The sequence below is a fragment of the Vicia villosa genome, linkage group LG1 (assembly GCF_029867415.1).
Source record: "Vicia villosa cultivar HV-30 ecotype Madison, WI linkage group LG1, Vvil1.0, whole genome shotgun sequence".
NCBI lineage: Eukaryota > Viridiplantae > Streptophyta > Magnoliopsida > Fabales > Fabaceae > Vicia > Vicia villosa.
This window is the reverse complement of record NC_081180.1, coordinates 36412989-36484609: the sequence shown is the minus strand read 5'-3', so window position 1 is coordinate 36484609 and position 71621 is coordinate 36412989. Positions and strand designations below refer to the sequence as shown.

General features: G+C 37.9%; 5 protein-coding genes across 6 annotated transcripts in view; 3 read left to right on the top strand and 2 right to left on the bottom strand.

Moving 5' to 3' along the window:
* The window catches only part of LOC131634067 (protein argonaute PNH1-like), a 5239-nt gene extending 666 nt beyond the window's left edge, over nucleotides 1-4573 (top strand). Inside the window, exons 3-22 of the mRNA XM_058904751.1 lie at nucleotides 1-173; nucleotides 267-413; nucleotides 494-627; nucleotides 746-855; nucleotides 977-1083; nucleotides 1178-1316; nucleotides 1405-1521; nucleotides 1724-1831; nucleotides 1922-1993; nucleotides 2066-2188; nucleotides 2288-2447; nucleotides 2602-2723; nucleotides 2848-2985; nucleotides 3058-3200; nucleotides 3276-3402; nucleotides 3492-3627; nucleotides 3718-3791; nucleotides 3876-3970; nucleotides 4050-4081; nucleotides 4158-4573. The exon at nucleotides 1-173 is cut by the window's left edge and continues 36 nt beyond it. Coding sequence (XP_058760734.1) covers nucleotides 1-173; nucleotides 267-413; nucleotides 494-627; nucleotides 746-855; nucleotides 977-1083; nucleotides 1178-1316; nucleotides 1405-1521; nucleotides 1724-1831; nucleotides 1922-1993; nucleotides 2066-2188; nucleotides 2288-2447; nucleotides 2602-2723; nucleotides 2848-2985; nucleotides 3058-3200; nucleotides 3276-3402; nucleotides 3492-3627; nucleotides 3718-3791; nucleotides 3876-3970; nucleotides 4050-4081; nucleotides 4158-4324 — 2424 coding nt within the window. The 3' untranslated portion in view covers nucleotides 4325-4573. The remainder of the gene's footprint in view (nucleotides 174-266; nucleotides 414-493; nucleotides 628-745; nucleotides 856-976; nucleotides 1084-1177; nucleotides 1317-1404; nucleotides 1522-1723; nucleotides 1832-1921; nucleotides 1994-2065; nucleotides 2189-2287; nucleotides 2448-2601; nucleotides 2724-2847; nucleotides 2986-3057; nucleotides 3201-3275; nucleotides 3403-3491; nucleotides 3628-3717; nucleotides 3792-3875; nucleotides 3971-4049; nucleotides 4082-4157) is intronic.
* Nucleotides 4574-5801: 1228 nt separating this feature from the next.
* On the bottom strand, nucleotides 5802-8147 carry LOC131634089 (GDP-fucose transporter 1-like). 2 transcript variants are annotated; one of them, XM_058904761.1, is made up of 3 exons: nucleotides 6810-8147; nucleotides 6548-6622; nucleotides 5802-6130 (listed from the first exon to the last, which is right to left on the bottom strand). In XM_058904761.1, the coding sequence occupies exons 1-2, from the start codon at nucleotides 7828-7830 to the stop codon at nucleotides 6612-6614; spliced, it is 1032 nt and encodes a 343-aa protein (XP_058760744.1). In that variant the 5' UTR covers nucleotides 7831-8147; the 3' UTR covers nucleotides 5802-6130; nucleotides 6548-6611. The 2 variants fall into 2 exon arrangements, with proteins under 2 accessions (XP_058760744.1, XP_058760748.1); XM_058904765.1 differs by lacking the exon at nucleotides 6548-6622.
* Nucleotides 8148-8471: 324 nt separating this feature from the next.
* On the top strand, nucleotides 8472-9243 carry LOC131613829 (inactive protein RESTRICTED TEV MOVEMENT 2-like). The gene is made up of 2 exons (XM_058885486.1): nucleotides 8472-8611; nucleotides 8732-9243. Exons 1-2 carry the CDS (start codon nucleotides 8497-8499, stop codon nucleotides 9241-9243), a joined length of 627 nt encoding a protein of 208 aa, XP_058741469.1. The 5' UTR covers nucleotides 8472-8496.
* A 37642-nt stretch (nucleotides 9244-46885) lies between these two features.
* On the top strand, nucleotides 46886-49206 carry LOC131634076 (3-ketoacyl-CoA synthase 11-like). The gene is made up of 2 exons (XM_058904758.1): nucleotides 46886-47006; nucleotides 47380-49206. Exon 2 carries the CDS (start codon nucleotides 47387-47389, stop codon nucleotides 48908-48910), a length of 1524 nt encoding a protein of 507 aa, XP_058760741.1. The 5' UTR covers nucleotides 46886-47006; nucleotides 47380-47386; the 3' UTR covers nucleotides 48911-49206.
* Nucleotides 49207-50664: 1458 nt separating this feature from the next.
* Nucleotides 50665-52213, bottom strand: LOC131634100 (probable histone H2A variant 3). Its single transcript, XM_058904769.1, has 2 exons — nucleotides 51977-52213; nucleotides 50665-51138 (listed from the first exon to the last, which is right to left on the bottom strand). Exons 1-2 carry the CDS (start codon nucleotides 52079-52081, stop codon nucleotides 50842-50844), a joined length of 402 nt encoding a protein of 133 aa, XP_058760752.1. The 5' UTR covers nucleotides 52082-52213; the 3' UTR covers nucleotides 50665-50841.
* Nucleotides 52214-71621: the final 19408 nt, after the last annotated feature.

Here is a 71621-nt window from a genome sequence, read left to right as displayed (position 1 = left end):
AGAAAAGCTATCATAGCCGAGTTAGTGAAGCTTCATCGAAACACTGAGTTGGAAAATAGACTCCCGGCCTATGATGGCTCAAAGACTCTTTACACTTCCGGTCGGCTTCCGTTTACAAAGAAAGAGTTCAATATACTATTGAGTGAGGAGGATGAGAGAACTTGTAGTACAAGGTGATTGATTATTATTCAAGAAAAACTAAGTAAATTTCTTTTTTTCAAATTTTGGATTTTGAAACGAACATGAGTTGTAAATTTTGTGTTCAGGGAAAGAACATTTGAAGTTCAAATCAAGTTTGCAGCTCATGTTAGCATGCATCAGTTACATGAGCTTCTCAGTGGGAAAAAAGTGGATACTCCACATGAAGCTCTTAATGTCATTGACATTGTATTGAAGGAGGTTGCATCTCATAGGTGCATTTTTTATTTGTTCTTTCAAGTTTTAACATATATCATTTTATTATTGATTCTTACACGTTAATTTGCATGTTTAGCTATGTATCGTTTGGGAGGTCATCGTATTCTCCGAATTTAAGAAAACCGCATACGCTGAGTGGTGGTTTGGAATCATGGCGCGGTTTCTATCAAAGTATTAAAGTAACTCAGATGGGATTATCACTTAATGTTGGTGAGAGTTCTAGTCAATCTTCGAACTCGGGTTCTTCTGAACAATTTACCCTTAACTGAAATTGATTAATGACTTGAGCTCAATTAGTGTTTTTCTTCTGATTTATTTTGTCTGACAGACATGTCATCCACGGCGTTTATCGAACCACTCCCTGTGATTGACTTTGTAGCTCTAGTATTAGGAAAAGATGTGCAGTTTAAGCCATTGTCAGACGCAGATCGCATCAAGGTAAGAAATTTACTTTACAATGGCAACTAGAATTCATTGCTTATAGTTATTAGATAACATCATTTTCAAAATTTAAGCACTATTTTCTGATCAAGAAATACTTACGTTATGACTCGAGCAGATTAAAAAAGCCTTAAGAGGTGTGAAAGTCGAAATTACATATAGAGGAAGCGTTAGAAGGAAGTACAAGATAACAGGATTGACATCACAACCTACAAGGGAACTCATGTATGGCTTTGTAGTTTTTTTCATTACAAAAAGTCACGAATTTAACGTATTTCACATTTGAGGTAATGTTTTTTTTATCGTTTCCTTCGAATAGTTTCCCTTTGGATAAGCAAATGAACATGCAATCAGTAATTGATTACTTTCAAGAGAAGTATGAATATACAATCATGTATCCTCATTTACCTTGCCTTCAAGTAGGAAGCCAAGAGAGGTTGAACTATTTGCCTATGGAGGTATAAGCTTTTGTTTTTGTTTCAATTTATATTCATACTTTTTGTTTCGTTTTTAGATTTCATTAAAAGCTTATGTGACTTGTACTAGGTATGCAAGATAGTTGGAGGTCAGAGATATTCAAAAGGGCTTAATGAGAAGCAAATAACTTCTCTGCTAAAGGTCTCGTGCCAGAGACCACCTGGAAGGGAGGATGATATTCTACAGGTTCTTGTCGTTTTTTTGTTCAAGCATGTGAAGCACAAACATTAGACATGACATTAACCAATTATAATGTATTGGTGTTGTATACTGATACATGTCAGACACCAGACACGTCTACAATTTGAAGTGTCGTTACTGCATAGGTTTGAGTCCATTGTGAAATGAATAGCTCATGTATTGGTGTTGTCTTGTTTTTAATTGACAGACGATTCATCAAAATGATTATAATTGTAATCCTTATGCAAAGGAGTTTGGTATCAGCGTAGACAACAAGCTGGCATCAGTTGAGGCTCGTGTTCTTCCTGCTCCTTGGGTGATTTTTCCTATCGTTGAATTCATCATTCTTTGTTCTTGTCTTTTGGCATTCAACTGATAATAGTACATTTTGGCTCTTTCTTCATAGCTGAAATACCATGACACTGGAAGAGAGAACAAAATCCTGCCACAAATTGGTCAGTGGAACATGAATAACAAGGTTAGTTTTAGACAGACACATATTTATAGTTTGTTTTAAAAGTGGATTTTCATTCTTGTTATTTCAATGCAGAAAGTTATAAATGGAGGCAAAGTAACAAATTGGGCATGCATCAATTTCTCAAGAAATGTTCAAGAAAAACTAGCTAATGCATTTTGCCAAAATTTAGTTCAGGCATGCCAAATCTCAGGCATGGTAAAGTCTTCAATTTTGGCTTATATCACTTTTTCGATTATCACTTTCCAATTATAGTTACACCTTGTAGTATACACGATTTTTTTTATCCTTTAACAGGAATTTAGTCCGGAACCTGTGATTCCTGTATATTCAGCAAGACCGGATATGGTTAGGAAAGCCTTGGAGCATGTATGTTTTGTTTCTCGAAACAAACTTGGTGGGAAAGAGCTCGAGTTGCTCATTGCTATTCTTCCTGATAAAAACGGCTCTCTCTATGGTACGACTCTTAAAAGATTCTAAGAGATTCATCGGGAGAAGAAAATATAAATTTAATCGCCGTTATTATTTTCTTATGTTTACACGAAAACATGTGGTGAACACTTGTTTTTCACATTTTTGCTTGCGCTTGAAGAAACAAACTCTTGCTTCAGGTGATCTTAAAAAAATTTGCGAAACAGATCTCGGGTTGATTTCCCAATGTTGTCTTACAAAGTACGTATTCAAGATTGGTAGACAGTATTTGTCAAATGTAGCACTGAAGATCAATGTCAAGGTTTGTATTACGAAATTCCAATGATCTATCACCTTAGTTTCTTTCTCCTTGAAAATAATCACTTCTATATTTCCAATTTTCACTTAATCTTCATTTTTTTAAACAAATGCGGTGTATACTTTAGATGGGAGGAAGGAATGTAGTACTCATGGATGCTGTGAGTTCCAAGATTCCATTGGTTAGCGACATTCCAACGATAATTTTCGGAGCTGATGTAGCTCATCCCGACTCCGGAGAGGACGTTTGTCCATCCATTGCGGCAGTAAGCATTTCGAAACTCCTATAACTGATAGCGCCGTTCTAAGTTTGATCTATTGTGATTATCGTTATTCAGGTTGTAGCCTCGCAAGATTGGCCAGGAGTGAGCAAATATGCAGGCTTGGTATCTGCTCAGACACCTCGCGAGGAACTTATTCATGATCTTTTCAAATGTTGGAACGATCCACAGCATGGTATCGTTTACGGCGGCATGATCAGGTAATTTAGTTACACATTCGCTAAAATCAAAATTTTGCGGGCTTAATTGGATCATAACATTCTGTGCTGCTGCAGAGAGCTCTTGCTCTCATTTCAGAAGGCAACAGGAAAAAAACCACATAGGATAATATTTTACAGGGACGGGGTTGGTGATGGACAGTTCTACCAGGTTTTGCTATACGAGCTCGACGCAATCCGCAAGGTACTGACTACTAAGAGTGAGACACAATATCTCAAAAGTCAAAACAGTTATATTTGTTTCTACTGTTTATGAATTTTCAATATGTGTAGGCTTGTGCGTCTTTGGAACCTGGTTACCAACCACCAGTAACATTTGTCGTGGTTCAAAAACGGCATCACACTAGACTCTTCCCGAACAATCACAACGACAGAAACAGCACCGATAGAAGTGGGAATATCATGCCAGGTAAAAAGCCTTTAAATATAATTACAGAATATCTGCCATAACTGTGATTATTAATGCAGGAGTTGAAACATTTCTAACTGGTTAATGTAGGTACCGTTGTGGATTCAAAGATATGTCATCCTACGGATTTCGACTTCTACTTGTGCAGTCACGCAGGAATTCAGGTATGACAATGACATCTACATCGTTACATTAGGAAGAATTCGATATTATGGGATTGGATTAACTAACATTAATGGAATTTTCAGGGTACAAGTAGAGCAGCTCATTATCATGTTATATGGGACGACAACAACTTCAGTGCGGATGAGATTCAGTCTTTAACTAACAACTTGTGCTACACGTAAGTAAATAAACTCTTACTTCAAAATCATATTTCTCTACTCTTAAGATGAAATAAACTCGTCTTGTTTTGATGACAGTTATGCGAGATGTACGCGATCAGTTTCTGTAGGTAAGTCTTTCTTTCTTGTTTGATGATAAGTACATGAAAATGTGAATACATTTAATTGTCTGATATGTGTGTGCAGTGCCTCCGGTGTATTATGCTCATCTGGCAGCTTATAGAGCTAGATTCTACATGGAACCTGCTGTCCATGAAAATGCAAAATCACACGCTACAAGATTGAAAGTTGAGTCAGTTCGGCCACTGCCAGCTCTAAAAGAAAAGGTCAAGAATGTAATGTTTTACTGTTGAATGAGGAGTGCAGTATATGTAGGAAAAGGAAACTGATTGTAGGTGGGAAATTTAGTTCAATATGAACCAGTTTAACCCAACATGTATTGTACAATACTCTGCATGGCAATTATCGACATAGCGTAGTTTTGGTTTCTTTGGCTTTCTAGTGATTACGCGAAGGTAGTAATGTTTAAATTATTGGCTGCTTAAAGATGATTTATCTTAGATTTATCCCAACTATGTGGTGGACGGGATCAAAATGATTACGCCTTTCATTCCGCAACTGGTTCGAAAATCTGTCATTCTCTCTTAAAGCAAAAGTATACAAACGATTCCTTAACTCTGTTCTTTATCAGTTATTATTAGGACCTTACCTATCTCAATTAACTCTGTTCTTTATCAGTTTTTATTAGGACCTTACCTATCTCAATAAAGCAACACTTTGTTCTTTGGGCATTATTAGGACCTTACACCTCTAAATAATACTAGTCTGCCTATCGCACACATTGAAATAATAGTGTGAGACAAAGTATTTTAATTTTCTCTCTTTATTACGACGCAACTTAGACAATTTATAGAATTAAAAATGTGTTGAATTAATGATAATCAATGGAACAATTAAATATATTAAATTTTATAACATCATTTATAACTTTTTGATACATTTAATTCAATTAAAATACAAAATTATCTTATTTATTCAAAAGCATTTTTGTAATGAATCAAATTTATACACGTACTTTAAATTTTAGAGAATGTCCTTATTTAATTAACATCGATATCACTGTGTCGGAGCTGGTCATTTTTATGCATGTGTTGCTTTTTCACTTGCTCTTTTAGGCACAGAGAAACCATTACTCATAATTTATTTAAAAATAATTCAAACATTGCAACATAAATCTAATATAACACGCAATTTCATGTGTGTGAGCTCAAAATACTTAATAAATTAATAAAACACACATGGTGTTTTGAATTAACGAAAATGTTTTTATATTAAACCACCATGAGTCCGTGATTAGTGGGCATCCAAAATATCCCTTCGGCGGATGTCCTGTGAATTAGCTATCAAACTAATCTTCGAAACGGGAGTTGGGTGTAGGCGACTAGAACAAAAATGCTGAATAATATGAAAAGTAATTCCTACATTTAGAGGTTTATTGTTTTCCACTTCTCAAAAATTACATGCTTTAGATTTCTCAAATACGCCTTACTTTTTAGAGAGTCATGGCCATTGTTATAAAAACCAGTATAAATTCTTAACAGAAAATCATCACAAAATGGGTCTTGGCGTTATTAGAGCATAATTGATGATTCGACTAATACAGAATAGTTGAATAAATATATTTAGTGATGGAGCCAATGACTTGACCAATACATCTAATACTTGAAGCAATATTCATCTTTTGGAAAAACAAAAAAACATAAAGCTATCTGTGCTACATAAGGACAATGTAATACCACAAAATTTGCAGTCAAAATTCATAATCAGCTATTGAAGAGAAGATTACTGATGGGATGAGAAGCACAGAAACTAAACAGGCAAGGTCTCTTCTATCAAAGGAATGAAAACAAGTGGAATATGCAATTAAACTAATTCTGCTAAGTCAACTACAACTTGAACAACACTCTTCTAATTGAGCTGGTTTGTTTGACTAAATCACACTGAACACTAAATGAAGACAGGGTCATTCTTCTAACAAAGTACTCTATTGAATGCCAAAACTTATACCGTGTTAAAGAGAAAGGAAATTGCTAAAAGTAGCCACATTAAATGAGCGTCGCATTCTGGATTGCTGTACACAAAGCACGTTGTGCATCAAACTGTAATGAGGATAAGGAAAAACATTTTAGCAAAGGGAGCAACAGCAAGCAAGCTAATAGTGACTACAAGTTTTTTATATATAAATTCTGTGGCAAGCAAGCAAGTTAACTATATATTGACTGAATAGCATAGAAATGAAATTGTTCCAATATTTCAAAATACTAAATTATTTGTGCTATCTCTTCTTTCTTTCAGAAATGTTATGTTGTTGTTACCATCCAAAACCGATATGTTGACATTTCTGAATGATATTTCAAACGTGTCTGTTATGTAGTTGTGTCAATTAGATTTTCCAATATGACAGGACAAATGATTATATAACACCACGCATATTGGAAACAGGTCATACTCATACTCATAATCACACTCACACTTCCCTCGGGAATAGCTTGAGCCAAAACAAGTTTTACACTTACCCTTGCTTACAAACAAGAATAGAGTCTGTTCCATATGCAAAACGCAGCATGCACCAATAGTTTCTTATCTTATACCTGCCATTTCATGATCCAAAACACTAGATTTCAAATCATTACGAAAACAATACCTCGTGCTATATAAATTTTTCCGAATGTTGTTAAGAAAAAACAACATTCATAGTTCATTACACCTTAAACACCAATTCAAATACTAACTAAAAACAAATAACAATACAAAATACTCATAAAGAAGCAAGTTTACCCTTTACTTCACTCTCATCTTCCAAATCACCATCACCAACAAGATTACTCTCAATATCAGCTTGCTTACTCACCACCACAGCCTCCCGTTGCTGCGAACCATTCCCAGTCACCGATTGCTGATAAAGAACTCCCCCAATTATAGTAAAAAACAAACAAACCAAACCCGCCGGACTAGCATGCTTATCCCATATCGTCACATTAATCGCCACCGTCAGAAACTTATTCACAACCCCAGTAACCGTAAAAGCAGTCGCCGAAACCGCTTTCCTCGCCGCAAATCCAAAGAAACTAATAAGCAAACCAAACACACAAGACAACGAAACCGCAAGAACCGCATTCGTCTCAAACAAACTCCCAGTACTGGCAGTAATCGCATTCGCAACCTCAAAATTCTCTCCAGTAAGAAACCAAAAGAAAGGAGCAAGCATTAGAGATAACACATTGTTATAAAGAACAAAACCCCAAGTATTCAACCCAAGACTCATAACCATATGCTTGATGTAAACCATCTCAGTAGTAATCGTAACCAAATAAGCAAAAGCCCAAGAATAAGCAGTCAGAGTAAAACCCGAATCAGTGGAAACATACCCAACCGCACCAGCGAGAATCACCACAAGCGAGAAAAACGTGAGATTCGAAGGCGAAGGTTGACCTCGAAAAGCCGTATCAGCAAGAGCAACGAGAAGAGGAGTAAGAGATCTGAAAACAATGAAGGTATCAACGTTAGCGTGACGTAGGAGATTGGTGTTGGTGAAGATCGCGAGGTAGAAAACGAGTGCGGCAGGGAAGAATTTCTTGGCAATCTGAAAATTGAAAGGATCGTGATGAAGAAACCCTAGTTTTCCGAGAAGGTAAACACCGAGAGAGGAAGTGAGGTACTGTAACGCGGTTAAGAGGCCCGGGTAGTTGAATTGGGTGATGGCGTATTTGTTGATGATGGCTAGCAAGCTTGAGCAGAGAGCGTAGCCGATTACTAAGCCGCTTGTGGCGTAGTGCGGTGGCTTTGTGGTTGATGACATTGTTGAGGGGTTTTGGTGGTGGTTGTTGGAGGTGAAGTGGATCACCGACAGTTGAGAAATGGGGTTTTAGGGTTTGTTGGATTGGATTGGATTGGATTGGAGGAAATTGGAGTGTGTGTCAGTGAGGTGTGAATTGGGAGCAGAATGGAGAGGGGAAGAGGACAATTATTTTCTTGTTTGTTGTCCTCACTTCATTATTGTTACTGCTCTGTTCAGAATCAGAGAGTATCAATCAATGTGATTCTAATGGTGGGTTTGGTTTGAAAACAAGAAATAGAGTGAGAGGAACGGAAGTAAATGGAGAAATATATATTAAAAGAAGGGAAATAAATGGAAAGTATAAAAGAAAGAGACGTGTTTTAGTTACTTGATATTGGTAAATGACTCAAAATTCTTATATTAAAATAGGTCACCTTTTTCTTGTCATTTATTGTATATATTTATGACTATAATAGATTATATTTCTATAGATTAGATGTATTTTTTTTTTTGGTTGGTAATATGCATTTTCATTTTTATTTATTGTTGACAGCTGATACATCTAATTAAAAAATCACATGAACAATGCATAATAGTCTTCAATTGATGCATATAAAAGCAACACTGCAAGAGCTTTCATTCACAAACATAAATACAAAAGTCTCAAATACAATAATATTATCAACAATGGATCAAATTCAAAAGACACAATCAGCACCTGAACGTGTTTACAAAGATTTTGAACCTTATTTTGAATGGATTAAAGATGAAGTAAGTTACACTCTTATCCTAATGCTGCCAGGTACGTTCAATTTGTTGTAGAAACTTATGGTCAAATGTTATTAATGTTTGATTTAAGCTCTTTCTCATTTTCTTCTATATGTATTTATTTATATACTTTCAATTTCAACAAAAATAATAGGATTCACAAAGGAACAATTGAGAGTGCAAGTGACTTCAAAAGGTGTCCTAAGGATCAATGGTGAAAGGCAAGGGATTGAGAATATATGGCATCGTTTTCGTAAGGTATTTCCAATTCCTCAATATTGTGACACAAATGATGTCGATGCCAAGTTTGAACATGGAGTGTTGTCAATCAAGTTTCCAAAATTGATCACCCCGGATAATAAGCCTCAAGAACAAGAAACTATCACGAATCCACCACAAGAAGAACCTTCAATGGCACGTCAAAATAGTGATGAAGCTAAGGCGCCAACACAAGCACAAGTGGTTGATGAACCGCGAGAGATGCAAAAGGAAGATGAAAAAGAAAATAACAAGATAGAAGAACAAGTTGAGAATGATCAAAATAATGTGAAGACTAATCATGTGTCACCGGAGACTAAAGAAGTTGTTAAAACTCGCGAAGTAATTGACATCCGTGATCACGATGGCGAATATGAATCATCAATGCACACGATTTATGTGGATTGACTTACGATGAGTATGGTTTTCGTTGTTGTGGCTTGCTTAGCTAACTCTGATGATATATATATATATATATATATATATATATATATATATATATATATATATATATATATATATATATATATATATATATATATATATATATATAATGGATTTGCGGTAGAGATGACCATGGTGAAGAAACTGCTAGGGTTTAAAGGGAAAGTGAGAGTGAGAGCAGAGAAAGAGATCGAGAGTGAGAGTAGAGAAAGAGATAGAGAGTGAGAGGTTCACAATGGAGAGTGAGAGGTTCACAGAGGAAACTGGTGGAGTGTTGTAGCTTCAATGTTCTAAATGGGATTATGGTGAGAAAGAGAAGACAAAGAGAAAGAGAAAGAGGAAAGAGAAGACACAGAGAAAGAGAAAGAGGAAAGAGATATAGAAAACAGTAAGAGAATGAGAAAAGATGAAAAATGAAATTTGAATTTTGAAATTGAACCAATTGGAAGGAGGGAAAAGTGTGCTTTTCTATTTTGACCAATAGAAACCGAGCAGATGGCATGTAGTTGGGATAAGTGAGTTTTTCTATTTAGGTAGTTACAATATTATCCTTGTAGTAAGACAAAGCAATTCATATAGTACAACAAAGAACATGAATGGTAAAGGGCGTTATTGGTATGTCATGCACAAAATTAAAGGATTAGGCTTTGATTTAGAAAGTTACGGTTTTACCCTTTTTACAGTGTAAAATAAAATGTTGCAAAGGGCATAATAGGGAGTTTGGTCAATTGTTTAGTAATGGTAAGATAGTAGATTAAAAGCAAAGAGTATGTGGAAATTGAAAAACAAAATAAATTACTAAAGATTACTTAAAAACAATTATATTACCAAAAAAAATCATTAAAAGAAATTAAAAGCAAAGAGTATATGAAAATGGAAAAAAAATAATTAATGTAATGGTTATATTCAAACATTACCTTTGCCAGCCACCATGGTTTAGAGTCGTGTCCTCTCTCCTTTTCTTCTTGTCAACTTCTTTATTTCTAACCTTATCTATATTTCAAACATTACCTCTCCCACCATGGTAATTGTTGTTCCAAACATTAACTCTGCCACCATGGTTTAGACAGGGCCGTCTTTGAGGGTGTGCAAGACGGGCTACCGCACAGGGCCTCAAATTTTTTACGGTTAAACAGTAAGTAAACAGGGCCTCGTAAATCTTTGCCACTATTAAAATGAGGTTAAATAGGGCCTCTAATTATTTTATCATAGTTTAACAATGACTAACCCACACAGGGCCTCCAAAAAATTGAGACGGCACTGGGTTTAGAGTCGTGTCCATATCTATATTTTTTCTATATCTCTCTCTCTTCAATTCTTTTCTTTTTCATTTTTAATTATATCACCATTATTTTAATGATTTCTAAATTAAAAAGAAACTAGATTGATAAGTTATGTAGTTTTTTTTTACCGGAACAAATTTAACTCATATCATTAATCAAATAAATGTCAATACAAGGAGGTGCAACATTAACGAAACTACACCTAGACTAAGAATTGGCCGCCTTAACTAAAGAGTCGACAATCATATTCGGTTGGCGCTTAATAAATTTTACCTCAAAGTTTGTAACAAGACTCAACAATCTGCGGATAGCAGTAATAATAATATTAAACTCCGACTTCCCTGTAACCGTAGAATTAATAGCATGAATTACCACTTGGAAATCACTTTCGAAAATCACATTATTTAAGTTCATGGTAATAGCAATCTGAATGGCCTCCTTCAGAGCCAAAGCTTCAGCTTCTATAGGTGAAGTGATACCTTTATCCCAAGCTACACCTGCAACAAGAAATCTCCCCAAATTATCACGAAGACACCACGCCCTATTCGTAGTTTGATGGTGATTATTAAAACTTGCATCAACATTACACTTCAACCACCCTACAACAGGGAGGTTCCAAACCATAGGGAGCTGAGGACCAATATTCAAGACAGGATCATCCCGTGCATTAAACCAATCAAACCAATTATAATAAGCTTGGATACCAATTCTCGCAAGATCTTCCCTATTATTATTCCAAACAATATTATCCTGGTTCTTCCACAGACTCTCTACAACCATAGCAAAACGCCCAACATCTTTCTTATCCTCCCTACTACAAATATCAAAGATAAGAGACTTAGCATCACTAAAAATTTGTAACCGATGATTAACAATAGTAGACAAACCTGCTGCCCGCCAACAAAAGCTAGAAGATTGGCATCCAAAGAACACATGCCAATCATCCTCCACTTCCAAGTCACACACCGGGCACACCAAAGGGCACTGAACAAAATGATTTCTAAGTCTTCTACGAGACGGTAGGCAACCTCGACAAATTCTCCAAAGAAGGTGCTTAACTCTAGGCGGCGCCAAGATATTCCATAAACTATCCCAATTTCCATCAATCCTCCAATTAGACTGATACAAACAGGAATCTCTCCACAAATTATACCCCGTACGAACACTATAGGCCCCACTTCTCTCCTCATTCCAAATAAGAACATCATCAACTACCTCCTCAATCAAAGGAATATTCAAAATCTGGTCAGCAACCACTTGCTAAAATAAAGAATTAACAACACCAACGTTCCATTGCTTACTATTGGGTAAGAGGAGATCTTGAACCGTAAGATTGTACACACCTTCAGGGAACGGGCCACTGATACGAAAATCGGTACTACCCCGAAGCCACGGATTATGTAAGACTTTGATATTACTTTCGGTACCAATACTCCACCTACAGCCCAAACACAAAACATCCTTAGCTTTCCAGAGACTTCTCCACAAAAAACTTGGATTAGAACCCAAATTGGCATCCAAAAACGAGGAATTAAGAAAATACCTTGCTTTGAAGAATCTGGAAACTAAAGAGGCCGGTTCAGACAACAATTTCCATCCTTGTTTAGCTACCATAGCCAAATTAAAAGCCCGAAAATCTCTAAATCCTAAACCTCCATCTCTCTTCGGACAAACCAACTTATCCCACGCCAGCCAATGAATACCTTTGTTACCACCACCACCTCCCCACCAAAATGAATTCAACATATTCTCAATATCTTTCACCACCCCATCAAGAATAACATACACACTCATGATATAGGAAGGAATAGATTGCAAGACAGATTTTATCATCACCTCCTTATCCGCCTTTGACAGCGATCGACCCCTCCAAGAATTAATTCTCTTCCAAATGCGATCCTTAATAAAAGAAAAAGTCTCCTTCTTGCTTCGGCCTATCATCGAGGGAAGACCCAAATAAGAACCAGTACCAAGCACATGTCGGACACCCATCATATTCGCAATATCCTCTTGCGCTGGAAAACTAAGATTACGACTGAAGAAGACCTCTGATTTCATCATATTAATTTCGGGTCCAGAAGCAGTAGCATAGATTTTAAGTAACTCCATAAGGTGAGACACCTCTGCAATATTAGCCCTGCAAAACAAAAAACAATCGTCAGCAAAAAGCAGATGGGACACACTAGGTGCCCCTCTGCATATCTGAACACCGTGAATGTCTCCTCGAGCAACAACATTTCTGATAAGTGCTGAGAGGCCTTCATCAATGAGAATAAAGAGATAAGGTGACAGTGGGTCGCCTTGTCTCAATCCTCTTCCTGGTTTAATTGGTCCAACTTTATCCGGATTAACTAGAACCGAATTACTCACAGTTGTCACACACATCATCACCCAATGAATCCACCTATCCGCAAAGCCCAACCTCCTTAACATTTCTCTTAGGAAGCCCCAGTCCACCCTATCATACTCCTTGCTAATATCAATCTTCAAAGCCATATGAGCCTTAGTACCACCTGTTCTCCGCTTAAGAGTATGGATAATCTCAATCGCCATCATTGCATTATCCAAAATGGAACAATTTTCTACAAACGCAGACTGCTCCTCCGAAACACACTTTGCCAAACACTTTTTTAGCCTGTTTGCTAGCAGCTTAGCCACCAATTTATAGGCGACATTACATAAAGAAATAGGCCGAAGATCTTTCATATTATGAGGATTAGCACACTTTGGAATTAAGCAAATGTTAGTTTCAGTGAGGGACGAAGGAAAAAAGCCACGATCAAGCCAACTAGCAGCTGCTGTGAAAATATCGTCGCCACAAATATGCCAAAACTTCTGATAGAAAGCCGGATTGAAACCGTCGGGACCAGGAGATTTATCGGGATGCATGATAAGTTATGTAGTTGTGTATGCTTTACAGCAATGTTTTATGTAATTATATACATTTACACCAGTGTTTTTTAATGGGGTATCGACCAATTAATTTAAGAAGACTAATCTCTTTGTGCATTATGAGGGATCTATTTAATGTCTATAAAATTTGAATTCAAGATTTTAAGAGAAGCTCACTTTTAAAATTCAAACCTTTGCAAATGGGCAAATCTTTAATGCACGGTAAACTTGACATTTTTATTAAAAAAAAAATTCTTCTCAAAATTATATGTTCTTTGATGAAAAAAAAAAGCTTAAACTTTGTTTGGAAGTTTGCAGGAGAAAGAAGAGGAGAGTTTAAAAAATGGAAAGAATTGGATAAAAAAAACATAAAGATTTAGGTGGGGAGGATTTTTGAGAGTTTTATTTTTATTTACAAACCAAAATTCTCTTAATTTTGGAGGGCTTTGATAAATTATTTAAACATAATACATGTTGTTATAGTATTAAAAAAATTAAAAATATATTAATGATAAACACTTTTTTTTAACATTCTATATCTTTTTTTAAAAATCGTTTTTTGAAGTTCTTCATTCCCCTCTCCTCCAAAACTCTAAAACAAAGTCTTAGACTATTAATATTTAGTACAAAAGCTATATTTTTAGTTATGAGAGTAACAATAAATTTAGAATCTAAAGTGTAGATATTAATAAATTTAACCATCAATGGAGTAATGCTTATGCAGAATGCCTCCTGTAGGTAGTAATGTTTACCTTCGTTTATATGAAGCATTTTTTTTAATATTTATAAATCAACTTCTTGATCGACCTTCCATCCAACACATCTTGATCGAAATGTGTATTATAGTTGAAAAATTCCACCTCCTGCAAGGCATTTTCAAAAGAAACCTAAAGAATGGAAAAATTGTCTTCCACCAGCTTCACATTCTCTTTGGATAACTCAAGGTTTTTAATATGCATCTCCGAAAGATGGTCATCGGTCTTCTTCCAACCTTCACGATCCTAACTCAAAGACATCTCAAACTCCTTTAACATCTTGCGAGAGAAGTCCAATGTATGAGTCGCTTAAGCAAAAGTGACCTCGATTTTGGAGAGTGTCGTATGAGCAGATGTTAAGGTATCATCCTTCTTCTTCATCTCTTGCACAAGTGACTATAACTCTCAGCCAATAAGTGAAGGTAACCAAAAGTTTACACACCAGTTCATATCTCTCTCAACGGATCACTTGTCCTTGTGAGTTCCTCCATATACTAATCCTGTTCAATAGTAAGAGCATTAACACGTTCAAGGAACACTTCTTTCTCTTGTCTGAGACGGTAAGGAAAAAAATATCTCATCTTCCAATAACACCAATGCAAAAATAATTGATGCTCTATGCATTTGGTATTCCATTTTTTCCAGCTCCTCATAACAGACAACCTTAGCTTGCTCGAGAAGTATGCATACTCTTCTTCATAAATAAAAGAGAAAACTCTCAATCCGTTCAAGGACCAGGATGAGGCAGAATTGTAGGAGGCAAGGTCAACAGAGTGAATGTTGAACCTTCCTCGAGACAAGGTCGGCTCTATCATTCCTAAACTATCTGAGGCATTTTTCTCTAGAGTCCACACCCGAGAGACATTTCAACAGCATGACCCATGGAAGGAATCCTTCCAACCGCGCACGACGACGAGCATAAAGTACCCTACACCACAAGTTGATCAATAAAACCCCAAACTTTTGTTCGAATTATGATAGAAAGGTTGAAAATGAACAAACTAGCAGAAGGCCCCATAATTGGAACCCTCCAATAGTCAGTTGATGACCAGTGCGAGTGAAGGGACTACCCTAGGAGTCATATGCATTTGTAACATCATTTGGTGGAATTTCATATTATCTGCAAACTAGAAAATAAGCAAGTTGAAGAGGTAATCATCATGAAAGCATTAAAGAAAAGAATAAAGCTCTTGTGTTACTCATCGAAGATGACTTACATCTCCTCTTTTGTAGATGCTTCCATTAACAAACGTATTTTTATGAATCATTTCTTTTGTTTCTTTGGCGCCACCCCAAAAGGAGAAAAGCTTGTTGTGAGAGAATATGGAGTATTCAAAGGTCTAGAGGGGTGAATATACCTCCAAATTAAGACTCTCGTTGAAAATATTTTGAAAAACTTTTATCAAAGTTTAAAACAAAGTTAATTTTGTGTAATGGATTTTTTTAGCAAAAAAGAGCGATTATGCTTATAGATTGGAATTAGTGCATAACGACTTATGTAGTTCACGGCGAAAGCAATATTGACACATAAATTTAACCAAATATAAAACTAATGATGGTATTGTATAATTACCAAATTACACGAGATGTGAGATTTTATAACACCAACAGTATTTGAATTCTACAACCATTATTTTCAATTTAATCTACAACAAGACAAAATTAAAGTTCCAATTATAACAAAATCTACGATATTACAATTAAGTTTCTACAAGAAGAAATCCTAATGGAATGCAATTCTAGACAGCAATAAAAAACAACCTAATCATGCAATGGCTATGAAATTAAAAGGAGAGAGGGGAGAGATAGATCGATAGATAGATAGAGAGAGAGGTGTACACCGTGATTTATACTAGTTTGACATGTTTTGCCTAGCTTTGCACATACTCTAGTCTCCAATGTTTTCACAGTGAAAATTTGTTGATCTTCCAATAATATTTGTGGCAAGATTACATCAGTTTAGTACGATCAAATATCGAACATTAACGATGAAAATATAAAAATATTATGGCTGGATCTTTGACTTATACACAGTACTGAACTCTTTGTGAAATCTACATGTGAAGTCGCCTTTAATCTTCCAACCCAAACAACATGCTCCTAAGTCTCCATTCTACGACAATCTTTACTTGATCCGAATGGTAACTTGAGAGTTAGTTTATCAGAAGATTGAGAAGAACTACCATCTTTTATATAGGCTTCCACACATCACTACCAAGATGAAGCTAGAGAAAAGAACCTCCTTCTTTTCCACTAGAATTGTCAAAACCACCCGCAACACCACACACCTTGCGAACCTCTAAAATCTTAACCAAATCTTCATAGAAAGATTAAATTTAAACGAACAAAAGAAAAATTTAGTTTACTTTTGTTTTTCAGAGAAGAGTCGAAGGTGTCCCTAATTGGTCGAAGGCCAATGATAACAGCCACATCGAAGAGGGTGGGAATCATCATTCCATAATTAAGGTGAAAGGTGTTAGTTGAGTCTTCCCAAAAGATACATCTCCGAATTAATTTTTAGAAAAAAAAGGAGTGACTGCAATGTAATAGTTAAAATTGCATTAAAAATTAATTTGGAGATGCGCCTCTGAATTAATCTTTTAAAAAAAATGTGATAACTGTTTGATTTACGAAGGATGAGGTGATATAAGGTGTGTTTGAAAAATTTGAGTGCAGTTTAAGATTTTTAGAGGTGTGAACCCCACCATAAAGGTGACAAAAATATTGTCAACTTCTTTTCGACAGTTTCAGCTAGACCTGACCCAATACTGAGACTACTATTATTGTCTCACAAAAACTAATATATATGCTTTATAACTGAGGTCAAAAATATCAAAAAATGAAGCTTATATAAGATTTTATTGTTGTTGTTGTGAATTACGACAAGGTTCAATTCAATCAATAATTTATTATGTGAGGCAAAAAACAGTAACAATCAAAATAAATGGTCTTCAACAATAATAACCAATAAGCAAGAATTATAATAGAATAAGACGAGAAGAGACGAAATGTTTGTTTACTCAATTCGATCAAAAGATCTACTCTTGGAGAGAGAGCAACTCTCCAATTCACTATACTCAAAAAGTTGTTACAAGAGATTACAAATGAGTTACAAAAAAAAAAAAAACAGCCTTCGCCTTCAGAGTTCTCAAGAACAATCCTGAAGGTTGCCATGAACAAACCCCTATTTTCAACCCAAGTGTTTCTCAACCTCTCCAACTCTCAATACATGAATTACTCAAATTCAAGGTATCAAGAAATATTGTCTAACCATTTGAACCTAAACCTTCTTTTCTCCTTTTTGCTCTAAAGTCCTAAATTTGTCACACTTTCAAACAACAAAGAGATATATACATATAATAGCTAAAATCCAAGCCCAAAAACACAACCCATTAATTATTAGAATAAAATATTATAAATAACTTATATTATATTTTATATTAATTTATACTATTTCTAAATTTGTATATATATATATATATAAATATAATATTCTAACATTTAATAACGGATCTGTAAACTGAACCGGTCAAATTCGAAATCTACGAACGTCTAAATTGAATATTTTTGTTGTTTTTCAGCTTTCTAATCTTTGACAGTCTTAAAAGATATTTTCTCACTCTTTATCAAAAAGTTTTAAAACGTACTCCAACAATTTTCTACCTCACTTTCTTAAATCTCAATTAATTTTATTAACTTGTCATGTCAATGTCTTCATTCATTTTCATTTAGCAGTGTCTTTCAAGAATTTATATCTGTGTTTATTTGGATGATTAAAAAAAGAGAAATGAATAATAAAATAGTGAAAAAAATTAAATTTTTGAATTGTTTATAAATATATATATATATATATATATATATATATAAGGCTTAGTAGTCTAGAAAATATGTATTTTATTAACACTACGCCGTACAAGGGCTTTCACAGCGCTTTTTTTGGCCTTTAACAGCGCTTTAAAGCGCTGCCAAAGCCAGCGCTGGCGTAGGCTACGAAAGCGCTTTTAAAAGCGCTCTGGTAGACCCCCCCTTTAAGAGCGCTTTCCTGGAAAAAGCGCTCTGGTAGGACCCCCTATAAGAGCGCTTTCCTGGAAAAAGCGCTCTGGTAGACCCCCCTTTAAGAGCGCTTCTTAGTAAAAGCGCTGGCAAAGACCAGTAAAAAAGCAAAAAAAATTAAAAAATTACGCAGCATACAAAAGCGCTTTTGGAAAAGCGCTCTGGTAGGCCCCCCTATGAGAGCGCTTTTTCCAGACAAAGCGCTCTCATAGGGGGGCCTACCAGAGCGCTTTTCCCAAAGCGCTTTTGTATGCTGCGTAATTTTTTAGTTTTTTTTGCTTTTTTACTGGTCTTTGCCAGCGCTTTTACTAAGAAGCGCTCTAGTATGTGGACCTTTAAGAGCGCTTTTTAGAAGCGCTGTAGTTGCTAAATGAGGTATTTTTATGTGCAGCCTATAATTTAATCCTCCCAGTCGACCTGTAATGTTTTCGACCTGTAATATTTTCGACCTGTAATATATTTTCGACCTGTAATATATTTTCGACTATATTATTTCAGCCATCAGTAAGACAATATATATACTAATATATACCATTATAATATCCAAAATTATATATATACATCATTACAAAATTATATATATACATCATTACAAAATCAACAATATTATAGTTCAAATCTGCATGAAAAATTGCTTAATATAAAATTGACACAATTCCTCTTTGATTTCTTCTAACTTTAGCTTCGAGTACCCAGCAGCACGGAATTCGTCAAGGTACTATAAAACAAAAACATAATATGAATAATATATTTAGGTAAATGTAATAAATTATATGAAATTATCTTAAGTTATAACTTTATACCGTGGGAGGAATCTCTAATTGATTCGCCTGAATGATTTCTTTCATAAACCTCAATACAAAGTATCCGCAGTCTGAACTGTTACGCTGTAGCGGACACTACATAGAAAAACAAATAAGATTCTATATAAGTTGTCTTGTTTTACCAAGTAGCATAAATATTATAAGCAAATTTGTGAAAAGTAATGTACCTGCACTTCGATCCAGGTGATGTTGTTTGATTTAGTCCGGGATACCTGTGCGTCCCGTTGACTACGGAATACTTGTATTGATCTAATTAACAAATATATAAAAGCATATGTTTAGATCAATCCCACAAATAAGTAAATATATAAATATACACGAATATATATTTAGAACGATCCCACTTACAAATCAACGATTTCCTTCATGGCCGGATAATTGGTCCATTCACCCTTTACCGAATTCAGATAATACACGACTTCCCTTATCGGGTTGATAGCAAGCAGCAACCAGTGTGCTCTATAAATTAAAACAATAGGTTATATGAAAATATTGCTATACACTAAAGAAACAGAGATTAGATGAATAAAGAATGAGAAACTAACCCTACTGGTCGGGTATTATACGCCCAAAGATGCAGACATTCTGTATTGCCGGTGGACATAAATAAAAGTATATAATATATATTTTATCAAATTCCAAAATCTATATAGCTATGTATGTACTAGCTAGGGTTATTGTTGTTGTTATTATATATAAATAAAAGTATATAATATATAATATATATTATATATTATATAGTTTATATATATGCATAATACTGTTTGGTGCAGTATTGTCCATCTCAAACTTCCAGATATGTATTCATCAAATAGTTCCCTCAATGGAAATAACCTAACATTTTCCTCTAATTCAAGAAATACTCAAGTAAAAAACTCTTGTAGCTGCTGCCATCAGATGGGATTTTCATAAAATTTCTTTCATTGTTAATAATAATAAATATGATAGTTATATCACTCAAAGCCCTTGCGCAGTTTCCCAACATCATTTGGACTTAACAAGCAAAATGTTTGCTTGACAAAATTCATACTTATCAACTGATCAAATGCAAAGTATAAGACTCACTACAGATCAAAGACGCTGAAGAATTTAAATCTTAACAAGCTCTTAAATTCATTTCTACAAAGAAACTTATATTGTACAAGCTTGACCCAAAAGAAACAGTTAGAAACTGCGCTATTTCTTAGAAACTTCGTAGTAACTACCTTTTCACTAAATTAAGAAATATTGTAGGATAACTTCATGTGAATTCTAATGAATGAAAAACTGTCTGTAATGTGAGTTTTATGGCATATGGAGGGAATGGTATGATTTTAGTGCTGGTCTCTGTTTCATGAGATGTTTCATTTTTAATTATGTTCATACTGATACTATTATATATTCATTTTTATATCATTTAATTTATATTCAGTTTTATGCCCAAATATATGATGGGCATCGGTTATGCCACTAGCTAGTTATATAACTTTACACGTATGTATATACCGACATGCCTCAAAATCCACTACATATATCATCATTGGTAGAGAAATATTGCACCTCCTCCACTATCTTATACAACAGTCAAGAAACTTTACTCACAATTTCAATTCTACTAAGATAACAAGAGACTCACAATTTCAATTGTACTAAGATAAGAAGAGGCTAAGGACATAAATGGAGACCACAAATTAAGAATAAGAGCCTCTCTATGGAACAGAACTCAAAAGATAAGAAGAGGTTAAATTTATATTTTGTGAAAACCATACAAGCAGACCCCAAACAATCCAACAGCCACCATTTCACAGTTCAACAGAACTCAAAACCCTATCACTTAGAAGTTTCTGGAACAAACCCTATCACCTAAAATCACACGTTTCTGGAACTAGGCAATTGCTAACAGAAATATTATGTATATATATATATATATATCAAAGGCCTTAAGAAAAGAGCATTCCATCAAATTCAGAATCACAAGGATACATTGATACATCTAGGGTTTTGTTAAAAGCTAGTAGCTCAAGTGGTAGCAGGAATTTCTATGAATATGTACTTAACCCCTAGGTACATGGTTCGATTCCTGCGGGAGGCAAAAACAATATTTCCTGGGCAGCCGATAAGCGGACCTAGGGGGGATTATTGATTAAGCCGGTGACATGCTTGGTAGGCCGGAAGCCCTGCGGGGTAAGCGGAAATCCAGGGTGTTACATAGGACCTAGACATTCATTTGGCCAAGCCCTTGAAAGAGGCTCTGTTTTTGTTGGTGTGTTTATATTTGTGCTTTGCGGCAGGGAGTCACGGTGTAATAAGTCCTATATGGCACTCCGTTAAGTCCTCATGGAAGGCACGCGGAAAGGGTTAGCAATCAACCCCCGCCTAGTCTCATCGAGTCTGTTTGGTATGCGCACGCTACGCGTTGCTCGCTTCCGAACCTGCACAAGATCTTGTTATCGAGTATGTCAGGAAAAGGGTTCATGTAGCCGGACCCCCGCCTTTCTTATAGCTCGCGTCGCTCGACATTGATGCTCGGTGTATGCACGCACCGTTTTCCTTTACGATCCGTGACGGCTTGGTTGCTGAGAGGGGTCCGCCCTCTTGTCTATGGCCCGATCATTTTCACGAGGTCTAATGCTTGGTTGACTTGGGTTGAGCTGCTCCCCTTGGCTATGGCGGGACCGCTTTTCTACCATTCGGTCAGTACCGTTGGTTTGTTTGCTTTACGAGCGGACGCTCGTTTGTGTGATATCATTGTTTGGTTCCCTTATCCCTCGTAGGTTGCTAGTTTAGTTTAGACTTGTACCCTTTGTATGATAACATTAGGTAGCAAGCTTTCCCCGTTAGCTTAGGTCTTCTTCGTGCATTCTTTAAAACACAAACCACACTCTTTGATTTTCTTTTCTTAAGAGCTTGTTATTTCCGCTCCATTCCCAAGCATAAGTCTCCAGAGGTCGAGCAGCGGAGTGTGAATGTAACTCGTTCACCTAAAAAACACAAAACAAACAAAAATTAGTTAGCCGAGCTACGGTACCTTTGACTTTGTACTATGTGTGTTACCGGCAGTCCAGAATGCTTGGTGGGCGGCAACAAGCCCCACCACTTTGCATCATTGCATATTTACTTTCCAAAAAAATGATGTACAAAAAATAACTAGCATACATGTTCCTTTCATTTCTAAGGAATCACATCTTTAAGCCTCGCGCCGAGCTCTTTCATCTCTTACTCGCTAAAAAAAATCAAAACACGAGAATTCCTTGGAATTGAATGAACATGGCATTGCACGCATATCATGCAACTCATACATTTCATGCATAACAGGTGTTCAAGGTTGAGGAATTCTTATTTAGGCTTGGTATTCTCTCCAGACTCACAGACTCGACTTGTTCTTGTTGTTTGTTCAGAGATTAGTCATGGAACAATTTTGTGGGGATTTTACCGAGAGGAAAGCTCAGTTGGGGTTTCTTTTCGAAGACAGGTCTTATTCTCATTTGCTTCCAAGCTTGCTTTATTTGCAACTGGTTAAGCTCCGTATTGTATGGATGTCTACACGTTCTTTGCTTGATGACGATGACACTAGGTGTGAGTTATACTCTGGGGCACCTGGGTCGTGATGTTAAGATCTACAAGTCTTTGAAATTGCTTGGGGCTCCCGCACGAGGGATAAGCAAGACATTGTCTATCTTGAGCATTGCACCATTTGCATTGCTCGAATCCCTAAAGCATTACAAATTCCGTGTGACTTTGTCAGAATCTACTGCCAGACAGTAATCAAGAGTGTTCTACAGAGGCACCTCGCATTCTCAAGGTTCTGCTTCATATGTAGAGTCACCTCCTCCTCCTGGAGTTTCCTTTTCAGCAACCTTTGCTTGTCAACAGAGACGGAAAGAGTATAAGAAGCAAGCTAATGTAATCCTAATGCCTGGTGTTAAGTTGCTTCCTTGCTTGTTGGAATTTAAGATTCATGTTTTGGTTCTTCCTCACCACAGACTGCTCTCCTGATTTCGATGACAACACTCGGTGTTCTCCATTCTCGGGAGCACCTGATCCTAATGTCAAGCCTTACAAGGTGTTGAGGTACAAAAATTCCAGGACTTGCTCGATACAAAGATGGTTGAGTTTATTCACAATGGTTCCTACTGCTCAATTCTATTTCATCCACCACAAGTAGATTGTTTGTTCTTCCTCGAGGAAGTAACTCATGAGAATCATTTGCAATTGGTACTGCCAGAGGCTTCCTTCCCAACAACTGTTGTGTGTTCCAAGTAATGACTTTGAAAGCCAAGCGTCAGAGGCTATTCTTGTTCGCCGATAGCAATACAAGTTTTCGCCATTCATGATGGTGTTATCTGTTTCAGCAGCTATATTTAGGGCTCCCGACTGAGGGATAAGCAAGACTCTGTGTTCTTGAGTTCGCATCATCGGCAGCTCAAATCCCTAAAGCATTCACAAACTCCAGTCGCTATATTTAGGTCTCCCGACCGAGGGATAAGCAAGACGCCTTGTATCTTGAGTTTGTGCACCACTTGCATGGTTCAAATCCCTAAAAGCTGGACACTTGCAACTTCTATATGACCTCACCCAAATCTTCTTCCAAGAAGTAATCTGAAGGGTTCTGCAGGAACAAATACTGATGCTTGGTGTGTTTTCCATGCTGGGGCATTTGGTTATCTGATTGAAGACTGTCAGTCATTTAAGACAAGGTTCAAGACCTGATTGACACCAAGGCTATCACATTCGCACCTGAGGGCCAGAATTCAAGTTCTCCTCCGACTCAGCGGATCTTCTGAAGCAATAAGTCCATACGGAGAGGATATCCTCAACATTGGCAATTCCTAATTCGTCATGCATGTTCATGTTTAAGCTTTCTTGCTTTGTTCAATACTGTTGCATGCAAAACTTGTTTATTTTTTAACTATAATCATAATGCATTGGATATGTTTGTCTTGAAAAAATCCATTCGTTTTTGCTCTTATATGTTTTCTATGCTTTTTGTGATACTAGCTCTTGTTAATAAAGCATGATAACTCCGAAGGGAGGATGATGAACATAATACCAAGAACCTCAAATGGTATGCTTTTGAGTAGAACCTTGTTGATGATGTACAGGCATTGTTTCAAATTCCCAAACACTGGAGATATAAGGGAGATAGACCTTCGTTAACCCTTCTGAGCCTTCGAAGTAGGAGTTTCTTTTCTCTATAAAAAAAACCCTTATTTTTAACCCAGGGGCGGGTAGTGTTCAGTTAACCTGATCAAGCGTTCGGAATTCATCAGGAGTACACATCTGAGGATACAATAATGGCTATCTTTCAAAAGATTGAGGAAAGTCAAATCCACAATGATTATCCCTCACCTCAGGAGGTCGAGACATCAAATTTATCCCTCACATCAGGAGGTCGAGACCAACATCAAAGTCGCGGTGGTTATCCCTCATATCATGAGGTCAAAATATGACGATACCGCAATGGTAATTCTTCGTCGATCAAGGACTCAGGCAGTCACAATCACTTCACACAAATCTGAGATTCAGGATCACACGACTTGTTCAAAAAGAAAGGAAAAAAGAATCAAAAAAAAGCCCGCTAAGTCAACCAGTTGAAAGCATGAGACTTAGGCAAAAGTTAGGGCATCCCGCTGGACATCCAACTCGAAATTCAAAAGAATTTGTCCAGGCAAAAGTTAGGGAAAGGAAAAAAAGAAAAGCAAAGCAAAAGCGAAAAACAAGGATTACAAAATAAGAATCCTCATCAAAAGAACAAAGTAGTGTGATCAGTCACCAAGAAATGAAAGGTAAAGTGACTGTCGTGTCCGAACGCCTCATCAATTCCTCAACCATCTCAAGTTCCTTTTGAAAGATGAATGATCATGTCAAGTTAACTGAACTTAGGACTGGAGAACATCATGAAGGGGGTGGGCACCAAATAATTTGAGCCTAAAATCCTTTTTTCTCAAACCGTGAACCCGGCCACGTTACAACCCTTGAAAGTCCTAACTGAAGCAGCGGTTAATTCGAAAGCAGACTGTAAACGAGAATACGGTAAGCTGACTCCTAGGAGATCCGCTAAATGCTTGAGTTGTATCACACCATCTGTTAGAACAAGATTTGTTCTGATCAATATTCTTAGTTTTGATGATAACAAGGATATGAATTTTGTGTGAGATAATGTGGTACTCTAATACATTGCAATTTCCCTTTCAGGAAATATATAATGAGTATGCACAAATCAACGCTCAGAAGCTTTGTCTCAGAAGGTTCAGCATGCAACATCAGAACATGGTCTGGCAAGACATCAGAAGATGGTCAAGGCAGAATCAGAACATGGGTCTATGGAAGCATCAGAAGAACTTGAGATCAGAAGCAGAAGCACTGAAGTTCTCATGGTATCACGCTCAGAAGCACTTCAAGGTCAGAAGACAAGAAGATGCTATGCACCAAACTGTTTGACTCTGATGATATTCAAACGTTGTATACACAAACGTCAGATCAGAAGAAAGTACAGGTGGCAGGCTACGCTGACTGACAAAAGGAACGTTGGAAGCTATTAAAGGCAACGTCAATAGACACAGCGTGAACAAGGCTCGAGGTAGTTGACAAAAGCGTGAAACATTAAATGCAATGCTGTACGGAACACGCAAAGCATTAAATGCTCCCAACGGTCATCTTCTCAAGTGCCTATAAATATGAAGTCCTGATGAGAAGCAAGGTTAACGAATCCTGACCGAATCTGCTGATAATGAACTTGCTGAAACGTTGTTCAAATCAAAGCTCAGAAACTTCATCTTCATCAAAGCTCACTACATTGCTGTTGTAATATATTAGTGAGATTAAGCTTAAACGTTAAGAGAAATATCACTGTTGTGATTATAGCTTTTCATAAGCATTGTAAAACTCTTATTTGATTACATTAATTTGTAAGTAACTAGAGTGATCAAGTGTTGATCAGGATACTCTAGGAAGTCTTAGCTTGTGTCTAAGCAGTTGTAATTAGAGTGATCACGTGGTGGTCAGGATACTCTAAGAAAGTCTTAGCTTGTGTCTAAGCATTTGTTCCTAGAGTGATCAGGTTGTGATCAGGATACTCTAGAAGACTTAGTCGTGGGCTAAGTGGAAAACCATTGTAATCTGTTGCGATTAGTGGATTAAATCCTCAGGTGAGGTAAATCACTCCGTGGGGGTGGACTGGAGTAGTTTAGTTAACAACGAACCAGGATAAAAATAACTGTGCAATTTGTTTTTATCGTTCAAGTTTTTTAAGACTACACTTATTCAAACCCCCCCCCCCTTTCTAAGTGTTTTTCTATCCTTCAATTGGCATTAGAGCGCCGGTTCTAAGGTGCAAGCACTTAACCGTGTTTAGAAAAGATTCAGGAAGAGAAAAACGCTTCAGTAAAAGATGGCTGGTGAAGTTCAAACAAATCCAACTGCATCTACATCTGGCTCTGCTGATCAATACAATGGTAACAATGGTTATACTAGACCACCAGTATTCGATGGTGAAAACTTTGAATATTGGAAAGATAAACTGGAAAGTTACTTTCTTGGTCTGGATGCTGATCTATGGGATCTTCTGTTGGATGGTTACAAACATCCTGTTAAAGCTACTGGTGTAAGGCTCACGAGAAGCGAAATGACTGATGATCAAAAGAAAGATTTCAAAAATCATCACAAATACAGGACTGTTTTGCTGAATGCTATCTCTCATGCTAAGTATGAGAAGATATCTAACAGGGAAACTGCCCATGATATATATGAGTCATTGAAAATGACCCATGAGGGAAATGCTCAAGTCAAGGAGACTAAAGCTCTTGCTCTAATCCAGAAATATGAAGCCTTCAAGATGGAGGATGATGAAGATATTGAGAAGATGTTCTCAAGATTTCAAACTCTAACTGCTGGATTGAGAGTTCTGGATAAAGGCTACACCAAGGCTGATCATGTAAAGAAGATTATCAGAAGCTTACCCAGAAGATGGGGTCCAATGGTGACTGCATTCAAGATTGCCAAGAATCTGAATGAAGTTTCTTTGGAAGAGCTTATCAGTGCCTTGAGAAGCCATGAAATAGAGCTGGACGCAAACGAGCCTCAGAAGAAAGGTAAGTCTATTGCATTAAAATCTAATGTTAAAAAATGCACTAACGCTTTTCAGGCTAGAGAAGAAGATCCTGAAGAATCAGAATCTGAAGAAGAAGATGAATTGTCCATGATCTTCCAGAGGTTGCAACCGTTGTTTATCGGTATCCCTCAACTAGAGTCCTGTTATGTGGACATCGAGTCCTTTGCTTTCCGACCCTCGAGTCGTGAGTTTCCAACCCTCGTGTTGTGAATCCTTTGCTTTCCGACCCTCGAGTCGTGAGTTTCCAACCCTCGTGTTGTGAATCCTTTGCTTTCCGACCCTCGAGTCGTGAGTTTCTAACCCTCGTGTTGTGAATCCTTTGCTTTTCGACCCTCGAGTCGTGAGTTCATCTCATTTCCGACCCTCGCGTCGTGAGTTTGATTCCTTTCTGACCCTCAAGTCGTGAGTTTGATCCCTTTCCGACCCTCGAGTCGTGAGTTTTCGACCCTCGTGTCGTGAGTTTATTTCCTTTCCGACCCTCGAGTCGTGAGTTTGATCCCTTTCCGACCCTCGAGTCGTGAGTTTATCTCATTCCCGACCCTCGCGTCGTGAGTTTGATCCCTTTCCGACCCTCGAGTCGTGAGTTTGATCCCTTTCCGACCCTCGAGTCATGAGTTTCCGACCCTCGTGTCGTGAGTCTATCTCCTTTCCGACACTCGAGTCGTGAGTTTGATCCCTTTCCGACCCTCGAGTCGTGAGTTTATCTCCTTTCCGACCCTCGAGTCGTGAGTTTGATCCCTTTCCGACCCTCGAGTCGTGAGTTTATCTCCTTTCCGACCCTCGTGTCGTGAGTTTATTTCCTTTCCGACCCTCGAGTCGTGAGTTTGATTCCTTTCTGACCCTTGTGTCGTGAGTTTGATTCCTTTCCGACCCTCGAGTCGTGAGTTTATCTCCTTTCCGACCCTCGTGTCGTGAGTTTATCTCCTTTCCGACCCTCGTGTCGTGAGTTTATCTCCTTTCTGACCCTCGTGTCGTGAGTTCATCTCTTTTCCGACCCTCGAGTCGTGAGTTCATCTCCTTTCCGACCCTCGTGTCGTGAGTTCATCTCCTTTCCGACCCTCGTGTCGTGAGTTTATCTCCTTCCGACCCTCGTGTCGTGAGTTTATCTCCTTTCCGACCCTCGTGTCGTGAGTTTACCTCCTTTCCGACCCTCGAGTCGTGAGTTCATCTCCTTTCCGACCCTCGCGTTGTGAGTTTATCTCCTTTCCGACCCTCGTGTCGTGAGTTCATCTCCTTTCCGACCCTCGTGTCGTGAGTTTATCTCCTTTCCGACCCTCGAGTCGTGAGTTTACCTCCTTTCCGACCCTCGTGTCGTGAGTTTATCTCCTTTCCGACCCTCGTGTCGTGAGTTTATCTCCTATTCGACCCTCGAGTCGCGAGTTTCCAATCTTTCATTTGCTCTCCGACCCTCGAGTCGTGAGTTTACAACCATTCATTGTCTTTCCGACCTTCGTGTCATGGATTTCCAACAGTTGCAGATAGTTGTCATATACACCCTAATGTGTTTGTAAGCCCATTACTTGTTGACATCTTTACAATCAATACGAATACGCAGAACACTATGAAAGCCAATGCCTGTTTGGTCCCTTTGAAGTCAACACTTGCTTGACCCATTAATCCCACTTCTTGGTGGCGTTCCCTTGAAGAACTAATGCCTGTTTGATGCTCCGGCCGATATTTGTTTGGTGTTTTAATCATTGCTTGCCTATCAGCTCATTGTATCCATTGCTTGTTTGGAAAGTTTCAAAGCTTAGTTTCCTGACAATCTGTTTGCTCTTGCATTTTCCCGTTGTGGGTACATCATTTTGAGCGCATCACATCAGCACGGTGGCGGACTTAGCCATGAGAGATTCTCACTTCCCAGCCGAGTGCATCCTGATGAGAGATTCTCATTCCCCAAGTGAGTGTATTCAGATGAGACTTTCTTTGTTCCAAGATTCTCATATCCTCAGCAAGGCACATCTCAATGCATTCTCCGTGCTCCAGAAGCCTTATCCCCCGACAGAATGCCTTCTCCCCGGTTGAGTCATGATTGGATGATATCTGATTCCCCAGCAAGCTCTTAATGAGATTCTTGGCCCGAATGCCTCTCTTTCCCCAGTAGAGTGTTTCTCTCTCCAACAGATTGACCTGTTTCCCCGAGAGAGTCATCTTATTCCCCAGTGGAGTGGTCTCAACAAGAGGTTCTTATGCTAAGGTCCTTATCCCCAGCGGATTTCTCATATCCCTAACAGATCGCTGTGCAGAAGTATTCATCTTCCCCACTGAGCTTCTTCCCTCAGCAAAGTTTCATTTGCATCCTCAGCAGGATCTGTTTCTCATCTAGGATTTCCCCAGCGGAATGCGTCCTATACAAGCAAGTTGGTCACTCCTCATCAAAGTTGTCTTCACGACTTGCTCTTATTTCCTCATCCCCAGTGTGTCGAGGATTTGCTTCTCCAATGAAGTTGCCCGGGTATCCCCAAGCAGGATTTATTCCCCAAACAGAGCTCGCGTCCAGATTTGATCGTCTCCAGCAGATTTCTGATCCATCTTTGCCAGCTCGTAGTTGTGACTTGTGGTCACTCATCTTGTCCTCCCCGCGGAGTTCCGTACTCTCTCTCCAGGACTTCTTCAGCAATTCAGTGCTCATCCGTTGTTCCCTAAGCAACGTTCGAATCATGCATCATTCGCATTGCATTCTCTAAGCGTGTAGCGTATTACTCCTCGGAAACGTTATTCCATACACATTCATACATGCATCATGCATAAATCATATCATATCTGTCTCTTTCTGCAGGAAAGTTATCCAGATTCAAATGCTCCCTAGAGAGCAATATTCGCCTAGTCATTACAGGCGCTTATCCTGATGTTTTGAATCAGAAGAGGATTGTTCTACTTATTTTATGGCATCATGCTCAGATCAGTTCAAAGACATTCCTATTTCCGATGCCCCCAGATCTGTGGAAAATATTTGTTCCTATCCTGATATCCAGCTCAGTTGAAGGAACCGCCTCCGGATCTCTATAGATCTTCCGAAGGAGCAAGCCCTCTGATACACCAGATCAGTTGGAAATATCTACTCCCTGACGATTTAGTTCGTTTAGAAGAAGAAATTCGTTTGCCCAGTCCTGATGCCTAACCATCAGTTGAAGACGCTTTCTTTACCCGGCGTACACAGTTCGGAAGAGATATTTGTTCCTATCCTAATATCCAGATTCAGATTAGTTGAAGGAACCGCCTCCGGATCTCCCAAGATCTTACGAAGGAGCAAGCCACTGATATCATCAGATCAGCTGGAGATGTCTGCCTGATCGACTTTGTCTTTCAGATGAAGATTGTCCTACTTATTTTCTGGCATCATGTCCAGATCAGTTTAAAGGCATTCTTTCCCCGGCGTACACAGTTCGGAAGAGATATTGTTCCTATCCTGATGTCCAGTTCAGTTGAAGGAGCCGCCTCCGGATCCCCGTGGTCTTACGAAGGAGCTAGCCGCTAATTCCCAGATTAGTAGGAATATCTACCTGATGATTTAATTGCATCAGAAGAGATCTCTACCCAGATTCCCAGAACAGATACCTATTACTCGTTGATGTCCAAATCAGCCGATGTATCTCCCTCGATTCCCAGATCGACTTAAGACATCTATCCCGATGCAAGTTCAGAGACATTTGCTACGTCTGATACTCAGATCAGTCGAAATGTTCCTTCTCTTGATGCCCAGATCAATTGAAGTGTTTCCCCTGCCTGTGGGTGCCCGTTCCTTCTTATCACAAGTTGGAGCATATTTATTATCCAGATCAATTGAAGTTTTTTCTCCTCGCTTGCGAGGTGGTACATTCTTTCTTCATTGCAAGACGGAATCTTCCATTGATCAAAAGCGCAAATTTTCGAGTTCATTCTGGTATTCAATCTCCTTCCACCTCAACGGTTCGAAACTTTCGTTTCTCACTCGTCAGGTTCAAGAAGTTTGAATAGGGGCAGCTGTTGCACCCCAAAATTTTCCCTCTTTATTTGAGCTATAAGTTCTTAATGACGTTTATTTCGTCATTCAAAAATTGAAGAAAAATAATAAAGAGTTTTCATGGGTTTAAGAAGAAAGGCGTGAAAAATGGTTTAAACAGTGGAAATACGAGAAAATTCGCAAGTCATATTTGGAAGGTGATATGAGCTAAGTTCCCGTGTTGTCTTGACTGTTTCGACGATATCTACAACTTTCGTGTTCGGCTCGGAAGCCAATTCTTTGAGGAAGGTCGCCAGATTTGCAATTTATTTGAGATTTCACAGTGAAAAACAGTGCTGAATGTAGGGTTCCGGACCTCGGAAAATTCATATCTCCTAATCCGCTCGTCGGATTCACTTGAAAATTTAACTGGAGCTCCGTACCATCATTACCAAGATTTCATATGTTCGGACCGAAGGCCAATTATGCACGGGAAATTCCCAGAATTTTAAGGATCGTCGCGTTGTTTCGGTAAAAAGTGTGTTTTCGAGTATGTCGCGCCGAGTTCGAAAATTCATAACTTCTTCGATTTTTATCGTATGAAGTCCATTCCGGCGGCATTTTCTCGGAAATTTTCTTAGCTTCGATTCTTTGTCACATATGCTTGTTCAGATTTTGAGCCGAAGATGGAGTTTTATCGAGTTCTTTGAGCGGTACTCACAAAATTCTGCACAGTCGCACCAGATGAATCGACGTTTCTCGTCATTCAAACGCGCGTAATTTCTTCATCGCATATCGGATTGATACGATTCTCGCGGCGACAAGTCAAGAATTTGGTCATCTTCACAATAGTATTGGTTTCGTTCCGGAATTCAGAGCCGAACCGAGTTTCCTTAAAAACGAGCCAAAATAAGACGCACCGAGGGCAATTTGGACATTTCGCGTTGACAATATATAAACATTTTGCTCTTCACGAATCAAAGGAGGACTCTCATAATTTCAATTCACCAAAAAAGATCAAAAACACTTTCTCTCAATTCTCTCTCAATTCTCTTGAATCAAAACCACAAATTACATAAAACTTTCATCAAAAACTCATCAATCTTCATCAAGATCAAGAACATGGATTGAAGAATTAAGATTCGAAGTTCGATTTTCTTCTCTCTCTCCTCAAATCTCGCGCGCCTCTACCTCTCTCTCACCTCGAATTTCGCTTTCGCGTTCGTGTCGCGTTCGTGTCGTGTTCGCGTTCGTATCGTGTTCGTGTTCGCGCTTCGGTTGAGATCTTCATCCGGTAAGCCTTCGGATCTTGAATTAAGTGCTTAATTGTTGATCATTATATGAATTAGGATCTAGATCTATATCTTTTTCTTGATTTATGGATGGTTGATGATGATTGATCGGTGAATTTGCTTTGTTTTTGCTCGAATCGATAATGTTCATGTGAATTGTGGTTAGATTTGATGTTTATTGCATATAATTGATGTGTATTGATGATAAATTGTGATATTCGTGTTCGGATCTATGATTCGATGATGATTTCGTTTGCATAATTGTTGATGTGCATGTATGTGGCTTGTGACGCACTCAAAGTGTTTGTATAAATGCACGTGGTGCACTTTTGCTTGATATTTGCTTGGCTCGACGCGTCGCACTTTCCATAATTAGGATCATTTGACTTGTAGACTCGTGCTTAATTCATGATTTGATGTTTGCTTGTGATGATTGCCAATGGAATGGTTTTTGGATTGAGTGCGAACGGCTCTGAGGTCCTAAAAATGCTTAAAAATTGGTTTTGCTACGCCAGGAACCGGGTTGTCCCAGGCGGGAACCGGTTCCCACTCAATCCAAAATTGTTGATTCTCTGCATTTTAGTACCAGGAACCGGGTTGTCCCTAGGTGGGAACCGGTTCCTGCGTTGTTTTTGCCCTTTGATTTGTGTGCCAGGAACCGGGTTGTCCCTAGGTGGGAACCGGTTCCCAGTAATCTGAAATGTGCTTGCTTCTCTGATTTAGTACCAGGAACCGGGTTGTCCCTAGGTGGGAACCGGTTCCCAGTTTTCTGCCTCTGGTTTTTAGTACTAGGAACCGGGTTGTCCTATGCAGGAACCGGTTCCTGTGTGTAATTTTTGTGTTTTTTTCTTTTCTAACTTCAATCTTGCATAACTTTTTGCTCGTAACTCCGATTTGCACGTTCTTTATATCGTCGGAAAGCTTATGAGACGTACTATCTTACTAGATGCTTTGTTTTCATTAATTTGTAAATCATCCATGTTTGATTTCTCTTTGATGTTTCATTATCCATTTCATGTTTACATTACTTGTCCGTTTGCTTTCGCTTTATAGTAATAACGCAATTCCGATTGCGATGTTTGTTATCTCTAACTTGTGTGCTAGTGTGCAAGGTTTTTTGGATAGTCACCGACCGGCGCTTATTGCTTGAGTGTTCCGCTTTACTCGCGGAACACGATCCCTATTCATTTGTATCGTGTTCTCATCCGGGAGACACGTTCTTATTACTTTATATCTGCTTGTTTGGTTTGCTTGTTCCTCGTGCAGGTGTATTGTGATTGTGCTCGACGCGCATGTCGACCTTTATGTGCTTTCATGGCTAATCAGTGTGCTGACCAGTTGCTTTTGCTTTGCTAGCTCGCTCGCGGGATTCTTAGTTTCTTCGCTTTAGTTTACGGATCATCATCCGTTTGGTATTGATCCCGTTTCATTTTATTTCTATTGCACTTTATCGCTTTCTCGCATCATCCAATAACATGATAAGTAGGACCTAGACATTCATCTGGCCAAGCCCTTGAAAGAGGCTCTGTTTTTGTTGATGTGTTTATATTTGTGCTTTGCGGCAGGGAGTCACGGTGTAATAAGTCCTATATAGCACTCCGTTAAGTCCTCATGGAAGGCACGCGGAAAGGGTTAGCAATCAACCCCCGCCTAGTCTCATCGAGTCTGTTTGGTATGCGCACGCTACGCGTTGCTCGCTTCCGAACCTGCACAAGATCTTGTTATCGAGTATGTCAGGAAAAGGGTTCATGTAGCCGGGCCCCCGCCTTTCTTATAGCTCGCGTCGCTCGATGTTGATGCTCGGTGTACGCACGCACCGTTTTCCTTTACGATCCGTGACGGCTTGGTTGCTGAGAGGGGTCCGCCCTCTTGTCTATGGCCCGATCATTTTCACGAGGTCTAATGCTTGGTTGACTTGGGTTGAGCTGCTCCCCTTGGCTATGGCGGGACCGTTTTTCTACCATTCGGTCAGTACCGTTGGTTTGTTTGCTTTACGAGCGGACGCTCGTTTGTGTGATATCTGTTAGAACAAGATTTGTTCTGATCAATTATCTTAGTTTTGATGATAACAATAATATGAATTTTGCTTAAGATAATATGGTACTCTAATCCAATGCAATTTCCCTTTCAGGAAATATATAAAGAGTACGCATAATTCAGCGCTCAGAAGCTTTGTCTCAAGGGTTCAGCATGCAACATCAGAACATGGTCTGGCAAGACATCAGAAGATGGTCGAAGCAGAATCAGAACATGGGTCTATGGAAGCATCAGAAGAACATGAGATCAGAAGCACTGAAGCTCAGAAGATGGTATCACGCTCAGAAGCACTTCAAGGTCAGAAGATCAGAAGATGCTATGCACCAAGCTGTTTGACTCTGATGATATTCAAACGTTGTATTCACAAACATCAGATCAGAAGAAAGTACAAGTGGCAAGCTACGCTGACTGACAAAAGGAACGTTAAAAGCTATTAAAGGCTACGTCAGTAGACACAGCGTGAACAAGGCTCGAGGTAGTTGACAAAAGCGTATAACATTAAATGCGATGCTGTACGGAACACGCAAAGCATTAAATGCACTCAACGGTCATCTTCTCAACGCCTATAAATATGAAGTTCTGATGAGAAGCAAGGTTAACGATCCTGAACAATATAATTCAAATTAACTTGCTGAAACTCTGTTCAAATCCAAAGCTCAGAATCTTCATCTTCATCAAAGCTCACTACATTGCTTTTGTAATATTTTAGTGAGATTAAGCTTAAACGTTAAGAGAAATATCACAGTTGTGATTATCGCTTTTAAGAAGCATTTGTAAACTCTTAGAATTGATTACATTAAGTTGTAAGGAACTAGAGTGATCGTGTTGATCAGAATACTCTAGGAAGTCTTAGGAGTGAACTAAGCAGATTGTAACTAGAGTGATCGTGTTGATCAGTAGACTCTAGAAAAGTCTTAGAGGGTATCTAAGCAGTTGTTCCTGGAGTGATCAGTGTGTGATCAGAAGACTCTGGAAGACTTAGTTGCGGACTAAGTGGAAAACCATTGTAATCCGTGCGATTAGTGGATTAAATCCTCAGTTGAGGTAAATCATCTCTGCGGGGGTGGACTGGAGTAGTTTAGTTAACAACGAACCAGGATAAAAATAACTGTGCAATTTATTTTTATCTGTCAAGTTTTTAAAGCTACACTTATTCAAACCCCCCCTTTCTAAGTGTTTTTCTATCCTTCAATTGGCATCAGAGCGCCGGTTCTAAGGTGCAAGCACTTAACCGTGTTTAGAAAAGATTCAGGAAGAGAAAAACGCTTCAGTAAAAGATGGTTGATGAAAGTGAAAAGTCTACACCTACACCTGCATCTACATCTGGCTCTGCTGAGCAATACAACGGTAACAATGGTTATACTAGACCGCCGGTATTTGATGGTGAAAACTTTGAATACTGGAAAGATAAACTGGAAAGTTACTTTCTGGGTCTAGATGGTGATCTATGGGATCTTCTGATGGATGGTTACAAACATCCTGTAAATGCCAGAGGCGTAAAGCTGACAAGGCAAGAAATGGATGATGATCAGAAAAAGCTTTTCAGGAATCATCATAAATGCAGAACTGTTTTGCTGAATGCTATCTCTCATGCTGAGTATGAGAAGATATCTAACAGGGAAACGGCCTATGACATATATGAGTCCTTGAAAATGACTCATGAAGGAAACGCTCAAGTCAAGGAGACCAAAGCTCTAGCTTTAATCCAGAAGTATGAAGCCTTCAAGATGGAGGATGATGAAGACATTGAAAAGATGTTTTCAAGATTTCAAACTCTTACTGCTGGATTGAGAGTTCTTGACAAGGGATACACCAAGGCTGATCATGTAAAGAAGATCATCAGAAGCTTACCCAGAAGATGGGGTCCTATGGTGACTGCATTCAAGATTGCGAAGAATCTGAATGAAGTTTCTCTGGAAGAGCTTATCAGTGCCTTGAGAAGTCATGAAATAGAGCTGGACGCAAATGAGCCTCAAACGAAAGGTAAGTCTATTGCATTAAAATCTAATATCAAGAAATGCACTAACGCTTTTCAGGCTAGAGAAGAAGATCCTGAAGAATCAGAATCTGAAGAAGAAGATGAACTGTCCTTAATCTCCAGAAGGCTAAATCAACTCTGGAAGACCAAGCAGAGGAAGTTCAGAGGCTTCAGAAGTTCAAAGAAATTTGAACGTGGAGAATCTTCTGATGACAGAAGATTTGACAAGAAGAAGGTCATGTGCTATGAATGCAATGAGCCTGGACACTACAAGAATGAATGTCCAAATCTTCAGAAGGAAAATCCCAAGAAGAAGTTTCATAAGAAGAAAAGTCTTATGGCAACCTGGGATGAGTCAGAAGATGATTCTGAAGACGAGCAGGCCAACTGTGCGCTGATGGCGACAGAAGATGACGGATCAGAATCTACATCAGAATCAGATTCTGAAGAGGTATTTTCTGAACTTACTAGAGATGAGTTAGTTTCCGGTCTAACTGAACTACTGGAACTCAAGTCTCAGATTAGTCTCAAATACAAAAAGCTGAAAAAGCAATTTGAATTTGAAACAAAGAAGCTTGAGTTGGAAAATTCTGAATTAAAAGAAAAACTTTTAAAATTATCCAATAATGTTGGATCTCCTTCTGATTCAGAAAAATCCACTCCTAGTCTAAACCATATTCTGAAAGAATATGATTTAAGTTTCAGGAAGTTCTTATCTAGAAGTATTGGCAGAAGTCAGCTAGCTTCTATGATATATGCTGTGTCTGGAAACAAAAGAGTAGGCATTGGTTTTGAGGGTGAAAACCCATACAAACTTGAACCTGTTGATGAAATGAAAATCACATACAAGCCATTGTATGATCAGTTCAAGTATGGCCACTCCCATGATATTAGGCACACTTCACATGCTCAAAGTTTTCACATAACACACACCAAAAAGCATGTGACACAACCTAGGAAATATCATGAAACTCACATTAAAAATTATCATGCTGTTCCTCCTATTGCTTACAATGCTAAACCCAAGTTCAATCAGAACTTGAGGAGAACTAACAAGAAAGGACCCAAGAAAATGTGGGTACCTAAGGATAAGATTATTCCTATTGCAGATATCCTTGACTGCAAAAAGGACAAAGCACAACATGTCATGGTACCTGGACTCTGGATGCTCGCGACACATGACAGGAAGAAGGTCTATGTTCCAAGACCTGGTGCTTAAGTCTGGAGGAGAAGTCAAGTTTGGAGGAGATCAGAAGGGCAAGATAATTGGCTCTGGAACTATAAAGTCTGGTAACTCTCCTTCCATTTCTAATGTACTTCTTGTAGAAGGATTAACACATAACCTCTTATCTATCAGTCAATTAAGTGACAATGGTTATGATATAATCTTTAATCAAGAGTCTTGCAAGGCTGTAAATCAGAAGGATGGCTCAATCCTATTTACAGGCAAGAGGAAGAACAACATTTATAAGACAGATCTGCAAGATCTTATGAGTCAGAAGGTGACTTGTCTTATGTCTGTTTCTGAAGAGCAGTGGGTCTGGCACAGAAGATTAGGTCATGCTAGTTTGAGAAAGATTTCTCAGATTAACAAACTGAATCTGGTCAGAGGACTCCCTAATCTGAAATTCAAATCAGACGCTCTTTGTGAAGCATGTCAGAAGGGCAAGTTCTCCAAACCTGCATTCAAGTCCAAGAATGTTGTTTCTACCTCAAGGCCATTAGAACTCTTGCACATTGATCTGTTTGGCCCAGTCAAAACAGCATCTGTCAGAGGGAAGAAATATGGATTAGTCATCGTAGATGATTATAGCCGCTGGACATGGGTAAAATTCTTGAAACACAAGGATGAGACTCATTCAGTGTTCTTTGATTTCTGCATTCAGATTCAATCTGAAAAAGAGTGTAAAATCATAAAGGTCAGAAGTGATCATGGTGGTGAATTTGAGAACAGATCCTTTGAAGAGTTCTTCAAAGAAAATGGTATTGCCCATGATTTCTCTTGTCCTAGAACTCCACAGCAAAATGGGGTTGTAGAACGAAAGAATAGGACTCTGCAAGAAATGGCCAGAACCATGATCAATGAAACCAATATGGCTAAGCATTTCTGGGCAGAAGCAATAAACACTGCATGCTATATTCAGAATAGAATCTCTATCAGACCTATTCTAAATAAGACTCCCTATGAATTGTGGAAGAACAGAAAGCCCAACATTTCATATTTCCATCCTTTTGGATGTGTATGCTTTATTCTGAACACTAAAGATCATCTTGGTAAGTTTGATTCCAAAGCACAAAAATGTTTCCTTCTTGGATATTCTGAACGCTCAAAAGGCTACAGAGTATACAATACTGAAACATTGATTGTAGAAGAATCAATCAATATCAGGTTTGATGATAAGCTTGGTTCTAAAAAACCAAAGCAGTTTGATAATTTTGCAGATTGTGATATTGATATATCAGAAGTTGTTGAGCCAAGAAGCAACGCATCAGAGGCAGAGCTTCTCAGAAGCAAAGAATCTGAAGATCAAGTATCAGCTTCTCTGGAGGATCTAAGTATTTCTGAAGAACCATCTGTCAGAAGATCATCCAGACTCATCTCTGGTCATTCAGAAGATGTCATTCTTGGAAAGAAGGATGATCCAATCAGAACAAGAGCATTCCTTAAGAACAATGCAGACTGTCAATTAGGTCTTGTATCTTTGATCGAGCCAACTTCTGTTGATCATGCTCTAGAAGATCCAGACTGGATAATTGCTATGCAAGAAGAACTGAATCAGTTTACAAGGAATGATGTTTGGGATCTTGTTCCTAGACCAGATGGATTCAATATAATTGGTACAAAATGGGTCTTCAGAAACAAGCTCAGTGAGAAAGGTGAAGTGGTAAGGAACAAAGCCAGACTGGTGGCTCAGGGTTATAGTCAGCAAGAAGGGATTGATTATACAGAAACCTTTGCACCAGTGGCCAGGTTAGAATCTATTCGTCTATTAATTTCATTTGCCACTCAACATAACATCACTCTTTATCAGATGGATGTCAAGAGTGCCTTCTTAAATGGTTATATAGATGAAGAAGTTTATGTCCATCAACCTCCTGGTTTTGAAGACTCTGTGTCTCCTAATCATGTTTTTAAACTTAAGAAATCATTGTATGGATTGAAACAGGCTCCCAGAGCTTGGTATGAATGCTTAAGTTCTTTCCTTCTGGATAATGGTTTCACTAGAGGAAAAGTGGACACTACTCTCTTTTGTAAAACCTTTAAAAGGGATATTTTAATTTGTCAAATATATGTAGATGATATTATTTTTGGAACATCTAATGCTACACTTGGAAAGGAGTTTGCTAAGTCTATGCAGGCTGAGTTTGAAATGAGCATGATGGGAGAACTCAAGTATTTCCTTGGAATACAAATAAATCAAACATCAGAAGGAACGTATGTTCATCAAACCAAGTATGTGAAGGAACTTCTGAAGAAGTTTAATCTTCTAGACTGCAAAGAAGCCAAAACTCCTATGCATCCAACATGCATCCTAGGTAAGGATGAGGTAAGTAAGAAGGTAGATCAGAAGTTATACAGAGGTATGATTGGATCTCTTTTATATCTGACTGCTTCTAGACCTGACATTCTGTTCAGTGTTTGTTTGTGTGCTAGATTCCAATCAGATCCGAGAGAATCTCATTTAACTGCTGTTAAGAGAATTCTAAGGTATCTGAAAGGTACTACTAATGTTGGCTTAGTTTACAGAAAATCTAAAGAATACAACTTAGTAGGATTCTGCGATGCTGATTATGCTGGAGACAGAATTGAAAGAAAAAGTACTTCAGGAAGTTGCCAGTTTCTTGGAAGTCATTTGATCTCTTGGTATAGCAAGAAGCAAGCAACTATTGCTCTATCAACAACAGAAGCAGAATATGTCGCTGCTGCTGGTTGTAGTACACAGATGCTCTGGATGAAGAGTCAGTTAGAAGATTATCAGATATTTGAGAGTAACATTCCTATATTCTGTGATAATACTTCTGCTATATGTTTATCTAAGAACCCTATTCTTCATTCAAAAGCTAAACATATTGAGATAAAACATCATTTCATAAGGGACTATGTTCAGAAGGATGTTATATCTTTAAACTTTGTTGATACAGACCATCAATGGGCTGATATCTTTACAAAACCCCTGGCTGAAGATAGGTTTAAGTTCATTCTGAAGAACATCAGTATGGATTTATGCCCAGAATGAGAAGATGAGAAGTTCTCATGTATGAGTATCTTCTGAAATGAAAATGGATTTTTTTTATATATCAGAAGTTCTGATTGAAATCTTTTAGAAATTATGATTCGGTTATTACTAACGTTTCATTGTCTAAGTTGATTCAGAACCTCTTTTAAAGCAAAACAGCTGTAACGTTTTATCTCGGGATGGTAAACCTGTTGTTACTATTCATGGATAAACGTGCGTGCAGTTGAAGGGACACCGACCATAGGTAACTGTGCTAGTCACCTCATTTGTCTTTATTATCTCTCCTCACGTCACGTAACATTAAATGCTATTCATCATTCGTTTCATTTTATTTTCTTTTAAATACTCTTCAAACTCTTCTCTTTCCCTCTCATCTCTCTCTCTATCTCTTTGCATTTCTTCATCAAGTTTTTCTCTCTCTCTCTTCCGTTTTCGTCTCTTGCTCAAATTTTTTTTTAAAACCTAGCTCAAACCCAGCGTTCACCCTAAGCCTGTTGAAGATCTATGACTCAAAGGCGACAGATCTCTGCATATCTCGGGATGGCTCTCCTAATACCTCTCAAGTCAGACCTCTTCTTTGATGTTGTTATCAACTTTCACCCAAAGACAGAAGACTTTCTTGAGTTATGGGAGGAGGTTAAGAATGATATTCTTGACTTCTATGTTGAGGGAAAGCCCCGTTTGCAACATTAGCTCTCTGTCTGTGAACTGTCCCTCACTTCCTCCTTGGTCTCTGGGATCTCTCCTACAGTGGAGATTCCAGTCTGGAAGACAAGAGTCCTCAGGGATTCTTGATGGGTTGACACAGAGTGTGTCTTGCTAGGGTTTTGTTTTTATTTTTTGTAGTGATTTCCTCTTTGGAAATTCTTTTTTGTATTTGCTAGGAATGTTTCTCATCTTGTTAAACATAGGAATCTTTTTGTAATATCTTTTGATTATCAATGAAAAGTTTCTTTGATTTACATTCCAGTGATTCTATTTGTCGTTTTATGCATCTAAATCTTTTGAAATATTCTTTTTGATGTTATGACAAAAAGGGGGGAAAGATAAATGATAAATGATTTGATTAATCTATCAGTTGCTGGGTAAAGCTCCCACACATTCACTAACAAGAACTGCAAGTTCTACATGGTTTAAGTGTTTTGCAGGTATAAAGAAGTGAAGAGAATCTTCAAAGCAAAAAGCAAAAACAAGAAGCAAAACCATGGAAACTGAAGCAAGCCGAGTGCTGTCAAGCTTCAGAGATCAGAAGCAAGAAAGAAGAATGAATCAGAAGCACTGATGATAGAATTTGATCCATATTTGTCTATTTGCTCTAACAAAATTCTATTTGCTCTGATACATATAATGTTATGGCTCTGATACATTATTTGCTCTGATACATTATTTTAGCCTATATGGCTCTGATACATATAATGTGTTCTAACATACATTTTATGTTCTAACTCGTTCATGCTGACTTTTGTCGTTTAGTGTTTGTTCTGTAACATTTCAGGATGTAGAGATGCTCAGATGATGCTCTGGTACATTCAACAATGTTCTGATACAAATCTAGCATGAAGTGATGTTGGTAGAAATTCAAAGCTCTGAAGCTATCCGAGGGAAGCAGAAATTAGAAGCTGCGAATGTTCTAAAGATCCAGAAAACTCAAGTTCTGAAGCTGTCCTGAATGGAAGCAGAAATCAGAAGCTGTGAATGTTCAGAAGATCAAAGAAATTCAAGTTCTGAAGCTGTCCTGAATGGAAGCAGAAATCAGAAGCTGTGAATGTTCAGAAGATCAAAGAAATTCAAGTTCTGAAGCTGTCCTAGATGGAAGCAGGAATCAGAAGCTGTGAGTGTTCTAGGGATCTAAAGAAATTCTAGTTCTGAAGCTGTCCTATGGAAGCAGAAGTCAGAAGCTATGAATTCTCTGAAGACAAGAAGCTTATATGATCGTCTCTACCGAAATAATCAGGGAAGTCTTTTATTAAAGTTCTTCGAGTATTTATTTCAGGGGGAGATTATTTATCTCAGGGGGAGATTGTTAATCTCAGGGGGAGACATATTCATATGCTTATGCTATAGCTGTGTAATTTGTCTTTTGCCGACTGTTCTTTCTGATCGCAAATTCATATCATTTATATATGTTTTTGTCATCATCAAAAAGGGGGAGATTGTTAGAACAAGATTTGTTCTGATCAATTATCTTAGTTTTGATGATAACAATAATATGAATTTTGCTTAAGATAATATGGTACTCTAATCCAATGCAATTTCCCTTTCAGGAAATATATAAAGAGTACGCATAATTCAGCGCTCAGAAGCTTTGTCTCAAGGGTTCAGCATGCAACATCAGAACATGGTCTGGCAAGACATCAGAAGATGGTCGAAGCAGAATCAGAACATGGGTCTATGGAAGCATCAGAAGAACATGAGATCAGAAGCACTGAAGCTCAGAAGATGGTATCACGCTCAGAAGCACTTCAAGGTCAGAAGATCAGAAGATGCTATGCACCAAGCTGTTTGACTCTGATGATATTCAAACGTTGTATTCACAAACATCAGATCAGAAGAAAGTACAAGTGGCAAGCTACGCTGACTGACAAAAGGAACGTTAAAAGCTATTAAAGGCTACGTCAGTAGACACAGCGTGAACAAGGCTCGAGGTAGTTGACAAAAGCGTATAACATTAAATGCGATGCTGTACGGAACACGCAAAGCATTAAATGCACTCAACGGTCATCTTCTCAACGCCTATAAATATGAAGTTCTGATGAGAAGCAAGGTTAACGATCCTGAACAATATAATTCAAATTAACTTGCTGAAACTCTGTTCAAATCCAAAGCTCAGAATCTTCATCTTCATCAAAGCTCACTACATTGCTTTTGTAATATTTTAGTGAGATTAAGCTTAAACGTTAAGAGAAATATCACAGTTGTGATTATCGCTTTTAAGAAGCATTTGTAAACTCTTAGAATTGATTACATTAAGTTGTAAGGAACTAGAGTGATCGTGTTGATCAGAATACTCTAGGAAGTCTTAGGAGTGAACTAAGCAGATTGTAACTAGAGTGATCGTGTTGATCAGTAGACTCTAGAAAAGTCTTAGAGGGTATCTAAGCAGTTGTTCCTGGAGTGATCAGTGTGTGATCAGAAGACTCTGGAAGACTTAGTTGCGGACTAAGTGGAAAACCATTGTAATCCGTGCGATTAGTGGATTAAATCCTCAGTTGAGGTAAATCATCTCTGCGGGGGTGGACTGGAGTAGTTTAGTTAACAACGAACCAGGATAAAAATAACTGTGCAATTTATTTTTATCTGTCAAGTTTTTAAAGCTACACTTATTCAAACCCCCCCTTTCTAAGTGTTTTTCTATCCTTCAATATCATTGTTTGGTTCCCTTATCCCTCGTAGGTTGCTAGTTTAGTTTAGACTTGTACCCTTTGTATGATAACATTAGGTAGCAAGCTTTCCCCCTTAGCTTAGGTCTTCTTCATGCATTCTTTAAAACACAAACCACACTCTTTGATTTTCTTTTCTTAAGAGCTTGTTATTTCCGCTCCATTCCCAAGCATAAGTCTCCAGAGGTCGAGCAGCGGAGTGTGAATGTAACTCGTTCACCTAAAAAACACAAAACAAACAAAAATTAGTTAGCCGAGCTACGGTACCTCTGATTCCGCAAAACGGATACGTAGGCAGCGGGGTAGGGCCCGTGCGAGTATAACTCTTTCTTTTCCCTACATTCTGCATTCATTTTAGTCCAGATTAGCATAGTTTGCTTACACACCCATAGCTTTAGACACTAGCGTGGATACCATCGAGTACGATGGGCGCGAGGGGTGCTAGCACCTTCCCCTCGCGTAACCGACTCCCTTACCCTTTTTCTCTGGTCGTGAGACCGTTGTTTTATTTTGTGGTTTGCTGGCATTCCCTTCCTTTTCAGGATAAATATGTTAGTGGCGACTCTGTTAATTTTCGCGGTAGCGACACCGGGTCACTTTGAACGAGTCATACTTGCGTGGCTACAGCTTGCTGTAAGTACTAATTGGAAACTTCTCTTTACGCAAAAACATGATCACATCATTTTCCATATTGAAAGCTTTAACTTTCTGACGTTTATCTCGCATAAGAGGCAAATCATTTGCTAGCTCACCCACGACAATTCCTTGAAATCCTCTAAGATTCCTAACACTTCTTTTAGAATTGTTGTTTCATCCTTTACAACACTCATAAGCCCTTTACTCACCACTTGAAAAAAAATTCAGTTTCTTTAACATCCTCATCAAATTCCTTTTCACTCTGTCATGAATAGAAAATTCGTTTTTAGTGACCGAATTAGTCACCAAAACTGTATATTCAATAGTCAACTTTAAGGGGTCACTAAAATAAATCAGCCACCGATTTAGCGACTAAAATGTCATGACCGCCTATTCGGTCACGAAATTTTTTTTATATACAATTTAATTTATATAAACAATCAGAGACCGAAATTTCGATCTCTAATATTTTTTATTTATTTTTAATCCTTTTTATTATGTTACTATTTCTCTTCCAATTTTTTTAAGATTTTAATTCTCTTTTAATTTTTAATTTTTGTAAAATTTTCACCTTTTTATTGTTTTAACGAATAAAACGTATATTTATAAAAAAATAATTTTATTTTATATTTATAGTTGCATAAACGGGAATTTTATTTATATATACAATTTTTATATGTGCAATGGAATTTTATAATAAAATCAAATTTATGTATTGATTTTGTAGTGGTAAGGCCTTATTAAAACACGCGGAGGTCATGAGTTTGATTCTTAGGCATCATAATTTTTAATTTTATTTTACAAAAAAAGAACACTAATTTTGGTCACTGAATTAGGTCACTAAATTCGTCACAAAAGCTTAGCGACTGGTACTTTTTTACCAAACAGTTAGGGCCGCTAAATCGGTCACAAAATGTTTTAGTGACCAATTTTTAAGTTTTTCCGGTCTCTAATTCAGTCACTAAAAATGAATATTCTAGTAGTGTATGTCATCACCAAGAAACTAGACTTCTTTCTTCCTGGATTCTTATCAAAGTGCAAAACAGAAACCATAACAATTTTATGTGTGTCCCATGTAAACATCATCACGATATCTCGTCCTCGATAAGTGATATCATTATCAAACTATCAAGGCCTACCAAGTAAAATTTGACAAACATCCATATCAAGAACATCAAAAGTACCTCTTCTCTGTTAGATTTTCTAATGGAGATAGGAACTCTAAATGCTAGTGTTACTCAAACTTGAGAGCTCTTGTTTACCCAACCAAAAGTGTATGGCTTCTCATGGGATTTTATAGACAACTTCAAATAATCTACCAATTTCTATGACAAATTATTCTCTATGATGTCAGTATCCACAATCCAATTACACACCTTGTTCTTAATAGAATAATGTTTTTTAACAAATTCTTAAGCTGTCCTTCATCTTTGGGTGCTAGTATAATTTTATGCAACACAAAATTTGTCCATTCATCAGATTCTTCCCCTAGAAACTCAACCCTTGTATATTTATCGTTCTCAACTGCATGTTCTCTTTTTTCCTCTTTCTCTTCCCTTTCTTCTTCAACAACAACAACGACTCTCCTTATTTGACAAAAATTTAATTTGTGGCATCTTCCATTAAATGATAACACGTGTCTCCAGTGGGTTTAACATATGAGTTGGATCGATGAGAAAACAACACGAAACTTGCACCAAAAAGTTGGAGTTTTAGAGTGAAAAATGATATTGATGAAGTAAGGTTTTTAGGTTGTGGAGGTGAGTGTTGAAGAAGAAAACTAACAATGAGGGAGTGATCATGCTGGTTCAAACTATATCAGATAGTTCTGTAAGTACATATACGGAAAATTGTAGCGCTAAGTCATTTCGTATATATACTTACGAAAAAATCCCTGAACTGAATTAATTTAAAGTTTTTCCAACATTCACTAATTTAAAATGCGTTTGTAGATGAACCTCTAGAAAAAACTAAATTTTGTCAAAATAATATTTCCTGATGTACATCTACAAAAATATAGGACATAAATAGAATTTTGCCAAAAATCTAAGAGTTTCAAGGATGCATTGAGATTTATTTCACTATTTCTATCAATCTTAAACTTTTTTTTTATTATCTTAAAATATAAAATAAATGACTTTTTTTAAAAAAAAATTATATAATAATTTTTTTTCAAAATATATAATAAAATAGACAAACAAATTCTTAAAATAACTTGTACTTTCTAATAAGTACAATTACAAACATTTATTCCTCCTCTCTCCTTCTCTCTCTCTCTCTCTCTCTCTCTCTCTCTCTCTCTCTGGAAGACGCTACTACTGGGATCTCGGGTGGGTTTGGTCTCCAAGGTACAATTTTGAGAACTGGGTTTTGTTCCATTTGCAGATTAATATTTTCCCATCTTTCCAACTTTTCTTTACTCACTTCATGCTTCTACTTTCTACTGTTTTCTTCTTTGTTTCACTTATAGAAACAATAAGCATTGTAGATACAAGGATGTGTTAAATAACAAAAAAAAAAGAGCTTTTTCTTTAGTTTCAGTTCAGTCTATTTTCACTTTCACCTGATTTTTTATGTTAGAGCATGTAAATTAGAAAAAGCAAGGATTTTTATTGATTATTATTTTGAAAGCACTTTAGTAGAAGTTCTTACTGAAAAGGGTCTTTTGGAGGGAATTTGATAGAATTCTAACCAAAGTAGATTGATTCCACTTTTGAGCAGGGTAACAATGGCAGATTCAAGACCCTTGATGCCACATTCATCTAGGAACTTACCTGATTTCAAGAAATCTGTTAAATTGAAGTATGTTAAACTTGGTTATCATTATCTAATCACTCATGGAATGTACCTTTTTCTTTCCCCTCTTGTGATGTTGATTGCTGCGGAGTTATCTACTTTTTCAATCCAAGATCTTTATGATATTTGGGAGCATCTACAATACAATTTGATATCTGTCATATTTTGCTCAACTTTACTTGTTTTTCTATCCACACTCTACTTTTTGACTCGTCCGAAACCGGTGTACCTTGTCGATTTCTCGTGTTATAAGCCGGAGGGACTGCGGAAGTGCACAAAAAGGAAGTTTATGGATCAGTCTCGGTTGATTAGTACTTTTACGGAGGAGAATCTTGAGTTTCAGAGAAAGATTCTTGAGAGGTCGGGGCTCGGGGAATCCACTTACCTTCCTGAGGCTGTGCTCAACTTTCCTCCTAACCCTACGATGAAGGAAGCTAGGAAAGAAGCTGAGACTGTGATGTTTGGTGCCATTGATGAGCTATTCGGTAAGACCTCGGTGAAGCCTAAAGATATAGGAATTGTGATTGTGAATTGTAGCTTGTTTAACCCAACTCCGTCGCTATCTGCAATGATTGTCAATCATTACAAGCTTCGAGGGAATGTGAAGAGCTATAACCTAGGTGGGATGGGATGCAGTGCGGGGCTGATCTCGATTGATCTTGCTAATGATCTTTTACAGGTCAATCCTAACTCGTATGCGTTGGTTATTAGCATGGAGAATATCACGTTGAATTGGTATTTTGGAAACGATCGGTCGAAGCTTGTTTCTAATTGTTTGTTTCGTATGGGAGGAGCTGCGGTTCTGCTTTCCAACAAAAGCTCGGACAAAAGAAGATCGAAATACCGATTGGTTACTACTGTCCGCACTAACAAGGCTTCGGATGACAAGTGCTTTAGCTGTGTAACTCAAGAAGAAGATACCAATGGAAAGATCGGTGTTAATTTGTCTAAAGATCTTATGGCGGTTGCAGGTGATGCTTTGAAAACCAATATCACTACACTAGGGCCTCTTGTACTTCCAACATCTGAGCAGCTTCTATTCTTCGCCACGTTGGTTGCAAAGAAGCTTTTCAAGATGAAGATTAAGCCTTATATTCCAGATTTCAAGCTAGCTTTTGAACATTTTTGCATCCATGCCGGAGGCAGAGCTGTTTTGGATGAAGTGGAGAAAAACTTGCAGCTACCTCCTTGGCATATGGAGCCATCGAGGATGACACTTTATCGTTTCGGAAACACATCTAGCAGTTCACTTTGGTATGAACTTGCTTACTCAGAAGCCAAAGGGAGGATCAAGAAGGGAGATAGAACATGGCAAATAGCATTTGGTTCTGGGTTCAAGTGTAACAGTGCAGTGTGGAAGGCTCTCAGGACAATCAACCCTGCTAAGGAGAAAAGCCCTTGGATAGATGAAATTGACCAGTTTCCTGTCGATGTACCTAAGGTATCTACCATCTAAACGACGGGGATTGTAAGTAGCTATTGGATTGATGAAATTCTCTTACCGAGCTTTTGTGATTTGTTACTGTTTTCAGAGTTCAGATTTTAGGAAACTTATTCTGCTTTCGGGTGTACAAGTGGTAGGTCTAGTTTAGGGGCAGTTTTAGTTGGGTCCAACTTTATAACATGGATTGGTGCTTGAACTAGTTATTGTTTTGCTGTGAAGTGTATGTTCTTGGGAATGTATTTATTTGACTGGTTTGTGGATTGTGTTGATGAAATGCATAAAATCTGAAATGCAATTCCAGATCCTAACTGTGTTTTTGTTGTCAAAATTATCATAAACTGTGATATCATTCTCTAACAAAATCGGAATTGACATTTCCATTCCATTTCGTTCTCCAATAAAATTTCCATTCCATACCTTTGGCTTATCGATGCGTGCATTTCTTAGTAATTTGTATAAGCATCTCTGCACAATTTTATGCTGCATAACAGTCTCATACTAGTTATTTGAAATACTCAGTTCTTACATTGAGATATATTGCATTGTTGTTTGCTATTACATTTGGGTGTAATCACACAACAATCAAAAGAACCAAATCCAAATTTACTGCAGTGAGAACTAATATCAGATGAAAATCAAACATTTCACCTTCCAAATGTTTGAGAACATCAAATCAGGAACAATCTTTTGTTTGCTAAATTACAACATTTGCATTAGACCCCACAGACATGTCTTTTTATCGTGATGTTGTAAAAGTATAGGACCACCTCACGGACGGCTTAAGCCTTAAAGTGTAATAAAGACAGTTCATAAAACTGAAAATAAAGAAAAATTCTTGCTTCCTCTAGGAGGAAGTGTTTTCTATTTTACATGTGCAGAGGATGCAATAATCACACATCTGTTATGATAATGACAGACCAAGTGGACCCCAAACCAGAACTAAAGGTGGACAAGATGTACCATGATTCAAGTCTTAACTGGTGACTTTCCAGCACATGAAACCACGATCTAGTAATCCCAATAATAAAAGAAAGTGACATTATTCAATATCTTTGGATTGATAGACTAGAATGGAGCTTTGCAAAACCGAATGGAATACAATGAAGCAGAACAGAATAAGATATCTTTGAATTAATAGACTAGAACGGAGCAGAACTGAATAGAATAACCGAATTGAATACAATGAAGCGGAACAAAATAGAATATCTTTGGATTGATAGACTAGAATGGAGTAGAACAGAATAGATTACGATGAAGGGGAACAAAATAGAATACTATGAAGCAGAGCAGAATGAACCAAATATTTCATATAAATATGTATCACTATATTCTTCTTTTTTTTTATAAGCAAAATGAATTAATAACGAGTACAAGGGATACTCAATCTATTACACACAATAAGACATAATACAATCAAATGGAGCATGTAACCAATTGTACCATAATGAATTCTATTTCATTCCATCACATTTCACCATAAAAGGAAGTGAAATTAAACAAAATAAAATGGAAGGAAACATAATTGAATGAAACATGGTGGAATGAAGATTCTATTCTATTGTTTAGGTATTTAAGGATGGAGCAAGACAAATTCTCTATTGCATAAATCGGAGGGGAAGAAATATAATGATAAGTGATATAATAGAATGTAATCCATACCACTTAATTTCGCTTCACGCCATCTGATTTTAATCAAACCAAATAATGGAACTTACTCCATACAATTCAATTCCATTCCGTCACATTCAATCAATCCAAACATATCATAATTAAAATTAGTACTATCATATTAATCAAGTTGAGAAACAAAATATCAGGTTTATACACAATCAACGACATTCTAAACCTTTATTACGAGGTTCTACAGATTTAACCAAATTATACCCAACAACAAATCCTTAATTAGCAGTGACATAAATTTTCTATTCTGCAACCATAATAATCTACTCCTTGGAGGACTTGTTGATAAGAGATTTGTGAATATGAGGAATTACACCTCCTCCAGCAATAGTTCCCTTAATCAGAGTATCCAATTCTTCATCCCCTCGAATCGCAAGCTGCAAATGTCTCGGAGTAATACGTTTAACCTTGAGATCCTTGCTAGCATTCCCAGCCAACTCCAATACTTCAGCAGTGAGATACTCCAAGATTGCAGCAGAGTAGACAGCAGCTGTTGCCCCAACTCTTCCATGAGCAGTGGTTCTCGTCTTCAAAAGACGGTGGATTCGCCCAACTGGAAACTGCAGATAACAGGAGTATAACACAAATTCCAAGTCAGTTGCCTGAGATCTCAATAGTTAAGCCACTGTTATAAAAAAGATATCAATAGAAAACTCAGCAGTCAAATTTTTCTAGCAATCACGCAGTCAGAACATTTATGACTGTCCGATCTCGATCTAATGATTAATATTCACGGTATAATTCAAAATAATGAGATTAAATCTAAATAGAATCTAAATCATACAGTTTATAATCATTACCATAGTCAATCATGATCTGTTCAATGATCAATAGAAAAAGGCTGTGGACACAGGCACCAACGATAACTCATGAAAATGACAGTGATTGAATGAACTCCATGGACCGGTGTAGGATATTGACATGTCTTAGACATAAAACACACTTTCAATTTAAAGTGTTCCATTTGTCAGTGTCGAACATTGACATATATCATACACCATACACGCTATACACCATACACGCTTTCAATGTAGTAAAGTGTTATGATACATGGAAAGACATATCATTTATATCAGTTCAATTCAGTTGACAATGCAGAGTACTTAACAGTAACACCACCAACAAAACACATCGAGGAAGTAAGCATAATTTGTTAGATTAAAATTCCGACAAATTCTCAGAACCTATCCTAATTTGTTTTGTTAGATTTCCATAAGTCATAGTCATAATTAATTTCAGTCGTATATACATAAAAGCAAGAAATTACAGAATTCGAAATAAAACCTAATAATTCATACAAAAACGGCGTCGTAAAACAGACATAGGTGAAAGTAAAAAAGAAAAATTAGGGTTTAAATTGACGGATCCGGAAGAGAAAGATTTAAGGAATGATGTTACCTGCAAACCAGCGCGAGAAGAACGAGAAATTGATTTCTTCTTATCTTTATCTTTGTCCTTGTCTCTGTTTGCTGTTATCAAACCTTTTGCTCCTTTCCCTGACATTTTTTCCGGCGAAGAGTAACGACGTCGTCGAGGAGAGAAAGAACCAAAGTGAACCGCTGCGGTCTCCTACCGAACAAACTCAGGGCAGGATCTTATCAGATCATACTCCTCACACTCCTTAACCTTATTGGGGAAAATAAAAAGGTCGAAATACATTTTCTTTACTCTTCTACCCTTGCATTTCATGTTAAATTACATATTCTGCCCTTTGATTTTTAGGCGGCAATCGAAAATACATCAAACCAACCGACAATTTATTTTAAATAGATCATAACATTTGAGAATTTCTGTATCCACCTCCCTGTCTTCTTGGTCACTTTTGGCGAAAATTCCAAAATGCCTCTAAACTTCGGAAATGCATTTTCGAAGTCACTTTTTTATGAAAGAAAAGATGGTTTCGGAAATGCACTTCCGAAAACATGTTTTTTTAATGAAAAAAATTGATTTCGGAAATGTACATCCGAAATAATGTTTTTTTCTAGAAAATAGGTGAATTTAGAATTGCATCTTCGAATTCACCCCCTTGGAAGAATTCGGAAATGTACTTCCGAAATAAGGTCTGATACAGAAGAAAAATAACAAACAACAATGATTCGATTTATGTAAAGGATGAAGATTACATCGATTACATTACACAAAATTAAAGTTACATATTGTTAAACACGTGTAGGTGAGGATGAGTCAACATTTTGATAACGTCGGCCCCCGATCTTTGAAGTTTCGCATCCAACTCGATCGGACCCTTCGAAGAAAATCGGTCGAAAGTTGTCCACAAAACCGCTAAATCTCTGTCGTTCTTGACCTCGAATGGGGTGAACTCAACGTCTCCCTCGTCGTTAAGCGATGGCGAGCGGTACTCAAGCTTGACAACCTCCCGATTTTCCGAATATTGCAATAGCGTGTTGAGCGACGTTATCAATTCCGCGAACGGCGCGTCGCGCGAGAAGCGAAATTGGAACGGCATCGGGTAGCCACTGGTGAAGTAGACAAATGCTAGGTGGGGGTAGGTTTGTGTCATTGGTGTTTTGTGGTGTGATGATGATGAAAAAGGTTGTGTTGTATTTATAGACTTATTGGAGTAATAATGGCCCAACAAACCTTATCTTACATTCAGTGGATGTTTCGGAAATGAACTTCCGAAACTAGTCCAAAAACATGTAAATTTCGGAAATGAACTTCCGAATTATGCAGAAACAGAGGTGAAAAATCACATTTTGTGCATTGCATTCTGTTTTGAGATAACAATAAGAATTACATACAAAATAGGCACAACATAGGCAATGACAACATTAAACATACTTATATTATATATGTATTGAATCGGTTTGATTTTACACAGTATTCATATCCATCTATTCTAGTTCTAGTTCGAACTGTGCCACCATGGCAAGCAACATTCAAATGGACCTATGCTTCACAACAGGAGAAAACACATCATTAAAGTCGACACCTTTTTTCTGAATGAAACCCCTTGCAACTAACCTTGCCTTGTATCTTTTCGACGTCACTCCTTCAATTCCTTCCTTAACTTTGAAAATCCATTTACATTTGACTAACCTTGCCCCAGCAGGTTTCTTGATCAGTTCCCAAGTGTGATTATCATGAAGAGATTTCATCTTATCATTCATGGCCTTCAGCCATTCAGTCTTATTTCGACTCCTCATAACTAACTTATGGTCTCTAGGTTCTTCGTCTAGAACCTCACTTGAAGAGATTAAGGCATAAGCTATAAGATCTGCATACCCAAGTCTTTGAGGTGGCTTGATGACTCTTCTCGACCTATCACTCGACAATAGGTAGTCATCGACAGTTTCCTCAACTACCTCAGCATCTTCTGTTTCTTCTTCGGCTTCATCTAGAATATGCAATTCATCATCAACTTGCTCCACCTCAACAGGAATCTCTACCTGTTCCAGCTCTTCTGCACTTTGACCATCATCATCACCAGTTTTCTTGAAAGTCATCTCAGCTTCATTGAAAACTACATCTCGACTGGTGATACACCTCCTGTGACCTGGCTCTAGGCATCATAGCCTATAAACTTTGACTCCTTCAGGGTATCCCATGAACATGCATTTAAGAGCTCTAGGTTCAACCATGTCTTTCCTAATATGAGCATAGGCTACGTAGCCAAATACTCTCAGTTTGTCGAGATTTGATAGATGTTCCGACCAAACTTCTTTAGGTGTCTTCATATCTAATGCTGTCGAAGGACATTTGTTTATCAGATATGTTGCTGTCGAAATAGCCTCAGCCCAAAACACCTTCTTTAATCCAGCACTAGCCAACATGCATCTGACTCTCTCCAAAATAGTTTGATTAAACCTTTCAGCCAAACCATTTTGCTGTGGAGTACCTGCAGTAGTTTTATGCCTTGCAATACCAGAGGGAGCATAAAAATTGTCGAACGCCTCATTGCAAAATTCAAGGCCATTATCGGTTCTTAACCTCTTGACCTTCCTGCCAGTCTGATTTTCGACCAGAGTCTTCCATCTTTTGAAATTCTCAAAAGTTTCATCCTTAGTCTTCTGGATGAATACCCATAACTTCCTGGAATAATCATCAACTATGGATAATAAATATCTTGCTCCTGAATATGATGGACACCTTGCAGGCCCCTAAAGATCAGCATGAATTTAATCAAGGGATCCATGTGTTCTTTGTTTGCCTTTGTTGAACTTCACTCTGCAAGATTTTCCAAGTACACAGGGTTCACAAAACTTTAGCTTTTCGACTTTGTCTCCACCAAACAGATTATGTTTCCCTAATTTGACCAGACCCCTTACGCTGACATGGCCCAATCTCATGTGCCAGATTTCTGTATTCGACAAAGGTTTCGTGAATGCAAGATTTGTCGAACCACTTACAACTTCAGCCTCAAGGGTATACAAGCATTGTTTCTTCACGCCTCTCAAGACTTCCTTCGACGCCTTCATAAATCTTAGGATACTTTTCTCTCATTGGAAAACATATTCTTTCTTGTCGAATTCACCAAGAGAAAGCAGATTTCTCTTCAAATCTGGAACATACCTGACTTCTGTCAACAACCTTATTGACTCATCATGGAGCTTGAATCTCACAGATCCAACACTTGTAATCTTGCAAGCTTTGTTGTTTCCCAGCAGTACTGATCCACCATCTTGATCACATAATTCCTCGAACAAGTCTTTGTTTGGAGTCATGTGCCAAGTGCAACCTGAATCCATAATCCACTTCTTCCTAGAGTCACTGCTCAAAACCACAAGGACATCAGATGATTCGAAATCATCTTGAACAATGGCTGCATTGTCATTATCCTTACTTCCATGATCTTTCAGGCGTTAAGGGCACACCTTTCTTGTGTGACCCTCCTTCTTGCAATGATAGCATCGAATGCCAGATGCTTCGTCATTGTAAGACTTCGATTGGCTTTTGCCCTTCTTCTTGTCGAACTTGTCATCCTTTCACAAGAATTTGCCCTTAACGGCCAAAACTTCACCAACAGTCGAAGGTTTATGCTCTTTTCGTTTGTTCAAGTCCTTAGAATAAAGGGCTAATTGAACTTCTTCAAAGGTCAGGGACTCCCTTCCATACAAGAGAGTTTCTTTGAAGTGAGCATGTGATCGAGGCAAAGCGCACAATAGTAACAACGCTTGATCTTCATCATCGATCTTCACATCAATATTTTCAAGATCAAGAATCAGCTTGTTGAACATATCCAACTGCTCAGCCAACATTTTGTCTTTAATCATCTTGAATGAATACAAAGCTTGCTTCAGGTAGAGTCGATTTACCAGTGATTTGGTCATGTACAAACTTTCAAGTTTCGCCCATAAATCTGATGCCGTCGTCTCCTTTGATACTGATAAGTGCAAAAAAGTAGTTATTTTGTATATATGTTTTGTTGCACTTATCGATACTTTTTGTTAATACCGTTGAATAATTCCCCGTTTTGTGCATAAATACGTATACTTTGTGAATAGATATATTTTTATACACTTTTATACTTTTTGATAGTTTTCTACTCTTTTTGTAGGTATTCTTGCATATTTGGAGTATGAGCAATAAAGTGTCGAAGACACGGCTTCAAACGCGCGATTTCGAGCGACTGAATCAATTCATTCGGTGGTTAAGGCTCAAAATGAGGATGATAAAAATCATCAATTTGACTGCCATTTATTCATTGTTAAATAGGAAACTGAATAAGCTTTCCAACGCATCGAACCAGGCGCAAATCGGAGTTACGGTTCTCAAGTTACGCCATTTTTACTAAAAGCTATTTTTTCAATACAGCAGATTGGGCGCGACGCGCGCTGTAGGGCGGTTTAGAAAGTCATAAAAGAGGAAAAATCACATTTTTGAGAGATGGTTGGATATTTTAGAGCTCCAATCCATCCAATAGCATTTTTTGAGTGGAAAGATGCTATAAAACACATTGGAGCTGTCAAATGGATGATCCGGGGTTGAATCCTTCATCAATCGGAGCCGACAAACCGTGAGATTTTTGGGTTTTTCTTCTTTTTTTCTCTTTGTGGTTTCATTTGTGGGTTTTGTATATATATACTCTGATCTCGTGTATATTTGTTGACTATTATGTTATATAAAGCTTGCTTTCATATTTTTATGGATTATTGTCTTAGATTGTTGCTTTGTGGCCATGTGTTTGAGTTGCTATAGAGATGTATGGATCTAATGCTTATCTAGGATGATTTTCTATTAACTTAATTGCAGAGATGGATTAGGTTGATAATCACTTAGTGTCAGTGCTTATTGCGTCTGAGTGGTCGTGTTTGTCTGAGAGATCGACATTTACGGGAAGCTCGGATTTCTCATGTGTTGTTTAGGTGTCTGAGAGATCGGCACTTACATAATGTTGTGGGTTGTGTTGTTGACATGTGGTAATATTGATAGGTTACAAGTTGAGTATATTCGGTCAATAAGTTTAAGTTTGTGAAGAGTAGATTATATGCAATACTTGATAGTTTCTTCTATTTGAAGAATGAATTCTTTTTATGTTCATAGTTACTTTTCAGTTTTTACCATCTAAACCCATTGAACCCAAACTCAAGAACTAAGAATCCTTCGAACGACAGTTCAATAGCATTAATCTCTGTGGACACGATAAATTCTCGGATAAATACTTCCAAAACTTTTGTTGCTTGCCGCTTTACCGCTCCAACAAAATGGCGCCGTTGCCGGGGATTGGTGTTTTTATTGAATTCGCATTGCGATTGTTTCTTTGGTTTTGAGTTTTGTGAATATCGTATATTTGTGATTTTCCTTATACTTGTATACTTTTTTATAGTGGATTGTATAGATACATGTTCTAAATTTGTTTGGTGGACTTATTGAACAAGTTGAACTTGGATAGTTCTAAAATTTCAAATCTTCACTTTTCAACTTGTTTAGTTAATTTCACCAAACTTTTGTAAAAATTGTGCTTTTTACTTATCGTTACGTGTTTGTTAATACGTGTTGTTTACGTATTGTTGTATATTCTCTTGTTTCGTAATGTTTGTTCGTGTGTGGTTAGGATACTTTCTTTAGGTTCGCGTTGGGTGAAAGCATTGGCGTGTCGTGGAGAAAGTTACTACCCGAGCATAATAAAGGCGTCAAGCTTACGACGTAAAACAAGCGCTTGTTGGGAGGCACCCAAACGGTTTTGACTTTTGTAAATTCTGTTAGTTGTGTAAAATGAGATGTGTATGTGTTAAGTGGAGGCTACACCAGTTGTGCAGTCTTCTGGACTGGTTTTTGCTTTTCTGGTGTAGTGCGCGTCGCGGGCAATAAGGGCACGTCGCGCGGCCTGGGAGCTAAAAAGCTTGGTTTGGCAGAACATATGGCGCGTCGCGCGGTCTTGAGGGCGCGTCGCGCACCCTGTAACTTTTGGCCTGTGAATTCTTTTTAATGGTTCACTTGGCTAGCCTTTTTCCCACTTACACCAAGGCTTTATAGTATAGTATTTTATAGTTTTTTTAATTCTTTTGTTGTTGTTTAGACTCAAATTTTGGCCCGATTACTTGGAGTCGCATTTGGTAATTCTCCGATTGTGATAGATTCAACATGTCGGTTGTGCGGTAATGATTGTTCAAATTTGTACGTAGCAAGGTACTCGTTTATCGCTTTCTATAGCATATCATGTTTATGAGACTTTTCATTAGTACACATTTCATATTACTCATTCTTTTTGCATAACTTGCTCATGACTTGAATCACAATTAGTTTTCCCTTTTTACCATAAATGTGAGGTGGCTTTCCATTGTATACATATGCGAGTGACCGATAATTCTTGTTGTAACTGGATATTATTATGTTTAATCTTTCGTTTGTATTGATTTTGTGAATGCACGAAAGTGATCAAGGCACTTGTTTGATTTTGAGCACAACTACCATAGCCAAATGTCAATTTACCTTGTGAGTGTGTGACCATTCGTAACTCCTTTGAGCCTTTTTGTCATTGTCCATTTTGTTTTTGAACTTGAGACATAGTTCACCTTTTTGATGGATTTTGATTATCGTTTTTCTTGACCCTTAACTATGATGTTTAGTTGTATTTTTACCTTGCCTTAGAAAGTAGGGAGTATTCACTTTATGTTATGGTTGAATTCAAGTTGGGGAGAGGATGTTTGCTTGCTTATGTTGTGGTTGATGCGAGGTTGAGGAAAGAAAAGAAAAAGAAAAAGAAAAAAATGTGAAAAAGAAAGAAAATAGAAAGAAAGAAAAAAGAGAAAATGTTTGAAAAAGAAAATAACAAAAAAGAGTATGAATAAGAGTGTGCTAATAAGTATTGTGTTTTGGTTTAAAAATTTGTGATAAAGAAGAAGTTTGATCGAGATTTTGGTGCGTGAAACTTTGTGGAAGTAATTACTCCCTTAGGTTTAGGCAAGTTTTTGTTTCGATTAGCTTTAGGACTTATCCCTTGTTTGTTAACCGAGCCACATTACAACCTTGAAAGCCCTTGTGATTCGTGCCGTTGCATTTTCAATACTATTTTTAGATGAACGCATAATTTTGTCTTTTGTTTGCAAGATTGTTGGATGAGTGTTCAAAGTCCTCACCTTTCGGTGTTTTTCATCTACCGATGAGTTTTTGCTAGGTGTGATTCGTGATTGAGCTTGTTTTGTTTTAGAATGTTTTGTATGATTTTTGTACTTAGGATTCGTTTCATTTTCATGTTGTCGTTGTAGGTTTGTGGTAAGTATTTACGTTGTTCGTACGTTTTTGTTTGAACCGTACAATTGTTTCGTTTTTCTAAATCTTGTTGATTCTTGATTCTTTGGATTTTTACTTTTGCGATTTGAGTGTTTGGCCTTGTTTGAGGACAAACAGATACCTGCCGGAGAATCTTATCACCAACGCTAAACAAATTTGCGCTGTGTGCTTTCTCGATCATAAACGTCTTCTCCACTGCCGTTAATTCAGCATTCATGGCTGCCTCTCCCTTCAACGCTTCCAAGCAACCTTACTGAACTAGTAGGGCTTTCATCTTCAAGCGCCACAGACCGAAATCATTCACTTCGGTGAAATTTTAAATCTCATGCTTTGTTGAAGGCATCTTCTCCACGCTCACCGCACCAATTTGTTGTGAATTCAATGCCAAGAACAAAGTATAAAACAAGGGATGAATAAAGAGCAAGGAAGAAGAAGAACACAAGAATTGGTTATAACGGCTATTCTTTTACTTTCTCTTCGAGAACAAGATTACAAGTTTACAAGAATAACAAATAACCTCTCTCACCCTAAATTAGGATTTACAGTATACAATGATGAGAGACTAGTATGCTATTTATAATAAAACATAACATACTAAATAATGGGCTTTTTCCACAAGGCCCATTACACAACTCAACTTAATAAACAAGCTAACTTAACAAATTAGGGTTTAAACACTAAAACCTAATTTAACATGCTAACAACCCTAGCATCTTCGACACAAGCATGTGGACAACCTTCGACTTCATGCTTAATCCTGTCAAACGAAGAAGCTACCCTTCGACCATACTAGAGTTCGATCCAATATTTCACAATAAGCATAACCCATGTTTTTTTAAAATTAACTACTCATTTCTTAACTAACTACCCATGTTTATTTTACTGATGCACTAACAAAACCTTCCAATATCAAAAAAATGGATTGGCTTTGTTCATTTAGATTGAATGTGTCTTATATTTAATTTTTTTCTTCTATTCCTAATTTTATTTATATTCGTACTAAATTGTTAGATGTGTTGGTATTTATTTTATATTTACATGGACTATTATATTTTGTTATTTCAAAAATTACAATTAATGAAAAATTTAAAATTAATAATAGTTTTTATTAATAGGCAATGAGATTCAAATAAGGAGTATAACAAATACTCGCTCGATTACAAGGATAGAACGGAAACCCTCTACCTCTTAAAACATAAGAGAGGGAAAGTGTGCCACGCATAAAAGTTGATATTGCTTATAAGATTACAAAAAGATCTCAACCAATTCCACGCGTTAAGGATAATCGCCGACAAACAATCTTGAAAGATGAAGGGAGTGTTCTTGAAAATGGCGGAGTTGCAGCTTAACCAAATAGCCCAAACCGTTGACAACCAAATTACCGCTATAATTAGTCTTCTATCTAAACACTTCACTTTATCAAAAGAAAAGAAAAACCTTTGGAACTCCCCAAGATTTAACTCCTCAAAATTACCAATCCAAATATACACCTTCCTCTAAACTTCTCTTGTTATAGAGCAACAGCTACAAAAGTGAGATAAGGTCTCCTCGTATGTCGAGCAAAAAACACAACGGAGGTCATTCACATCTGGAAAAATACCCCTCTTAAATGATCGATTCTTGGTGGGAAACCTATTAATCAAGAATCTCCAACCAAATAATTGAATCTTTAGAGGGACTTTAATCTTCCAAAGATAATCAATCGCCATCAACACAGACGAATTTATAGAGGGGAAGGAAAGCGGTTTATTAAAGTGATGAAAACATGACTTTATCGTAAAAACCGCTGAGGGCTCCTTCAGCCATTCATAACTATCCTCCAAGTCTTCTGCCGGCATAAAGTTGTCGCGCGCTCGCGAAAAATGAACAGAGTCGCCACCAATATATTTATCCCATAAGGGAAAGGAATATCAGAAAACCTAACAAAGTAAGGAACAGGGTCTTGCGACCAGAGAATCTAGGTGCGGGAGTCGGTTACGCGAGGGGAAGGTATTAGCACCCCTCACGCCCATCGTACTCGATGGTATCCACCTATGTTTGTTTCTATCTAAAGGGTGTCTAACTATGTCTATGTCTAAATGCGAATGAATGCAAAATGTAGGGAAAAGAAAGAATTGTACTCGCACGGGCCCTACCCCGCTGCCTACGTATCCTTTTCAGGAATCAGAGTTACCGTAGCTCGGCTCACGTTTTTCTGTTTGTTTTGTGTTTTTTAGTTGGGCGGAGTTAACGTTCGCGCTCTTGCATAAGGGGATTGCCTACGATGCGTATGAGCGGAAATAACGGTGCCCTTAAGAGAAGAAAGAGATTGGTTTGTGTCTTTTAGGGTAATTCCATGATGACGAGAACCCACTACAAGGTCTCGCATCACTTCCTCACTTTTGTTTTAAGTCTGAACATTTATTAGGTTTTTTGAAGTGTTTTTGGTTGGTGTTTTTTAAGGGGATTTAATTTGTGACTTAGATCATACCAAAAAGAGTTTTTGTTTGTTTTTGAATATTTAGAGAACGCACATCGAGGCCTACGCCACAATCGTTTCTCTAAATAACGGTTAAGAAATACATCGAGGCTTCACACCTCAATCATTTCTTCTCCGCTAAGTAAAAGAGATACCAAAAGAGTTTTTTTATGAATATTTAGAGAATGCACATCGAGGCCTACGCCACAATCGTTTCTCTAAATAACGGTTAAGAAATACACCGAGGCTTCACACCTCAATCATTTCTTCTCCGCTAAGTAGGAAAGAACATACATCGAGGCCTACGCCTCAATCATTTCTTTCCTATCACGAACTAAGGCAACGGTATGATCTTCATCGGTTTTTTATTAAGTATTTTAAAAGTTGAAAAGAAAAAGGATGAAAGAAGGAAACTACTCTAATTCTAGTCTAAGTTGTTCTAATTCCTATCTATGTACAAAAGGAGTCTAAAAATAGGCCAAAAATATGGTCAAAAATACAAGCAATAAAATCCCACAAGCATCATACAAAAATAACATGGAAATAGCGCAAAAACAACTCAAGCATTAATGCGAAATGAAACTCTAAAACTATTATTTTTATGGTTTTTTATAGAAGAACTCAAATGTCAAAATTGGCCTAAAAAGATTTACTACTTTTATGAGCCTTTTTATGAAGGAAATTAAATGTCAAAATTAAACTAAAAAAATCACTATTTTTATGAGTTTTTTTATGTCAATGATCACCTAAAAATCTAACAAAGTATTAAAGGTTCTATCATGTTTTTATCAACTAAAAGTAAAAACTATTGTGAAGTGAACTAAGATTTAACATTGATTTTATGCATTTTTTATTTGATTTAGAACATGATTAAGAGCTAAAAATAAAAGCAAAACAAAGATTAAAATGAAACTCTAATCTACACTGCAGGGGGGTGCAATAGCAATTTTCTAATGAACTAAAACTAGTGTTAAGCTAAAACCGGGCCTGATTCATGGGGTGGGAAAAGCAGAAGCGTCAGGCCCAGACATACAGACATGTGATAGCACAAGTAATTGGGGTGTGCATAGCATCTGGAATTCGTTTTTGGCCCAAGCTTGATTATGGATCCAGATTTTGTTCTATGATTTTTCGTTTTTAATAAAAGAAATAAATTAAATTAAAACAAAGAAAATTAAAAATGAGGAGAGGAATTAGGGTTACCAGTTGTGACTCTTGACGTTCTCCGAGTTCTTCTTCTCCTTCTCGCGAACTCGCGGCGAAACGGCGGTGATAACCTCGGCTTTCTCCGATCCTTCTTCGACCACAAAATCCACAGCGCCTCCGTGATGCCCTCAAGCGAAGAACCTTGCGTGTCTCCGATTACCCTTCGCTTCGAATCTACCGGAGAAGTCAGGAGCCTCTTCAAGCTCGCTGAAGACGGAGAGCGACCCGAAGAAATTTGCAAGGATACCGATGACTTCGTCTGGCCTTCTTCTATTTTCCCTTTCTGAACCATTGGCGTTACAATACGTTGGGGAGATGGCGTTGAGGATCGAGTTAGAATCGCTATTGCAGATAAAGATTGACGCGCGTGAAGAGCCATTGCACATATGGAATCAGTGATGATGATGATGTCGCGGCATGGACGAAAGTTGAAGATAAGAGAGCCCGGAGGAGTCTTGATTCAGGTAACGCGTATCCCTCATTTTTTGTTTCCGTGAAGCCTTCTCCCTTCCTTCTTCTTCTGTTTACTTTCCCCGCCTCTTTCTGAGTCGTTGCGTTGTTTGAGTTGAGCGAATTGGTGAGGATGAGTTGCAGAGAGAGGTTTGCGAGGGCGTGAAGGTTGAAGATTGTGAAAGATGGGATAGAGATCGTAGAAGGTGGTGGTTATGGCCAAAGGGTGGAAAACCAGGGTGAAGAAGATGATGGTTAAAGATTGAAGGTGGAATCGAGAGCGAGTCTGAAATGGTGGAGGTGTCTGTTATATAGATTTCCCAGGTCAGTTTCCCTCTCCTTTTTCTGTTGAAAATTCAGTTAGGATTCAGTTAGTAATTGCAACTATCGGGTGGTTAGTAGTTGGTTTGGATTGTAACTGTTTTCTGTTTTGATAGTTAGGATAAGTAGTTATGGGAACTGGAAGATAGAAAAGTTAGTTATGAAAGTCTGTTGGTAGTTAGTTACAGGGTTTTTGCTAGATGGTAGTTATAGATTTTTTCTGTCGGTTATGGTTAGGGATTAGTTATATGTGAAACTGAAATTGGTTTGTTTTGACATGGTTTGGATTGGTGTGTTATGGCTGCTGTTAGGGAGTGTTTGGCAGTTTAAGAATTGCTTTTTGAAAGGTTATGCTGGTGGTATTAACACGTATGCGAGGCTGGTTTTGCATTGGTTTTTGCAGGGCTATGAGTTTTGTGTATGGGGCTGTTTGGTAGTTATGTACAGGTTGTTTGTATTTAGACGTTTGATTGATGTATGTATGGACATGGTTCTGATATGTGGGCATGGTAATTAGCTTGGTTAAAGGGCTGATTTTTGTATTGTGTAATTCTGTAACAGGTTGTTAGGAATTAAGGAATAGATAGAGGGCTGAACTTAGTTTAGTTATGTAAGTTGGTTAGGGTTGTTAGCAGTGCTGATTCTGTTTTCTTTTCAATGCAGGGCTGGATTTTGATACAGGGTGCAAGGCCGGGTTAAAAGCTGAACTTTGTGGGGCTGCTATGGTATGGAGAAAAGAAGACTTGGAAGGAATACGAAGTACGCTCGAAGAGAAAAAGGAAGGCCTTAGTCTTTAGGATAGATTTTAGGGATGTATCTGTAGTTTTTTTTTTTGTATATGTAGCAGAGGATGGACATGGTTTGTAAGTGGTAGTGAATTGTACTTGAAAGTTTGAACTTGAAATTGAATGAATGTGTTTGAACTAATGATGAACTGAATGGTATTGTCTTGCAATTTTTGCACAAACCATAGATGTATCCTATTGCCTCGTAATTTGTATTCCGCGCAAGCCCATGAGCATACTCTCTTGCTACTCTGGGATTTATTCTTGAAAAGTTTAGATGAATTTTTGTATGAAACTTTTGAAATCCATGGACTAGCTAGAGAAGAAAGAAGCTTATTTGACTTCCACTTGAACTTTGAATTTTCCTTTTTCGAATTCTCTAATATTTCTTCAATATTGTCATGCTTGAATAAACCCATAGATGAAGTCCTTTTAAGAAAGACTTGAGAGATTTTGGTCAAAAGACAACCTCCCATGGTTGATTTTGACCAAGAGTTAAAGCTTGGACACACATCTCTACATTTGCCATGATTTTCAAAACTCCATATAAATCCCGCTTTTTGCCTTGGATGAAAGCACCTTGCATTTAATGACGAATTGAAATCGTAGATGGTGAAATGAATCCATGTGAACCTTAATCTATAAGAATATCAATTCAAATTCCATTTTTGAATGGAGCCCGAATGAACGACTTGAACCACAAGCGGTAATGAAACCGAATGACCTGAACCACAAGTGGTAATGAAACCCCGCCTCAGATGATGGACAAATCCACCCTTTTGATGAAGCTTCAAGCAAATAACTTGTACCTTGAGTAACCAGATGAACCAAACCTCAAATTGGTGAATAACTCAGATGAAACCTTAATGATCCAAGATCCTTGGATCCCATGCCAATTTATTGATTAATGATGCATGATGAGTTAGATGACCTAATGGAAGGTATGTACATGAAGTGCAAAGCCTAAGCCAGTTAGAGATTAAAGGGTAGGACAAATTTGGGGTATGACAGCTGCCCCTATTTAATCGTCTTAAACCTGAAGGTGAGATTGGCGTTAGCCTTTCGAACATTCGAGGTAGAAGAAGATTAAATATCAAGACCTGAAATTTGGCCTGAAATGATGGTGTGATGGTTATCCTTATTTTTTTGTTTTGTTTTGATATCTGCTGGGGAGAGAGAATTGTTTTTTATGATGGAGGGATTTATGGTAAGCAATAGTTGGATGGTTGGATGGTGATAGCTTGTAACGTAGCCAAGGTGTCAATACAAGGTTCTCGGAGGGATTGATATCTACATGGAAATGATTGGGAGAGAAGCAGGTTTGACAGAAAGATAAGGTGACACAGACAATTGTTTTGAGGGAGATACATACGAGCATCAAAAGAAGGCACAGACGAGTACAAAAGAATGACACATACGAGCATCAAAAGAGATACAAACGAGCATCAAAAGAGATACAGACGAGCATCGAAGGAGATACAGACGAGCATCAAAAAGAGATACAGACGAGCATCGAAGGAGGTACAGACGAGCATCAAAAAGAGATACAGACGAGCATCAAAGGAGATACAGACGAGCATCGAAAGAGATACACACGAGCATCAAAGGAGATACAGACGAGCATCAAAAAGAGATACAGACGAGCATCGAAAGAAGATACAGACGAGTACCAAAGGAACGACACAGACGAGCATCGAAAGAAGATACATGCGAGTACCAAAGGAACGACACATACGAGCATCGAAAGAAGGTACAGACAAGTACCAAAGGAATGACACATACGAGCATCGAAAGAAGATACAGACGAGTACCAAAGGAATGACACATACGAGCATCAAAAGAAGATACAGACGAGTACCAAAAGAATGACACGTACGAGCATCGAAAGAAGATACAGACGAGTACCAAAGGAATGACACATACGAGCATCGGAAGAAGATACAGACGAGTACCAAAAGAATGACACATACGAGCATCGAAAGGAAAATACAGACGAGTACCAAAGGAATGACACATACGAGTGTTTGAGAAGCTTGGTAGATGGACGTACTGGGGATTGGGATTTGGATTCGAAAATGGTGTGCTTGGACGAGAGGCGAGGGATGCGCAACACGGGGGTTGGATCTGAAAAATTTTCTCGTACGAGGGAAGGAATCACGGAGACTAGGGACGACTAGGCTCGGCAATAAGGTGACAGTAACCACGGGGGATTACGGGGATATTGATGATGACGAAGCATAAGAGTTACATTGATCCCTCAGGCCAAAGGCGGGGTATAACTCTTCAAGAGTGGCAATCGTTCGAATTGCCACACACCAAGTATGGTTTATTCAAGCGATTGGAAAATGAGATGGGTTGAATACCCACCCTCATACGCACTCTAATCTTCGCGCGGCATACGGGAAATAACCATGACAAGACTAGAGACGACTAGACTCGACAAGAAGATGATAGTAACCACTGGGGATTACGGGAATATCGATGCTTACGAAGCATAAGAACTACATTAATCCCTCAGGCCAAAAGGCGGGGTGTAATCCTTCAAGAGTGGAAATCGTTTGAATCGCCACACACCAAGTATGTTTATTCAAACGATTGAAAAATGAAATGGGTTGAATGCCCATCCTCATTCACACTCTAATATGCACGCAACACACGGGAAATAACCTCGGAGACGACGATTCTGACGGAGAAAGACATTGCATCCGATCCATATTGGGGAGATTTCTTTTGGAGATGGAGGATACCAAGTATCGGCACCGTGGCTTGGGGAGATTTGTAGTGTAGTAGCAGATATCAATCGAAGTATGTAAGGACAACCTTTTATGTGGGGAAGTGTCATTGTCTTGATTGAGTGTTGGTTTGTATTGTCTGGCTTATGCTTTGTATGCATGTTTGAATTTTTCTGTGTGGCGTAATGATCCATTTTGATGGATATGCTACGCTTTTGAGGATGCAATGTTATATGCAGTGAACACTATATGCAGGATGCCAAATAAAGGCATTAGTGAGATAAACACCAGGGAGAATCCCCTTAGTGTTAAGGACCATGTGGAGGTGCCAATAGATATTGGACTTTGATTTGTAAGATGACTTCTCTTTGACTTGAAGAATAATTTCTGACTTCTCACCATGTGCCACTGGTTGGAGGATTTTCAGTTTGAGGAGATTCCCTCGATTCACCATGTTGGGGATGAGAAATCCAGATGAGGAGCTTTGATTAGGGAAGTAGAACGACTCCTAGGAGGAATAAACTCCTATGCTTGGGGAGAGACCAAATTTCTAGGAGAAATAAAACTCCTATGGTCACGGAGCCACGAAAAACTCAGAATTGTGCCCCAAGCTTCGTGACTTATGGAGGCATTTGCCCCAAAGGATCCTTGGAGAGATTTGTCGAATCTCGACGTAACTGCCCCAGATTGGTTGAACTCAAGAGAGATTCCTCGACATGATTGCCCCAGATTGATCAACGCTTGAAGAGATTTATCGACATAATTGCCCCAGATTAGGTACATCTTACTAGAATCCTCCAGCTTTCTTTGTTTTGAAGTCAAACAAACGTGGAAACAACTTTACCACGCTCAACAGTGTCCTCAAACTCCTCCCCTCGGAGTAATCAAAGAATGCATCAATTGCTCATGCCCACGGATTTCTTTAGAGAGCCTGCCCCTTGATGGTCAACATTTGAGATGATTAGCTTTTCCTCCTCGGAGTTCTCAAGTCTCTTGTATTTTGACATGATCGAGTTACTCACTGATTCTCATCATGGTAACTTCCTTGATGTTAAGCACGTATTTGTATGCAAAAGAATGTTAATTCTAAGAATGATGATTCTAATGCAAAGCCTATGTTAGTCTTGAAGTTTAAAAACTTTTTATGAAATGAGGTTGCGACCTCTTGTGACTGAATCACTAGTTGACACAACCTCGATTTTTGCATATAGAAGATAAAGCAAACCTATGATACCAACATGGGTATGAGTCTCGCTTCATTGGGAGTCAGTTAAACGCTATCTCATCGGGGTGCGTTTTCAAGATAAACCCTACTTCAATTAGGACTTTTAAGGGTTGTAATTTGGCCGGGTTCACGGTTTTTAGAAAACAAAGGATTTTTAGGCTCAAAATTATTTGTACCCACCCCCTTCGTGATGTTCTCCATTCCTATGTTCAGTTAACTCGACACGAGTGTTCATCCCTCACAAGGAATTTGAAATGGTTGAGGAATCAATGAGGTTTTTTGGACATGGCAGTCACTTCATCTTGCATTTTTGGTGTCTGATCACACGACTTTGTTCTTTTGATAAGGATTTTTGTTTTGTAATTCTTGTTTTTCGCTTCTGCTTTCCCTAACTTTTGCCTGGACAAATTCTCTTGAATTTTATTTTGGAGTCCAGCGGGATGCCCTAACTTTTGCCTAAGTCACTTATTTCAAGTTTTTGACTTAGCGGGCTTTCTTTTTTCTTTTTTTTTTTGAACAAGGTTGTGTGATCTTGAATCTCTAATTTGTTGAAAGTGATTGTGACTGCCTGAGTCCTTGATTGATGAGGAATAACCATTGTGGTTTTGATCCTTTTTTTGGGATCTTTTGACGGAATAAAGATAACCATTGCGGTTTTGACATTCCTCAACCTTTTGAAGGGTAACCATTGTTGTATCCTTAGATGCACACCCTTTTGGTGAGTTTTGAACACTCGATCAAGTTAAATGAACACTACCCTGCCCCAAGGTTAAAATAAGGGTTTTTTATGATTAGAAAAGAAACTCCTACTTCAAGGCTCAAAGGGGTTAACGAGGGTCTATCTCCCTTATATCTCCGGTGTTTGGGGATTTGAAATAATGCCTGTACATCCTCAGTAGGGTTTTTTATTCGAAAACACATGATTAGAGATTTTGCATTTTTATCTTTCATCATTCTCCCTCAGCTTTTTGCCTAAGCAAACAATTAGTAAAGTTGGTATCGTAATGCCAAAAACATTTTTATGAGTGAAAACGAATGGATTGCTTCAAGACAAACATAAACAATGTATTATGATTTTCATTCAGAAATTAACAAGTTTTTACATGCGATCAGTGCTTAAACAAACAATGAAATGTTACAAATGAGAATGCAATAAAGAAACTAAATGGCCGCCATTGTTGAGGAGACTTGACTCCGTCTGGACTTGTTGAGCTTGAATACTTTCTGCAGTTCCTTCCAAATACTTCAGATTACTTCAAAAGAGAACTCCAACGAAGTCATCCATGAATTGTAAACTTTTGCCTTACTTTAGGGATTCGAGCAATGCGAGTGATGCAATGCTCAAGATAAGAGTACGTCTTGCTTATCCCTCGTGCGGGAGCCCCAAGCATAGTTTCTAGAGTAGTAATCGCCATCCTAAATGGAAAGAATCTTGTATGATCATCAACTCAAGAGATACTTGTGGTGAAGAAGACCCAATACTAGAATCTTAACCAATTGTGATTCCAACAACAAGGAAACGAATGAGCACAAGGCAATAGAACCACATCAATTTGTTTCTCATGTTCCTCTTGTCTCTGTTAACTAGCAAGGCCACTGAGAAGGAGATCATGAGAAAAGGCAACTGATATATGAAGTAGAACCTTGAGAATGAGAAGCATTGTGAAGAACACTCTTGATTATCACATGGAAGAAGATTCTGACGAAGTCATCCAGGAATTTGTAATGCTTTTAGGGATTCGAGCAATGCAAATGGCGCAATGCTCAAGATAAGAGTACGTCTTGCTTATCCCTCGTGCGGGAGCCCCAAGCATAGTTCCACATATGTACAAGATATGATTACCATTTTAGCTTCAATATCCATCATTAGGAGTGAGAGTGGATGATCCTTGCATTCCTTGATATCAGGCATTAGGCACAAACCAATAACATCTGAATCGGCGGAGTCACGACTTTTTATGGATCCCAAACTTTCTTCCAAGAGGTAAAACCTTTTGTCAATTTGAATAATCGGGAACTTGAAGACATCAGTTTCCAATGGTGTATTTCCTCCTTAACAGTGATAGGAATCTCAGCAATACTTCAGAAATTCTGATTCATAGGACCTTCTCTTGAGGTGAGTTTAACATTCCATTAGGCCTCTGAGGAACATGTCTCAATTCTTCTTGTCAAAGAGAAAAGGCTTGAATAACCTCCATACACTGATTCATGTCAGTCTCCATTTATGTTCTCATCTCACTCAAAAACCTCACGGAGTCGTTCCAATGCTAACTTTCAAGCACATAACGGTGAGAAGTCAAATCTGTTGTTGATGTCAAAGTCTGAATAGAAAGGGCTCCATAAGCTTCTGATAGAACCATGAAATGCATGATAGTATGAATGCATGTTTCATTTATGAGAGATCCTAAAGTCTTTTCATACACTTTCCTTTTTCTTTTTCTTTTGAAATCCAAGTCTTCTTTTTTTTTTGTATAGAATATCTTTTCTTTCTTTTTTTTATTTTTTTTTTTTTTTTTTTAGAAGGTAAATATGCCATGATGTAAATGATGCAATGGAAGTTTCCCCACATAGGAGAAGTGTGTGCTGCCTTTGGATAAGATCAGACGTTGCAGGATCAAAGGTCCGGCATAGGCACAATGAAACCATGAGAACACAAGTCATCAGCAGAACAGAACGGTCACCAACTGTACCTGTCATGTATATCCCTCCCCACTCACGGGTGTAGTCTAGGTCAAGGTAGGTCAAAAAAGCCAACAGAGGATTGAAAGTAGGCGTAATCATACGATATTGCCTCTTTCAACCAAGCTCCGCCCGTGGATACATGATCGGATCAATCAGACATACGTCTTCTGTCCGTCATGGCCACTCTATTCCTAGTTCCTAAGGTATCACTCATGGCCTGGGTATTGGGCCTTTTACCTCATAGAACAATCCCACCCAACCTGCAAAACAGAACAGAAGACCCCAAGGAACACAGAATATAATCCATATGCATGATGTGCAAACAGAAATAAACATGATATGCAGGCAGAAAAGTAAACATGCAAACATATATACAAGGTATAGACATAAAACAAATAAACACCCAGTAAATAAACAAACAAACGCAGGCTAGGATCGACTCACTAAGGATGGACCAGCAACAGGTCTAGCAACATCCCCAGCAGAGTCG

Excerpts from the sequence above, each read along its gene's own strand:
- LOC131634100 (XM_058904769.1), bottom strand. The coding sequence starts at position 52,081 with ATGTCAGGGAAAGGAGCAAAAGGTTTGATAACAGCAAACAGAGACAAG. Across the intron at positions 51,139-51,976 it reads CTTCTCGCGCTGGTTTGCAG|TTTCCAGTTGGGCGAATCCA; the intron begins GTAACATCATTC and ends TGTTATCTGCAG.
- LOC131634076 (XM_058904758.1), top strand. The coding sequence starts at position 47,387 with ATGGCAGATTCAAGACCCTTGATGCCACATTCATCTAGGAACTTACCT.
- LOC131634089 (XM_058904761.1), bottom strand. The coding sequence starts at position 7,830 with ATGTCATCAACCACAAAGCCACCGCACTACGCCACAAGCGGCTTAGTA.
- LOC131613829 (XM_058885486.1), top strand. The coding sequence starts at position 8,497 with ATGGATCAAATTCAAAAGACACAATCAGCACCTGAACGTGTTTACAAA. Across the intron at positions 8,612-8,731 it reads TCTTATCCTAATGCTGCCAG|GATTCACAAAGGAACAATTG; the intron begins GTACGTTCAATT and ends CAAAAATAATAG.